The sequence below is a fragment of the Arachis ipaensis genome, chromosome B8 (assembly GCF_059453495.1).
Source record: "Arachis ipaensis isolate K30076 ecotype BB chromosome B8, ASM5945349v1, whole genome shotgun sequence".
Lineage (NCBI taxonomy): Eukaryota > Viridiplantae > Streptophyta > Magnoliopsida > Fabales > Fabaceae > Arachis > Arachis ipaensis.
Window position 1 is genome coordinate 115,789,474 of NC_142443.1, and position 72,089 is coordinate 115,861,562.

The 72,089-nt window shown below is 35.1% G+C and overlaps 3 protein-coding genes across 3 annotated transcripts; 2 read left to right on the top strand and 1 right to left on the bottom strand.

Annotated features, from left to right (window-relative positions):
* Positions 1-15,390: 15,390 nt before the first annotated feature.
* On the bottom strand, positions 15,391-25,852 carry LOC107613109 (ATP-citrate synthase alpha chain protein 1-like). Its single transcript, XM_088497380.1, has 13 exons — positions 25,708-25,852; positions 25,389-25,516; positions 23,883-24,059; positions 23,192-23,353; positions 21,604-21,684; positions 18,029-18,080; positions 17,790-17,904; positions 17,142-17,223; positions 16,842-16,937; positions 16,525-16,626; positions 16,272-16,388; positions 16,060-16,176; positions 15,391-15,688 (listed from the first exon to the last, which is right to left on the bottom strand). The coding sequence occupies exons 2-13, from the start codon at positions 25,485-25,487 to the stop codon at positions 15,617-15,619; spliced, it is 1,272 nt and encodes a 423-aa protein (XP_088353506.1). The 5' UTR covers positions 25,488-25,516; positions 25,708-25,852; the 3' UTR covers positions 15,391-15,616.
* Positions 25,853-36,203: 10,351 nt separating this feature from the next.
* LOC107613110 (glutathione S-transferase T1-like) lies at positions 36,204-36,711 on the top strand. The gene is made up of 4 exons (XM_021109665.2): positions 36,204-36,241; positions 36,322-36,395; positions 36,474-36,534; positions 36,654-36,711. The coding sequence occupies exons 1-4, from the start codon at positions 36,204-36,206 to the stop codon at positions 36,709-36,711; spliced, it is 231 nt and encodes a 76-aa protein (XP_020965324.1).
* Positions 36,712-36,833: 122 nt separating this feature from the next.
* On the top strand, positions 36,834-41,379 carry LOC107611371 (uncharacterized). The gene is made up of 9 exons (XM_088495726.1): positions 36,834-36,922; positions 37,007-37,038; positions 37,118-37,193; positions 37,486-37,539; positions 37,651-37,706; positions 37,889-37,971; positions 38,100-38,216; positions 40,924-40,984; positions 41,246-41,379. Exons 1-9 carry the CDS (start codon positions 36,850-36,852, stop codon positions 41,282-41,284), a joined length of 591 nt encoding a protein of 196 aa, XP_088351852.1. The 5' UTR covers positions 36,834-36,849; the 3' UTR covers positions 41,285-41,379.
* Positions 41,380-72,089: the final 30,710 nt, after the last annotated feature.

Consider the following 72,089-nt stretch of genomic DNA (forward strand, 5'->3'; position numbering starts at 1 on the left):
GAAGAAGAAGAAGACAATGCTCTGCGTTCAGGCGGAGGCTGGCGGATTTTCTCAGGCGTCGAAGAAGAAGAAGCTCTGCTCTCTGCCTCTCTATGTGACTGTGATTCCATCTCTGATCTCTATTCTCAGGCGATGGAGGAGAAGAAAAAGCCTCACTCTGAAGTCTGAACTCTGATTCTATGAAGATTTGGGGTTAAATTTTGGGGAAATGAGTGAAATAAAGGACGCGGGAAGCCAAAAGCGGGAGTGATTTTTTTTATGATAAAAATCGACGACTCTATCCGTCGATTTTAGTTAAAATAAAAATCAACATCCCAGTCGTCTATTTTATGTAATAAATCTATACCGTCCATCTAAGTTAGAAAAGAGATCTCTATCGTTTTAAGTTATCGACAGCAAAAAGTGTCGATATTTTAATTATTAAAATAGACAACTTGTCCGTCGATTTTAAAGAAAAAAAAAATTTTAACCACTCTTTTGTCGATAATGTGTCGATAGAATTCAGAGGTTAGAAAGTTACCAAAATAATAGACGACATCATCGTCGATTTTAATATTTTATTTCTGGTTATCTCTTTTTCATTTTATCGATGGCTTTGCTGTCGAAAAATATCAACGGAAAAGTTAACTGTCGATTTTTGGCGTCGATAATTACACTGTTTCTTGTAGTGATAGAATATATATTAAGGTTTGAATATAACTAATAAATCAATAAATATTAGTTACACAAAATATAAATATAAAAGTATGTTGAATAAAATATATAATTTTACTTGTGTAAATAGAGAACTTTGAAAAAGTAAGCAAAATTAATAAGTGAGTTTGTACTCGGATTGATTGAAAACCGAGTTTGTTCTCGGATTGATTGAAAGTCGAGTTTGTTTTCGGATTGGTTCATTGATCGATTATGAGATGTGAAATATCATGATACGTAAAAATGAAGCAATTTAAATGTATAAAGTACATACTTTATAAAAAGTTACGATAGATTAAAATTTGATAAGAGGTATTAAATAAAATCTTAAACAAGATTGTTGAGATTGGTTCAAAAATTTGAATGTAAATCAAATTTTATGAACCTAAGGAGAGTGGGAATTATTTTACTTGTCCCCACAGACGGCGCCAATTGTTCTTGCTGAGTTTGGCCGGTGCATAGCTCGTCCGTCGATGAATGTCTTCAAGCTTCTCGTCGGGATGAGTTATACGTCGGTAAGGAGAGAACAAGGGGGTGGGTACCGGCAAAAGACACTCTAACGCTCAAGTTAGTAAGTGTTTAAGAGGTATATAATAATTCTATGAATATAGAATGTATATAGAATATATCTAAAATCTATCTAGAATGTATGGTGTATATAGAAATTGGTGCCTTTTATAGGCATAGAGTTGATGAATAGAGTTGATGGTATGACCGTTGATCATTAAGTCAGAATAATGGTTATTAAGTCGGTAATGAAGGTGTCAGTTATAGAATGAATGATAATTAAGGCAGAGTTATAACTCATAATGCACAATAAAGACCGAGTTATAAGGTGACGGATCAGGTATGATTTAAATACTTGTAGAATTAATGATTAGTCAATAAGGAATCCATTAATCTTGGTAAAGAGTTTGAGCTTTATGATTATAATGACTGAGATGAATAAAACCTTTGCCAAGGGGATTGAATGAATTAAGAAATGAGTTTTCTAGGTCATTCACAGTTCATTATAATAATGGTAACAAGTTAGAGTTTGACAATTGAACCATACTCTAAGAGTTAACCAAGAGCTAGAAAGATGAAATGAATTATACTTTGTTCTTCTAAGGTTCTTAGTAAAAATATATTACTTCATACTATCGGGTCGTTGAGGAGTGTTGCTAGACGCCAACCTTGATTAGTAAATTTAGTATGACTAATTTACTACCCGCTTAGTATTGAACCTATGGGGTCACACACTAACGAGTGTTCTAATCTTTGCTGTAGAATTATTTAATTATTATTTTGATTTGATTAAATAAAAAATTATATTAATTTATATGGAATATTATTATATTTTTTCTGCTAGCACCAAGAATATAAAAATAGTATGATAATTGAGAATATTAAATGAGATTTGAGAATAATTAGTTATTCTATTTCTAAATTTGGATGAGATCCTAACTAATTCTGTTTCAAATTGAGTTATCATATGATTCATAAATTTGAAGGATTCAAATTTAGAATTTCAAGATATGATTTAAATTTGAATTGAGATTCAAATCTAAAATCAGTAATAAATCTCATACTATATATATGTATGCCAAAAGTAGAAGATGGTGACACAGATGAGTATAAAATATAAGAGTTTTATTCCTTTACCTCTATGCACATAAAAGTATGTGAGCCTAATTCTTGGAGAAGAATTTTATGGTGTGCAAAGAATTGCAAGAGGTTTCTCAATTTAGATCAGATGTCTATTGGTCAAAGAGTTGACAGCAAAAGTTGGTCTCGGTGTGGATACGCATAAAGTATTCGTACAATTGAAGAATAAAGTTTTTACTAAAGCGTGTAAAGGTATTTAGATCTGATCTATATATTATTGGAATAAAGTTTAAGCACAAAATAGATCTTTAAGGATTACTTTCTTTTCTTCTGCTGCGTGTTATGAACACATGTAATCCTTCAGTGGTATTAGAGCTTTGGCTTTTTTGTGTTTAAATGTTTATTTCTATTTTCTTAAAGTTTGTGAATTAATATGATTAATTCAAATTGTTTTTAAGCATGTGATGTATTAATTTCTATTTAGATGGTTTTTTAATAAATTAATAGTTAATTATTTTAATTATTTAATTGTGATTAAATTATCATTCTTTTAATATTAAAGTTATATTTATAATCAAATATTTTGTTTAATTTTATTTATATATTAAATTTTATTATAATTTTGATCACAACAAAAGGAATAAGATGCAAAATATCTTTTGTTTATTTCTTATATATATAAAAGAATATATATAAAGGTCAAATTTGATTTGATAATTCTTTAATGCTAAACGTTTGTACATGAAAAAATCAAATTTTGATTTGATTGATGTGTTTTGAACACTATAATTTTAGAAATTAGTTTTTTTAACGTTCTTGATTATAAAGAGCGGCCTGATGACAACCAGCAGTTTTATTTTCAAGATAATTATCAGTGTATACATTTGATGTATTAAGGATTTAATTATATACTTTTACCTAGACAACCTGGGAGTATAAAATTTAATCCATGAATACTGGTAGAAATTCTCTAACAATTGAGATAAATCCTAAAAGTTAGGAGTTTGCTAAAAATAAATTTATCTCTTGTTTATAAGGAGCAACCTGACCACCAGGAGACTTGTACCCAAAGATAGAATTTATTTATGCATATGATGATGTATAAAGAGAATTAATTTAATACTTGAACCTAGAGAACTCAGGGGTATAAAATATAATTTAGTTAAATAATTGTCTGACAACCAAATAATTGTTTGGGATTATAATTGTATGTGATACAATTTAATCAAATTTATTTGAAATAGGTATGAGTAACAACTTGACAACCAATGTACTCATTCATGATTCTAAACAATTTTAACAGAAATATAGATTTCTTAATTTACTTTCATATTTTAAATTTTAAATATGCCTATTTTTGTGTGGCATACTTGAAAGTAATATATTCTCTAATATCTGAGAATTGCTCTCATGTATGAAAGGGTTATCATGGAGATGATAATTCTATTAAAATAAAATCCTCCAATAAAATTGGTTTTGGAATGATCAGAACTTTTGAAGTATTTGTAATATTATTTTACATGGATTGTTTTGACAACCATAAGTTCTAATTTCAAAGGCATCTCTCTATTATTTATTACTGAATATCTTGAGAAGATGTGGTGCCCAAAGTAAGATAGTATGACTATAAAAAAAATGTTTAAATTAGTGGGAGTATTGGGTGACATATTTTGAATTAAACAACTTTAGAAGTTGGAATGCCATTAGGCAAATGGCTTTAGAGAGATTTGTTCTTGCAAATATTTTTGGAGATTTATTTTATTATAAACAATTTATAATTGGCCCTAATATGATTAAGGTTTGTGATCTTTTTGAAAAACTCAATATGAGTATTGAGGATGCGAATCAAAAATTGTTCTTAAGAGTTGGTTTGACCAATAATAAAGACATTGAGTATTTTTATTATAAGAGCTTAAAGTAAAATCTCTAATATCTAATTGATATTCTATTGAATAGAGGATGAGATTCTCTCAATGCACAAATATTAGTACTCTATGTACCCTATCATGTTTAAAATACATGAAATTTAATTTACTTGAGTATCATTGTTTATTAAATATTTGGACTACATTTTAAAAATGTTGCTAAATTAACAAATTTTTCACTAAATTAATTTTTTTAGCCATATGAGATATGAAAAAGGCATAAGCTGAAACTCAAGAACATTAGAGTTTGGAGATGTCTTATATGTGTTAAGAGATTGCACAACAATAGATATTATATTAGGTCCAATAAATGAGATTTATTGGTTACCCTAAAAAAATAATGAGATTATTTTTATCACTCTTCTTATGACAAAGTGTTTGTGATAAGTGGTTAAACTTCTTTTTAGAAAAGGAATTCTATTTTAAAAAAAAAAGAGTAGGAGTACAATTACTTTTATTATAATTGTTTACTACTCAATAGAGGATATACTTTCTCTTGAAAGTATAAAAAGTTTGATCGTCAAACAAATTTTTTGAAGAGTAACCTATTTCTATTACGATACAATTCTATAAAGATAGATCTAATGGTTACTTAGTTTTTATTATAATCACGTTCAATAAGGATTGTTCTTAAAATAAATTACGCACTATTGTAGCTGAAGATTTCATGTTTTGAGAAAGTGTGATATTTATTATACATTAGGCATATTTTGCAAAAAAAAGTCAAGCAAACATGCTCAAGAGCAAAGGTGTTTAAGGTCAAAAGAGTTTTGATAAACACAAATGTGCATTGAAAATTATACACATGATTGATTGACTCTAGTGCAAGTGGGAGATTTTTGAGAAAATAGTATGTCCAAGATCCAATCTATCATGATTGGCTTTCGTGCAAGTGGGAGATTTTTTTAGGAATAAGGAGTATGACCACAATCCAATCAATCATGTATCAAATAATTTCTTATTGTTATTATATTAAAATATTAATATAATAAGGTCTTTGATTAAATTTAGAGATTTATCATTGTGAAAGTGATCATTATATTGAGAGATAAATCTTTTATAATTTAATCTAAATTGTTCTTGGTCATAGAATTATTAAAAAGGACATTAATAATCCGGAAAGATCAATATATATATATATATATATATATATTGGTCTTCATTGGATGAAGATTAATAGATCTCATTTATTAAATTATATATATAGATGGTGCATATAGAGATATGACCATTGAACTTACTCACTTTGAGAATTCCTAATGGTTATAATTACCGTATATTTGTCAATAGGATATTTTCAAGATGAACATAGTAATAGAGTTTTTTTTGACCTGCGACTGTCATAGTAATTAACAATGTATTTGTTATACTTTGATTCCGGACACCTAATACTCTAGGGTGCTAGTTGAATGGATATTGGGTATGATTTAAATACTTGTAGAATTAATGATTAGTCAATAAGGAATCCGTCAACTCTCGGTAATGAGTTTGAGCTCTATGATTATAATGACTGAGATGAATAAAACCTTGGCCAAGGGGATTGAATGAATTAAGAAATGAGTTTTCTAGGTCATTCACAGTTCATTATAATAATGGTAACAAGTTAGAGTTTGACAATTGAACCATACTCTAAGGGTTAACTAAGAGCTGAAAAGATGGAATGAATTATACTTTGTTCTTCTAAGGTTCTTAGTAAAAATATATTACTTCATACTATCGGGTCATTGAGGAGTGTTGCTAGACGCCAACCTTAATTAGTAAATTTAGTATGGCTAATTTACTACCCGCTTAGTATTGAACCTATGGGTCACACACTAACGAGTGTTCTAATCTTTACTGTAGAATTATTTAATTATTATTTTGATCTGATCAAATAAAAAATTATATTAATTTATATGGAATATTATTATATTTTTTTGCTAGCACCAAGAATATAAAAATAGTATGATAATTGAGAATATTAAATGAGATTTGAGAATAATTAGTTATTCTATTTCTAAATTTAGATGAGATCCTTACTAATTCTGTTTCAAATTGAGTTATGATATGATTCATAAATTTGAAAGATTCAAATTTAAAATCAGTAACAAATCTCATACTATATATATGTATGCCAAGAGTAGAGGATGGTGACACAGATGAGAATAAAACATAAAAGTTTTATTCCTTTACCTCTATGCACATAAAAGTATGTGAGCCTAATTCTTGGAGAAGAATTTTATGGTGTGCAAAGAGTTGTAAGAGGTTTCTCAATTTAGATCAGATGTCTATTGGTCAAGAAGTTGACAGTAAAGGTTGGTCTCGGTGTGGATACGCATAGAGTCTTCGTACAATCGAAGAATAAAGTTTTTACTAAAGCGTCTAAAGGTATTTAGATCTTATCTATATATTATTAGAATAAAGTTTAAGTACAAAATAGATCTTTAAAGATTACTTTCTTTTCTTCCGCTGCGTGTTATGAACACATGGTAATCCTTCAGTCTTAGCCGTTAACAGTTGGTTAAATAGTTGCTCCATCTAATAGCTATTAATGGTGGATAACTTGAGTCGTGTGGTAGTGTTTTTAGTATCTCTAAAGCTTCTGTCCAGGTAAGTACTGAAAAAGTTACTAGTTACTTGCTATCCATCAAAAAAGGGAGGGAAAAAATGACTTCGAAAGGTCAGTTTCTTATTCTTCTAGCATTTTTTGAATTTTGTTGCAAACATGAAAAAGGTGAAAGAGAAAGTTATGGAAGTAAAGGATGATTTGTATGAATGGGTTCATGCGGACGTCAAATGCCGTGCGTCCCTTTATCAGAATGCCAAATCCTTAGCAGAACTTTGCTTAGTGAGTTGGGTTCGTGAGGGGTGTATTACTTTTGTTGAGCTTCTTCCTTCTAATGGGGAAGACAGGGTTTTTGAGAGAAGAGGTGATTGGGCTTATTTTTATATGTATACATGTGTGCTTTACAAAGCTTAATGTAAGGTTTCCTATCATAGAGTTTGAATGTAAAGTGTTGACATAGTTGAACTGTGCTCATTTGCAACTCCACCAAAATTCTTGGGCTTTTCTTCATGCGCTTGAGTGCTTGATGGATTTTCTCGAAACTCCGCCTTCTCTGGCTATTTTCTTCTCTTTATTTTAGTCTAAAGGAGTTCGTAAGGAGCTTTGGATAAACTTGAGTAGTTATCCTAGTTGTTCGTTGTTTATTTTGTATAATCATTGTTTAAAAATTTCAAGAAAATGTTTGTTAAGGTTCGGTCTTGTGAGTCTAACTATCCATTATTCCTGGATGATGAGCTGGTAGAGAGTTTTCCTTTGTATTCGTGTCCCGAGTCGATGCAGATTTTGGACGCAATGGTTAGGTCTAAGGATGAGAATTTAATGTTGGATTATTTAATTCAACGTTTTTCCGTGGGAAAATTGCTGACAATATCTGATTTGTTAAAATTTGAAATGGATGAAAATGGTTTAAGAAATTATATGGGTAGGCGAAAATTTGTTTTGAATTTTTTACTTATTTTTGGGTGCTCTACCGAGGAGAAATGGTGTTTTATATGTAAATTATGCATGAAAGAGGTCATCCTTTTGTCAGTAAAAAGCCTATAGTTATCGGTGATAATTTCTGTAGGTAACCCATATCTACGGATAATAAATTTCTAAAGAAAAGATTCTACCTTGTCCGATGTTATCTTCGCCAATGGTTGTGTTTCTATCTATTTTGTGAAATAATCGATTGCAACGAGTAACAATTTTAACTGGCCTCTTGGTATAGGAAATGGTCCGAGGATATAAAGCCCCCATTTGTGAAAAGGTCATCTGATCTCTGAGGTGTGCAATTGCTCGGCTGGGTTGTGTATTACCGGCGAGCACTTTTGATAGTTATTGCAACGTTTGACATTTTCAATGCAGTCTGACTTGAGGGAGGGCCAACAATACCCTGCCCGCAAGATTTTTGCAGCTAAGCTCCTTCCTCCTGTATGTGTCCCATAAATTCCTTCATGCATTTATGATATATCTAAGTCGGACTCTTCAGCTCCAATACATTTGAGCAGTAGTCAGGAAAGACCCCTTCTATATAGATCATCGCCGATGAGGGTATAACAGCTTGCCTTTTTCCTGAAGGTTACTAGATTTTTCTCCAAGGATGGGATGATTCCATCCTTTAAGTAACCAATGTATGGTGTTCTCCAATCTTGATCCTGTGACAAACTCAGAACATGCATACAATATATACTTGGCTTTTCTAAAGTTAATTGTGACAGTTTGGATTCTGTATTTGGTATTCTTGAAGTAGCTAATTTAGATAAAATATTGGCCCTATAGTTTTCTTCTCTAGGGACATGTACAATTTGAAAATTTGAAAAATTTGAAATTGACTAATCAAGTTTTTTGCATGATTTAGGTATTATTGTAATAAAGGATCTCGTAACTGAAAAATTCCGTTTACCTCTTGAACGACTAGCAGAGAATCACAATAAACCTTTAGGTGTTGAATACCACTTTCTCTGGCTAGGCATAATCCAGCAAGCAAATTTTCATACTCAGATTGATTATTATCTGCTGGGAATAAATATCTGATTGATTTCTCAGCATGAACTCCAGAGTTGTCTTGGAGAACAATGTCGGCTCCGCTGTCGTCCTCATTTGAGGTGCCATTAATATATAGTTCCCATTCAATGTAGAGCTCATCTGTGGTGGTGAATTTTGCAATAAAGTCGGCGAGCGCTTGGGACTTAAGAGATGTTCAAGCCTGATATGTGATGTGATATTCGGACAACTCGATCGACCATTTGGTAAGCCTTCCTACTAAGTCTGGTCTTGCGAGTCTAGTGCAGACGCTGATTAGTCCGAACTATGATCTCATAGCTTTGGAAGTAATGTTGAAGATGCCTTGCTGTGATTAAAAGAGCATAAGCTAATTTTTCAATTGTCAGGTACCACATTTTCGCGTTCTGTAGCATTTTGCTGACGAAATAGACTGGATTTTACTCCTGACATGTTTCTGTTACAAGGGTAGAGGAAATTGCATAAGTAGATACTGAAAGGTATAAATGTAATGGTTTACGGTGCAATGGTTTGTGTAGTATGGGTGGAGAGGCCAAGATCCTCTTAAACTCGGTAAACGCTTGTTCACATTCATCCAACCATGTGATTTTGTTGGATTTCGTCAAACTGTTAAAGAAGTGGTATGACTTTGTTGCTAATGCTAGTAGGAATCGGGCTAGGCCTGTTAATCTTCCCATTAGTTGTTGTACTTCATTTATTGTCGTTGGTGACCTCATTTGTATTATCACATTGCATTTGTCAGGATTTGCTTCAATTCCTCGGTGAGTTAACATGAACCTAAGGAACTTGCCTTCTTGGACGCCGAAACCACACTTCTTGAGATTTAGACGCATATTGTGTTTTTGTAATTGAGCAAAAACTTCTAAAAGGTTGGATTAGTGAGTTTCTTCATTTTCTGATTTGACTACCATGTCATCGATGTATACTTCTATGTTTCTGCCGATTAGATGGTGAAAAACCTTATCCATCAAGCGTTTGTAAGTTGCATCTGCATTCTTAAGACCAAAGGGCATTACCTTAAAACAAAAATTTCCATGTTCACTTATGAATGTCGTTTTGTCCTCGTTTGAAGGGTGCATTAGTATCTAGTTATAGCCCGAATATGCATTCATGAAGCTTTGGTATAACTAGATACTAATGCACCCCTCAGACAAGGACAAAACGACATTCATAACCGAACATAAAAAATTTTGTTATAAGATAATGCCCTTTGGTCTTAAGAATGCAGGTGCAACTTACCAATGCTTGATGGATAAGGTTTTTCACCACCAAATCGACAGAAACATGGAAATGTATGTCGATGACATGGTAGTCAAATAAGAAAATGAAGAACAAGAAACTTACCAATCAAACCTTCTAGAAGTTTTTGTCAGTTACGAAAACATAATATGCGTCTGAATCCCAAGTGTGCTTTCGGCGTCCAAGGAGGCAAGTTTCTTGGGTTCATGTTAACTCATTGAGGAATTGAAGCAAATCCTGACAAATGCAAAGCGATAATACAAATGAGGTCACCAACGACAATAAAGGAAGTACAATAACTAACGGGGAGGTTAACAGCCCTATCCCGATTCCTACTAGCATTAGCAACAAAGTCATACCACTTCTTTAATAGTTTGAGAAAATCCAAAAAATTCACATGGTCAGATGAATGTGAAAAACCGTTTACCGAGTTCAAGAGGATCTTGGCCTCTCCCCCCATACTACACAAACCATTGCATGGTAAACCACTACATTTATACCTTTCAGTATCTACTTATGCAATTTTCTCTGCCCTTGAAACAGAAACAGGTCGAGAGCAAAAGCCAGTCTATTTCGTAAGTAAAATGCTATAGAACATGGAAAGCGGTACTCGACAATTGAAAAATTAGCTTATGCTTTTTTAATCACAGCAAGACACCTTCGGCATTACTTCCAAAGCTATGAGATCATAGTTGGACTAATAGCCTCTGCGCCAGATACTCGCAAGACCAGACTTAGCAGGAAGGCTTACCAAATGGTCGATCGAGTTATCTGAGTATGACATCACATATTAGGCTCGAACATCTCTTAAGTCCCAAGTGCTGGCCGAATTTATTGCAGAATTTACCACCACAGATGAGCTCTACACCGAATGGGAACTATACATTGATGGCTCCTCAAATGAGGACGGCAGTGGAGCCAGCATTGTTCTCCGAGACAATTCTAGAGTTCATGTTGGGCAATCAATCAAATACTTATACCCAACAAGTAATAATCACTCCGTGTATGAAGCTTTGCTAGCTGGATTACGCCTAGCCAGAGAAAGTGGTATTCAACACCTAAAGGTTTATTGTGATTCCCTACTAGTCGTTCAACAGGTAAACAGAATTTTTTAACTACGAGATTCTTTATTACAACAATACATAAATCATGCAAAAAACCTGATTAGTCAATTTCAAAATTTTCAAATTGTACATGTCCTTAGAAAAGAAAACAATAGAGCCGATATTTTATCTAAATTAGCTACTTCAGGAATACCAAATATAGAATCCAAACTATCACAACTAACTTTAGAAAAGCCAAGTATATATTGTTTGCATGTTCTGAGTTTGTCACAGGATCAAGATTAGAGAACACCATACATCAGTTACTTGAAGGATGGAATCATCCCATCCTTAGAGAAAAATCTGGTAACCTTTAGGAAAAAGGCAAGCCGTTATACCCCCATCGGTGATGATCTATATAGAAGAGGTCTTTCTCGACCACTGTTGAATTGTCTTGGAGCTGAAAGGTTCGACTTAGATATATCATAAATGCATGAAAGAATTTATGGGACACATATAGGAGGAAGGAGCTTAGCTGCAGAAATCTTGCGAGCAGGGTATTATTGGCCCTCCCTCAAGTCAGATTGCATTGAAAAGGTTAAACGTTACGATAACTGTCAAAAGTGCTCGCCGGTAATACACAACCCAGCCGAGCAATTGCACACCTCAGAGATCGGATGGTCTTTTCACAGATGGGGGGCTTGATATCCTCATACCATTTCCTATATCAAGAGGCCAAGTAAAATTTTTACTCGTTCTGATCGATTATTTCACAAAATGGATAGAAGCACAATCATTGGCAAAGATAATATCGGTCAAAGTAGAATCTTTTCTTTGGAAATTTATTATCTATAGATATGGGTTACCTATGAAAATCATCATCGATAATGGTAGGCAATTTACTGACCAAAAATAACCTCTTTCATGCATAATTTACATATAAAACAGTATTTCTCTTCAGTAGAGCACCCACAAAGCAATGGGCTCGCCGAAGCTGCTAACAAAATTATTTTGCAGGAGCTAAGAAAGAAATTGGCAGAGGCCAAAGGACAATGGGCCAACTTAATACTCAAAATCCTCTGGAGCTATAACACTACACCACACTCTGCAACTAGGGAGATACCCTTCAGACTTGTATATAGAGCAACATCAATGATCCCGGTTAAAATCTCGTAGAGGTCGGTTCACACCGACCAATTCAACAATGACCTCAACATACAATCTTGAAATGCCGAGCTCGACACAGTCGAAGAAGACCGAGACTGCTAAGATTTGGCAGTAAGCAATGCAGTTAGCCATCCAATAAAAATACAATAAAAAGGTGAAACCACGGACATTATAACAAGGCGACCTGGTCCAACGCAGACTTGAAGATGTCCAAAAACCTCTAGGACATGGAAAGCTCGCCGCAAAGTGGGAAGGCCCTTACAGAATATCAATGGTACACGGCCGAGGAGCCTATTCTTTACAAACCTTGGAAGGAACCAAGTTACCAAATACTTGGAACATATTGTCACTACGTATATACTATAGTTAGTCTTTTTGCTACAAGTCAGAAAATGGAAGGTACTCTTTTTCCTACCACCAAGGTTTTATCCCAGTATGGATTTTACTTGGGGAGATTTTAACGAGGCTGACCATCCCGACAGATCTAAATACAACAACTGTGGCATGTACTCATTTTGACCTACTCAAATTTCATTCATAAAGCAACAAACATGCATACTATTTACCAAAATCCAAACATGACATACCAATATCAGAGAGTCATCAAAGGCAGAAAATGCCAAACAAAAGTATCAAAATGATCATAAACATAAAAAAGTTAATACTAGCAAATACTTGAAAAAGTCTACAAACAACTACATCAATTCTCCTTGTCACCAACATTTTCATCTTGAACTTCACCAGCAGGTTCATCATCAACTAACTTATCATTCACTACAATCTTGGTTAAGTTAAGCTGCCCAACATCAAACTTAGGCGCAAACAGTGATACTTGACTCACAGCTCGGTCAAACCTAACTACGAACATCTCAAGTCCCTCGTCTTTGAGCTCATGTACTCGAGATGTCAACTTTTCCTTTTCCATATCCAATCCCTGCACCTGAGATTGCAATACACAAATTTGTTCTTGATGTTTCCCCACTTCTTCCTATGCACTTTTCATTTTTCTGGTGACGTCCAGAATCACTTCATCCCTTTCACTTAGCGATTTTTCAAGCTTCACCAGTTTCTCCATTTCACTTTTCTCCGAAGCTCCTAGAAATTCAGTAGTACGACCAATACAAAACATCCTAGTCGCAATCACTTGAACAAAAATATATATAAGTAATAGAAAAAACAATAAGCCAAGAGATACTTCTTACATGCGGATATTGTCCAATAACTTCTTTACCCAGGTCCTTCAACAGTTGTACGTCGCTTGGATACTGTGCGACTTTATCAGATAGAGCAGCAAATGGGAATCGATCACTCTAGATAGATTCCCCACTAGCACCACCCACAAAGCCATGAAGCCGGATCTATTTCTTCAACTCTTCCCTAACACTAGAACTAACAGCCAAGTTGGCAGCAGACAAAATTTTTAAAGAGTTTTCAGACTCAACCATCTTTCTTTTTTTTTTCTCCTTAAGGATGCGCACTAGACTGCGCAAGTTCCACCACAACATTTCTCTCTGTTCTATTGGCTAAAACTCTTTACCATCCTTCTTCTGATAAAAAAAACTCCTTATGCGAGCTAAGGACAAACTCGGAACTTTTCCACCTGCAAACCACACAAAACAGCAATTAGAACTGAGATTATCGAATAAGTAAAAAATTCAAAACAAATTTTTGCCTACTTATATAATTTCTTAAACCTTCTTCATTCACTTCAAATTTCAACAAATCATATATCGATAGTAATTTTCCCACGGAAAAACATTCAATTAAATAATTCAACATCATATTCTCATCTTCAGACCTTTCCATTGCATCCAAAATCTGCATCGACTTAGGACACCAATACAAAGAAAAACGCTCTACTTGGTCATCATCCAGGAAAAATGGATAGTCAGACTCACAAGACTGAAACTTAACAAACATTTTCTTGAAATTTTTAAACGGTAACTTATACAAAATAAACAACAAACAACCACTCAAGTTTATCCAAAGCCCTTTACGAACTCCTTTAGACTGAAATAAAGAGAAGAAAATAGCTAGAAAAGGCGGAGTTTCGAGAAAATCCATCAGGCACTCAAATGCATGAAGAAACTCAAAAATAAGTCCAATCACCTCTTCTCTCACAAACCCTTTCTTCCCCATTACAAGGAAGAAGCTCATCAGAAGTAACACACCCCACGAACCCAACTCACTAAGCAAAGTTTGCTAAGGATTTGGCATTTTGATAAAGGGACGCACGCCATTTGACATTCGTATGAATCCATTCATACAAATCATCCTTTATTTCCACAACTTTCTTTTTCGCCTTTTTCATTTTTGCGACAAAATTCAGAAAATACTGGAAGAATAAGAAACTGATCTTTGGAAGTCATCTTTTTCATCCCTTTTTGATGGATAGCAAGTAACCAGTAACTTTCCCAATACTTACCCAGACAGAAGCTTTAGAGATACCAAAACCACTATCACACGACTTAAGTTATCCACCATTATTAGCCATTAGATGGAGCAACTATTTATTTCCCACAAAAACATTTAATGGCTAAAATTTCTTCAATTTAACCAACCGCTAACATTTAGTATGGCACGAAACCAGGCGCACGTTTTCAAACAACTTTATTAGCAATTAATATTTTTATAGATATAAGCTTGACTATTCATATGCTCGGTAGCAGGCTGACCTTGGGGGCTCAGATACTAGCACGATTTTTTTACATAACAGTATAATGTCTGAAACGTAGGCAAAAGCTCAACTTGCTACCAACAATAGCAAGTCAAGTTTGGGGGTTGTGATCTGTACTCAATAATCTCGGAAGCACGACGTTATACCTTGGAACTGACTAGTCAACACTTAAACCAACTAATTCAAAATACAAAAAATGTTTTACACCTCTATAGCTGCCACGCGAATCTTGGCTTACAAACAAAAGAAAATGGTTAACGTTGGCTGATGATAAATAGGAGCACAGGCGAGCTATAGAAGCCATCGTGAAAAATACAGCAGAAAGAGAGCATTCCGATTTTAAGTTTTAGTACTTTGATATTATACGCTGACTTGAACTTCGGTGTCTTTTTGCAGGTTTTTCACATTGCTTGGACTGATGAGAAATCAGTAGCGCAACACACTAAGCAAGGACTTTGCCAACATTTTTCTCGTTGTGGACGAGCTATAATCCAGTTCTAGACAAGAACAGATATGAAACACAGATGTGCACTTGACTTAACATTATGAATTACATTATTCTATTGTATTTTCAGGATAGTACTCTCAGAATTATACATAATGATACAGTGACTTGTAGATTTGTGACAAACTGAGTTCTATCTTATCAAATGCCTCAATGATGAGAAATAGAAACGGAATCCAGGAATCAAGAAACAAGCAATGAGAATAGACTGGACTAATAATTGTATATAATTTATGCAGCAGCTGTAATGCACTGGATTGCTTGTTTGCATATGCCAGTCATTGTGGCTTCAGGTCCATAAACCTGCAAACATACCATTAATAGATCAGAGAAGATTCGTCCAAACAAGTTTTCTGATCAGCATAAAAAACACAAGGAGGATAAAATAGTTTCTCAAGATTTAAAACTTACAAACTTGTCTCTTATCGAACATATTAGTCCTCTCATTCATATTAGGTGGAGTCTATGCTATTTATGGCTACAGTAATTATGGTAATTAAATAATTTTTAACAACACTTAAAATTATTATTGTTTAACATTTAGATATCATTTGCTTTTCAAATTAAAAAGCTTTGAATAGTTACTGTAACTACCATAACACGCATTAGTGTTTTTGGTTAGGATGAAATTGAGGATTTATTCTAGAATTAGTGAAGATGTTCAGGCATATAACCTCAATGGGGATGCCGAGCTCCTCTCCAAGTGCGCGCATTTTCGCTAAACCTTTTTGGTAATTAGGACCTCCTCTCCTCACATATATGTGCATCTTTGCTTCTCTTAGCTTTTGCTCCTGTTTTTCGCAACAATTCGCTGGAAAATCAGTTAACTTTTGCCACAAGTTATTATATTAGAATCAGAGAAAAGCTCAACAAGCCATAGGGTTACCTTCTCCTTTAGAGCTTGAATTATGCCGCTAAATGTGGCAGCAACATCTGTGAAGTTGGCTATTCCGCCGCCTATTACAAGGGCACGCTTTTCGCCATCAGGATTTGAAGTTGCACACTGTGGTATCAAGTTCAGACTTTAGTATGCATTTTATATATATATATATATATATATAATATCTGTGTGTGTGTGTGTGTGTGAAAATTGTAAAATGATTTAAGTACCAAACAAGAATAGTATTAAGATTAATTACATCAATTACAACTCTGGCATACTGCAAGATCTCATCTTCCTTTGGTGCGCCGCTGTATTCTGCGTAATTTCCGAGCTCAGGTGCATAACCAAGGTCTCCTACCTGTTTTTTTTTTTTTTTTTTAAATTAGATTTTGTACATAAGCAGTTGATTTTCTTGCTTGCTTGATATTCGAAGAATATATATAACAAGTAATTGGAGAGTAAACTATCATTGTGTCAGTTTTGGACAAAATGCAGTTAGAAAGAAAGAAATAAAATTTTGGTCCAGAAAAAATATCTCATTTGGAAGATAAACAAATAAAAAGATGAACAAACCGTGTCGGCATAGATGACACTAGCTCCTCCCCCAGCTACCATTGTCCAGATTCGGCCCTTCGGATTCAAAACTGTGAACTTCAAAGATGCACTTGTCTGGCATCAGAGAAATAAGCAAACAAAATACTTTTTAGAGTAAACATTTATAGGCCCTGCCCCATGATACTATTGGAAGCAAGATTATTATTGATTCTTGATTAGTACCAATCAAGGAATTCAATTAATCCTGGAGATCCATATACAGATCAGATGCGATGGATAAGATTGTAGATAATACAGATTTGAAGTATATGCCTTCACCTTTTCATCTAATCCATGAATAAAAGACTCAGTCGTACTCATAATCCTTCCAAATGGCATTGGAAATTCAACGTTCCCCCATCTGCAAATAACAAGAACAAGCAGATATATTGGTTCAACTTTTAAATATGAATTAGAGATAGGGGAGAAATTATTGCATGGTTCTAAGAACCAGATTGATACGTTTAACCAGGTATTAGTTATCAAACCGATTTAATTTCAGATAAAAATCACTTGGTAATAAATCGGTTAAAATTAAAAAAATCGGTTAATTTGTCAAACTGAAACAGTTTTTTAGTCGTTAACCAGTTTAAAATAATAAATTATAAAAAATATTTTTTAAAAAAATATTATATATTTTATACATAAATATATCATTTTATTATATTCAATTTATTTTTGGTTGAACTTTTAAACTTTTGGTTCAATGGCCGATTGGGTTGTTAGAACCTTAAATTAATGCATAATATTTAGGTGGATTGTGCTCCATCCATTGATATAATGACATTTCTAATAAAACTGTGGTTCTTTTCTTATCCTAAAATAAAACGATCATATGTCACTCTATCAAAGAACAATGTAGGGTGCAATAATTTCTCTATTCGTCAAATAATAGTTAATGTTTTTAGTGGGAAGTAATTAACCAACTTCTTGAAGTTCTTGAAAGCAGCAGTGTCATCTAGCTCTCCTCTCATATCCAGAGGATAAGGATTTCCATTGACCAAAGTGAAAGGATTCATCTCTAAGAAAGTGAAGTCCAGGTCTAACACAAGATGAAAAACAATATGTTAAAGACTAAAATCTTTAATGATTGTTGGACTTGTCTTCAAATTTCAAAAGCTTATTGAATGGTATTTAAGTAAGTAAATATGTATCTTGTAATATACCCTGAAATAGATTGAATATCACCTTGAGAAATTCCTCAATTTCTCCCTTAATCTGCAAACATGAATAAATAACTTTTTTAAGTTATAACCAATTGAATCGAAGTTTCCAACCAACCAACATATATTATTTGTTTTACCCATCTGAAATTTATTAGAATGAATTAGGATTCTTAATCATTACTCAAAAATCGATATAAAAATTTAAAACACATTTTGGTTCCTAAAAAAAAGAAAAATAAAAATGACTTTATATATAAACGTAAGCATTTAATTTATTACCCCAACTCCTCCTATGTTACACTTGCGGTACATAGCCGGTCCCAAACCCGGATAAAGGAGGAGGGTTATGTTCGGTCTTCGACAACCAACATAAAAATATAGTCGAACCCCCATGACATGAATCAAAGACATTATTGTGCTAAAGCTAGGTCGTTGCCCGAAAGTAACGCGCTGTATGACTCGAGTATGGTGTCAAATGAGCAAGAGCCGCTGCATCGGTGCCCGGATGTAGTGTTAAATGAGCAAGGGTTCTCGCGTTTTCGTGAACGGATGAGGGTAAATAAGCTAGTTCACAAAGTAAAAGGTAAAGGTCGGAGCGACAGAAGGTTGAGATTTGGGACATGGAACATAGGCACTCTAACAGGAAAGTCCATGGAGGTGGTGGACACCATGACAAGGAGGAAGATTAACATTATGTGCCTACAAGAAACAAAATGGGTTGGTGCGAAGGCTAGGGAGTTTGATACTTCTGCCTTCAAACTTTGGTATACAGGAAAGGTGAAGAATAGGAATGGGGTTGGAATAATTGTGGATAAGCAGTGGAAGAAGGACGTAGTGGATGTCAAGAGGATGGGAGATCAGATCATCTCTATCAAACTTGTGGTGGAGGGAGGTGCTTTCCATGTGATTAGCGCCTATGCACCGCAAGTGGGTTCGGACGAACAACACAAGATAAGGTTTTGGGAGGATCTAGAGAGTTTGGTTCAAGACATACCTTTGGGAGATAAGATTTTTTTAGGAGGAGATTTAAATGGCCATGTTGGTAGAGAAGTGACTGGATATGGGAGTATTCACGGAGGCCATGGTTTCGGGGTGATCAATACCGAGGGTAAAACTATTTTGGACTTTTTCTCAACCTTTGATCTTCTCATCGCAAATACATGTTTTAAAAAGAGAGACGAACATCTTATAACCTATAAGAGTGGCATGACAAGCTCTCAAATCGACTTCTTCCTGTTGAGGAGAGTCGACCGAAAATTTTGCATTAATTGTAAAATTATCCCGGGAGAGAGTTTGACAACACAACATAAAGTGCTCGTCATGGATTTCCGCGTTGAGCAAAAGTTGAGGAAAAGACATTATACGAAGAACCCAAGGACGAGGTGGTGGCGGATGAAAGGTGAGGAACAAAGAAGCTTCCTAAGACGGGTAGGAGAAAAGGTAAAGTGGGATGGAAATGGAAGTGCGGAAGAGATGTGGAGGGAAATGGCAGAAGTTATTAGAAGAACAGCAAAAGAAAGCTTTGGTGAATTTAAAGGAATAGGACCAAGAGACAAGGAGTCCTGGTAGTGGAATGCTAGTGTACAAAAAAGATAAAGATAAAAAGGGAGTACTTTAAAGAGTGGTCTTTATACCGCAACGCAGATAACTGGGAAAAATATAAGGCGGCTAAGAAAGAGACAAAAGTGGCTGTAAGTGAAGAAAGAACAAGAGAATATGAGGGTCTCTACCAGTCATTGGACACAAAAGAAGGAAAAAAAGGTATATATAGAATCGCAAAGAGCCATGAAAGATGAACGAGAGATTTGGATCAGGTTAAGTGCATAAAGGATAAGGATGGATAGGTGTTGGCTCAAGAGGAGACGATTAAGGAAAGGTGGCAGAGCTACTTCTACGAGTTATTTAATGAGGGACAGAAAACTCTTCCGAGCCTTGGTCGATTATGCACAAGGGAAGAAGATAAAAACTTTGACTACTATCGAAGAATTTGAGACTTTGAGGTAAAAGAGGCTCTAAAGCAGATGAAAAATGGCAGGGCAGTAGGACCTGATAATATCCCGATTGAGGTTTGGAAGGGTCTTGGAGAAAAAGGCATCAACTGGTTAACCAAGCTTTTTAATGAGATTTTAAGGTTAAAGAAGATGCCTGATGAGTGGAGAAAAAGCAGCTTGGTACCTATCTACAAGAATAAGGGGGATATACAAAGTTGCAGAAACTATAGAGGGATCAAGCTTATGAGTCATACCATGAAGTTTTGGGAAAGGGTGATAGAACGGAGGTTGAGAAAAGAGACACAAGTAACAGAGAGCCAATTTGAATTCATGCCAGGCAGATCTACCACTGAAGCGGTATACCTTTTAAGAAGGATGATGGAAAGGTATCGTAGTAATAAAAGGGATCTACATATGGTGTTTATTGACTTGGAAAAAGCGTATGATAGGGTACCAAGGGAGGTCTTATGGAATGTTTTAGAAAAGAGGAGGGTAAGGATCTCATATATTCGTGCAATTAAAGACATGTATGATGGGGTCACAACTAGTGTGAAGACTCAAGGTGGTGTGACAGAGGAATTTCCTATTGGTATAGGATTACACCAAGGATCATCCTTAAGTCCATACCTTTTCACATTAGTCTTGGAAGTACTCACAGAGCACATCCAAGAGCCTGTGCCATGGTGCATGCTTTTTGCCGATGATATCGCCCTTATGGGAGAATCAAGGGAAGACCTAAATAAGAAGTTGGAGTTATAGAGAGAAGCCTTAGAAGTGTATGGTCTGCGTATAAGCCGTAGCAAAACAGAATATATCGAATGTAAGTTCAGTCCGAGAAGGGAAAACCCTAATATAGAGGTGAAGATTGGAGAAAACACCCTACGAAAAGTTAAAAGTTTTAGGTATCTTGGGTGCATCATACAGGATAATGGAGAGATTGAACAGGATGTAAATCATAGGATCCAAGCAGGGCGGTCAAAATGGCGGAGTGCATCTGGTTTTATATGCGACAAAAAAGTGCCTTTAAAACTTAAAGGTAAATTCTATCGCACCGCTATAAGACCGGCTATGCTTTATGGTACGGAGTGTTGGGCAGCTAAAGGGGAGCACGAACATAAGTTGAGTGTGGCAGAGATGAAGATGTTAAGATGGATGAGTGGTCATACGCGATTGGATAAAATAAGGAATAAAGATATAAGGAAGAGAGTTGGAGTAGCACCAATTGTGGAAAAAATGGTTGAATCGCATCTTAGGTGGTTTGGACATGTGAGAAGAAGACCGATAAAACATCCAATCAGGAGGGTGGATGAGATGGAAGATGGACAAGGGGCGAAAGGTAGAGGAAGACCTAAGAAGACCATCCATGAGGTGGTCAAACGAGATCTACATGTAAATGGTCTCTCTATAGACATGACACATGACAGAACACAATGACATCGTTTGATTCATATAGCCGACCCCACTTAGTGAGACAAAACTTTGTTGTTGTTGTTGTTGTTATTGTATTTAATTTATTACCCCGAAAGTACGTAGTAGATATTGTGAACCGAAAATAGTATAAACTATAAAGTGAAGTGAATATACCTCCAAGGGTAGGGTTGCAACAAGAGGGGCAATATTCTCTGATGTAAGAGACACTCCTGTTGGAACAAATATAGTCTTAACCTGAAATACTCACTTTGTTAAATTAAAATTAATATCTTCAGTATGTAAATTATAAATTTTTAAATGCAAGAAACAATAACAAAATACATATATAATTATTTGATCAACAGAAACATGATATACAAAAATAGATCTACTGATGTTAGTTGTGGGAGCGTTTGCATAGGGAAAAAAAAAGTTTTAGTATATATATACTATATATCCATGTAGATAATGCCCTATTATAATAATCAGTTTATTCCGACATTTAAAGAAAATTTACTTATGTGAAACAGTAATTTATGTTATTAAATATCAATAGCACACAATGATAAAATTTAGAGAAAATTTTATCTTTTTCTTTTGAGAGATGCTAAAATGATATTTCTCCTTCTTTTATTTATAAAATATATATTTTTTTTATAATTTTTAAAAAATCTCATCTTTAATTCATTTAAAATTTTTTTTTGTTAACTAATGTTAACTTTATCTATTTTCTAAGAAAAAATAAATTATTTTTTATAAAAATAGTCTTTAACAAAAATTTTATTTTTTAGTCATTAAATTTTGCTTACCAAAATATCCTTTGATAAATTATTTTTTATTAATTAAATTATATTTTTACCAAAATATATTTAAAAGAAATTTAATAATTAAATTATTTTTTTCTAACATACCATTCAATAATTTTTTAATTACTAAATTGTAATTTTACCAAAATTTTTGTTAACAATTATTTTTATATTTTACTATTAATTTTTTGATATCAATATATATTATTTTAACATTAAATAAAAATTTTTTTACCACTGTTAATAAGTATAACAATTAATATATATTGATATCAAAAAATAATCTTACCAAAATTTTTTTTATTTAATGTTAAAATAATATATATTGATATCGAAAAATTAATAATAAAATATAATTATAATTGTTAACAAAAATTTTGATAAAATCACAATTTAATAATTAAAAAATTATTGAACAGTATCTTAGAAAAAATAATTTAATTATTAAATTTTTTAAAAAATATTTTGATAAAAATATAATTTAATAAATAAAAAATTAATTTATTAAAGAGTATTTTGGTAAGTAAAATTTAATAACAAAAAAATAAAAATTTTTGTTAATGGAAATTTTTGTAAATAACAATTTATTTTTCTTAGAAAATAGATAAAGTTAACACAAAATTTAAAATAGATTAAAGAGGGATTTTTTAAAAGTTATAAGAGAAAAAAATATACATTTTATAAATAGAAGAGATCAGAGTGTCATTTTAGCATCTCTCAAAAAAGAAGAGTAGAATTTTTTCTAAAATTTATGTATCATATAATTAAATTAATCGAACATTTATATCGAAGAAAGAAAATCCAATAAATGAAAGGAAAATAAGTAAAAGAGAACATGTCACTTCACTCCAATAAATTGGTTAAAACTCTATTTTTAGTATAGATAGATAGATAGATAGATAGATTAAGCCATAAGTAAAAAATAAATAAATAAATAAAATCCTCATTTTTATCACCTTGTCCCAGTTCTCTTCAATTTCAATTCCTCCACACTCTGAAAAGCTTATGCTGTACCCTAGTCTGTCGGAGACAATGTTGAGGTAAAACTCTTCATTGTGTGGGATGAAAGGTTCAACAATAAAAGTTGTTATAGGTCCTTTGCATCCACCCATCTCAACCTACAATAAAAGGGGAAAATATAATCTGATGGGGAAAAAATTACCACAAAACTTTAGTTCGTACGCAATTTATCGCTAAACTCTTAAAATATATAATTTAATTTCTCTGAAATATTTAATTGTGTTAAAAATATTTTTTTCTGTTTTTTTTCCTAAATTATCCTTCTATTAATAGAGAATCGTGCTAATAAAACACCACGAGAAATATTAAAGTTTTTAAAAATTAACTTGAAATATATAAATTGAGGAGGCCAAATTGCAAATTAAAATTTTTTGAAAGTTCAAAAGATACACTCAAATTGTACTAAATTTCAATTTCTTTATATAAAAACAAAATGAAAAGGGCATTATTAGTACCCTTGTATATATCGACAGCGTCTCATACCCTTGTATTACCCCGTTTTGGCTAATAATACTATGCTTTAGCCATTAAAACATAATATTTAAATTTATAAAGTGAGAATAAATTGGATTTTTCTCTAGTTGGATTAATGACTTGTGGAGGACAGAGGAGATAAGAATTAAGTACTTGTTTTCCAAGACGGTCATTCACAAAAGAAGCAACTTGTGGCAAATCCAAATTTAAGGCCACCAAGCCACTTTTGCCACGCTTTCCAAACAGCATGTCAGGTTTCACAACCAACTTTGAAGATGAAAGCCACGGTTCCTTCTCTGCCAACTCATTAAAATCCGTGTACTTTGTAACCTGATGAAATAAAATTACACACAACAGACGAATTCATTATTATTGTATGGTGCATTGGTGCAGATCATTAATACGGAAAGATGAACTTTTCCACGGCTATCCATATTACAGATTCTTAATACAGCTTTAGAACACGAAAAACAAAATTGCTCTGTACTAAAAATGTCATATGTTGTTGACTAATAAGGAAGATGTAATCTTAGTCCTTGTGTGCTTCAGATCTCACAATGTCAAAGATATAATCATGTTTCTTTAATTCGCTTAAAACTTTTGAAATAAGTGATACTATGACATAATATTAAAGTATTATGATCTAAAAGAAGTTCTTACATAAAAAGACATATTAAAAATATAGTTATTTATATATTTTTTCTATTAATTTAATTTTTTAAGATAAATAATATTATGACACACACCAAGTAACAATATTATTTACAATACTAAAAGTCGACAGTAACAAAGACCTGTTCTATTAAAATTTTACTATAAATTAGTTAATGGTTTATAAGCCAATAAAATAAATCCAGATTACTTGCTACAACGTTCTAGAACAAGAAATGTGTTTCAGATATTAGGTATCTTTGTTTTTATTCTAAAAAACATTATTTTATAAAGTTTTTTCATATAAGTAAAAAAGTTCTAAAATTTATATTTTTGTTTTTTGATAAATTTATACAAAAAGATAGAAAATTTTAGTCATTTCATGAAATTTATGTTAATATTTTAAATCTTTCAAAGTTGATTTTTGTCAATCCGTAAAAACTGAAATAAGTAAGCATAGATATGACAAAATTGACATAACATATTGACCTTAAACAAAAACAGGGTCTTATTGTTTTCCAGGACAACGGAAGCTAACAAAACTTCTAATGTAGCTTCAACTTGTTGATAAAGTATATTGTTATTACAGACATAACAACAACAATAAAACCTTTGTCAAATGAAATCATTGCACATGATCATAAAAAAGATTAGAGAAGTCAAGAAGTATATACGATGAGAAACGGTAAATCTCGTGTTATGGAGAAAAAATCCACTGAACAAATAGCAACGGTTTTGCAACTGCTGCAAAATCAGTTATCTGATTTGCTACAATTGTGCCAGCGGTTTATTAGAATTGCCGCAAAATCAAATTCCCACCCCTAACTCACAACGCTTCTAAAACTGTTGGTATGTCATTTTGCGGCGGTTTAAAATCGCCGCTATTTGACGTGTCTCTTGTAATGGATTAAAATCAACAGATGAAATTAAGTCACTAATAATTTATGAATAATTATAATTAAACTACAATAAAAAATTATATTATAATAAACTTCCAACATTGCTTACTTGTATAGATTTGATGGGCAACTCCTTGCCAGAGAGTCTCTTGAAGTGTTCCTTCAACAACCTTTTAGAGTCATACTCTCTGATCTTCTTTCGTGCCATTTTCGCTTCTCAAAATATGCAATAATTTACTTCAAGAAAAAACACAAAACAATTAAGATAAAAAAAAAAAGTCAGCTTCAGGAACATGAGAATTCTAAGTCAAATCATGTTCCTATGAAATGACTTAGATCACATGTAACATAGTACTTGTTAGTTGTTACACAATAATCAAGCATGAAAAATGGAAGACGTTGAAAAGAGAGGTGATGAGTGTAATTACCGTTAAGAAAAGGGAATGGATCGAATGGGGAATAAAAGGGCAAGGAAGAAGTTAGATCCAATGCTGGGATTGGAGAAGTTGTGTGAAGTTATATACTATACATGAATGTAGCAGCACGAGAAAAATGAGCAAAAAGAAGAGGAGCACGAGGGGTAGAAAAGGTATATTATAATATTGTGGTATTTAATATTTATTACTATAATAATCACTCGTGCTTCTCACGGAATGATGAAACGGGCAATGTACAAATCAAACTCAAATTTTTTTTTTAAATTTTATTTATTTGTATTTTACCAAAAATCCTAAACTATAATATAGTTATCATAAATAAGATATATGATATTATAGATACTAATATATGATATAAATCTAAAATATATAAAAAAAATGAAATTAGATAGAACTTAACACCTTTTAAAAGAAGCCTGATAACATGGAGATACAAAAATAAAATAAAAAATATAATTTAAATAAGATAGTAATATTAAGATCAGTAAAAAAATTGATAAGCATTAATTATATGAATGTTAATTAATTGATCTCCTAAAAGCTAAGCTTTATTTTCGGATAGGTCCTAAAAGAAAAAGAAAAAGAAAAGAAAATATTTTTCTCATATATATAAGATTAAGTTGATATTGGTTTCTATAATTTAGGTCGAAATTTTTTTTATTTTTAATTTTTTTTAATACAAAATCGTCCCTAATATTTAATTTAGTTTTAAAATCGTTCTTTTAGACAGATTAATCTTTTAAATGACAAAAATACCTCTCTCTCTTTTCACCATCATCATCATCGTTTCTCTCTTTTCACCACCACCGTCACCCCACCCACTACCACCCCATCACCATCTGTTCATGAATCTAACAAAAAATTCCAACCTTCAACAACTTTAAATAAATTAAAATAAAAACAACAATTTATCTCCAAAATCATCATCATTAACAACAAATAAAAAAATCATCATCGTAATATAGAACCAAATTTGGTGTAACTTCAACAGTGTTTCTGTCTCTCACATGGATTCAGATGCATCCCAGACCCCAACCGGCAATTCCATAATACAATTAGTGCAAATCTAACAACTTCAACATCTTAACAAATAACACAGCAATCACACCTTAAGAAAAGAGATGTCAAACAATGATGAGCCCTGCCATAATTAGGATCCAACCTCACGCCCTACCATGATTTGAGGCTTGTTCCTAATGCGTTGGGTATCAAAATCAAAATCAAAGTCTTGAAGATCTTACTATAAAGAGCTTTACACTTAAGTTCGTAAATCAAAGGTGATGAAGTATTATGACCTCTAAAAATAAAAATATGTACATAGATATATATGAAAAGAAGCTTAACAAGGAGTCTTGAAGAAAAGTGGAACAAAACAAACCTCGAAAGTCGCATCACACTCGAAACAGTTAAAAATAAAACGCGTAGATAATAGTGAAATCGAAGAAACATGAGACATATGGAATAAGAGTTTCAAAAAAAAAAATACATATTAACAAGTTCCAGATTCGACCTGCGAAACAAAGGCCGGCTAGAGCATATATACAAATATACAATCCAAAACATATTCAAAATATAAATCCTGTTTCTACGAAATTAACCTCTAAAAGAGACAAAATACAAGTTATACAAAGTGGAGAATATGTACATATCTAATTATCTATATACTAAGTACAAACTACAGCTCCCTAAAATAAATCTTTGCTTGCATAAGAGTCTCCAGCAACGCTCAACGAGGTGCCTCACGTCTTGCATCTAAAAAACAACAGAATATGTATGGAATAAAAATCGGGGGTTCTCAGTATGGTAAAGGTGCCCGTATAGATAATATATAAGGTCCCAGGAAGCCAGAGATATTCCAATAGTTTAAATCCAATCCTAGAGTTCTCATTAAGCCAGAAATAAGATGACTATATCTAAGGATTCTAGTCTAACTCAGCTCTCTACATACCTCCTATTCACCAAGTGGAACAACCCTCAACGTCACCTCTGCTAGCATAAGGGATCTCTCAGAAATAAACACAAGCAAGACAAACAAGAAAAACACAGATATAGATAGCAGATACAGCAAATAGGCCAAGTAGCAGTTAATTACAGTTAAGCAAATAGGTAAGCCAAAACAAATGCATATTCAAACAAAATATACAAGTGCATATGATGCATGTCTGCGCTACGAGCGATGAGTCTCATCTGTCAGTTATACAGCCAAACCTGACATATGTAGTAGCAAATCCTGGATAGGAATACCATAACATGGAGCAAGTAGGACAAAACCGCAATCCTTGCATCTTACCCGCGTAACTTGAAACAAGGGGGACAACCTCAACCCTTGCCTCTTACCCAGGCGGTATTACAATTCTCGATCCGAAGCAAATGTGACAAAACTAACCCTTGCATCTTACTCGATGTCTCGAACCTTTAGCCGTAGCAAGTGGACAACGCCACTGCATCTTACCCGGTGGTATATCTCAATCAGATTAAATTTTTATTTTAAATTCTATTTTCCATATCATTTCAATTTATTCAAAAAGAAGTAATTAAAATCAATCCTCAGCATTCATAGATATACTTCCAGACTCTTTCCTCCTCATAATCATTTCTCAATATCATACTTTATAATCATCTTTTTCAATTTACTATCTCAACCCCTCAAATCTCATCCATAACCCTTCTACCCTCTATTTCACCAACTCTAGACTTATAACATGGTTTAAAAGGCTAGAAGAATGATCGAGAGCACACAAATTTCATTTCAGCCAAAACAAAATGTCACGTATGCAAACTAGTGTTGTGTATGCGAGTATGTCAAAAAGGCCAATGTCACGTGCATAGCTATCTTCTGCGTATGTGAGTGTATGGGCAGAGCCCAATACTCGCATTGCGTGACACTGTCGTGTACGCAAGCATATCAATTTTGCCAAAAAGTCGTTAAGTTCAGAAAATTAGTTTTTCACACCAAACTTTCAACGCGCATAACATTTTTGTTAAAAATCATTTTCAGTCTATTCTTCGAACGTTACAAACTCCACGGTTCCAATTTTCAATCAAAACAAGTTTCACAAGTTTTGGAGGTCCGGAAGACAAGTTATCACCTAGCGAAATTAGTCTAAAAATAAGTGTGTATTTGGATTATAGTTTATAAACGGGAGTTTGCATAAAATTGATTTTACAAACTTGATTTTTATCAAAAGTAAGTTTGTGTTAAAGTGATTTATGTTTGGTAATCTTTATATCAAAATGGATTATAGTAAAGTAAATGTTGTTTAGATTATACTACTCAAAATTACTTTTAGATAAAAAATTACTAAAATAGACATCAACTTAAATAAATTTTTTATATTATCCTATCATTTTAATTTAGATATTCAAATAAATCTTATTAATTATTTTTATAATGAAATTAATATTTACATACTAAACTAAAAATAACATATAAAAATTGACAAAATATATTTTTATATCAAAAGCAAAAATAATATATGAAAAATATATAAAAATATATTTTATTAAATTATATTACTTATAATTTTTTAGTGCTCTCAGTACTCTTTATTTAATACTATTTTTAAACTATAAATTTTAATTATTTATGATTTTATTATTATTTATAATTAATTTTTTATTTACTTTGTTATTTTTAATGGGATTAATAATTTATATGATAACAAAATTATAATAATAAATTAATATACAAGAATTACACTTACAAATTTTAACAGAGCAAAACAAAAATAATTTTTTTTAGAAAAAGCTAAAAATAAAAATTTTATAAAAAATATAATTATATATTTAAAATACTTGAGTACTAAAGAGACTACAAGCAAGGAAATAAAGGATAGAATTGATAAGAAAAAAATAAATTCAATCCTAACGTGATTTTCTAAACGCAGAAGTTACAATTTCTAACTTCTTGTAAACGCACGTTAAAAACGTAAAATTACTTTGGCATTTAGAGCAAAAAAGCATCTAAACATAAAAAAGAAGCGTTCAATGCACTCAAATGCGCTTCTCTTCTTTCTAACGCTAAACCAAACACAGCCTAAGTTTTTATCAAAAGTTCAAATCCTCTAGTTTTCTAAAATTCTCAATCCAAAACCAACCAAACCACAATTAAATCAATACCACTTACTTCTATACACTATCACATACTCTTTATTCACTTAACAATCATTCCAGCACTTAAATTCATCAATTCATTCAAATAATTTTCACACATAATTCTACCAATTTCACCAATTATCACCAACATCACATTTATACAATTTTAATCCAATAATTCAGAGTATTCAAGCCTATCTTATGGCAACTAGTCTAAATTTTCATACAACATTATATATTTACTATTAGAAACCAAAACCATACTTTAGCTAATTTCCTTCCAAGCTCAATCACCTCAAAAACCCTCCTCTTCACAAGCTTTCAAGCCAAACCCTATAAGTTTTTAGCCTCCAGAGTTTCAATTCAAGTACTCCACTTTACCAATTTGACTTCAATTCACATGAATTCAATCTAATTCCAAATAATTTCATACATAACAACAATTTCAATACCTAAACTTCATAAAATTAGAGAATTCAAAGGGGATAAAAGTTTCTCACCTTACCCATAGATAATTAAGGCGAAACTCAACAATTTCTCACTACTAGATCAAACCTAAAGCATAAAAAAGCTGAAAATTCTCAATACCCAAGAACCATAATGAAAAAATTGAAAAGAGGTAAGGATTGGGTGAAAAATCTCAAATTTCTTACCATTTTATTCGAATGGATTTGAAGACTCGGCGAGATGATTGCGTGACCACAAACGGTGCGGCGATTAGAGCTCCTGATTGAAAGTTATGAAAGATTGAAATTAGAAGTGGAATTTGGTTTAGGATTCTTCCTCAATCTCTCCCTCTCAGCATGAATTGCAAAATGAGAGGGGAGGAGTGGCTGATTAGGTGTTATATGGGTTGGGCCTTGGGTCCAATATAGGTCCAGTTTAATCAGTTTGGCTCGTTGGCCTAACTTTAGACCAAAATCTTTAAAATTAGAGTTTGAATTCGTATTTTAAATATTTTTACTTCTCCAAATTATAAAATTTTATTTCCTAATTTCTTTTACTCATAATTAATTTATTAGTTAATTATTTTTTAATTTACCAGGTTTTATAGCGAGCGTGATGGCGAGGGCAAGGTGCACGCGAGGGCGACGACAAGGCTTCCTTCTCTCCTCCCCTCTCTCTCTCTCTCTCTCTATATATATATATATATATATATGTTTTTGCTTCTCTCTCTGAGTTGCTTCTCTCTCTCCTGAAGGTGTGATGGAGATGATGATATTGAGGGTAAAATCGTTTTTTCGGACGATTTTAAAATTAAGTTGAACCTTAGGGACGAATTTGAATGCAAAAAAGGTTAAGGACAAATAAAATTTTTAACTTAAATCTTAGGGACCAAAATTGTACTTAACCCCATATATACTATAATGAGAGGTTAAAATAGAAGGAAAACAAATTATTATTCTCGTGATCTTTCACCGAATACCCTAATATAACACAAGCCCTCTATTATATTATGAAATAAATATGATATTATTTTAAAAGTAAATTAATTAATTAACGCATATTAATTAATTCATAAAGCATCGCACCATATGATGATTATCTTATGTTCCGACCTAACCCATTAAGGATCAGAGTCCAATTACAAGTCGCTGATCCACCAGGTCAATTAACCCGAACAAAAAGGCGACCTGCGCGTCACCTCTTGCTTTGCAGAGAAAATCTGGACAGCTAGCAGAAGCTTCCAGACAGGTGGGCCCAATCGCAGAAGGCCCACCCAAGTATAGAGTATAAATGGGGAGGGACCTACCCCTCCCCAGAGGTACGTCACTTTTCTTACCCTAATTGGCCGTCTCTCAGTACGAACATTGACTTAAGCATCGGAATGTCCTTGCAGGTGGCCCCACCTGCCGACGTACCGACGACTTGGACGCACGCTCCACTCCCAAAGATCAAGCTTAGGTCCAAATCCTCTTTCACACCCTGTTGTTCCATCACTTACCACACCCGATTCTTCAAGCACCCGAACAACCGAATATCGTACATGTATCTGAAATATTCACAATCAAAATATTTTTATTCCCATCATATAGGGTGAGAATCTCATATTCCAATATCCATGTAAATAAATTTTAGGGTTAAGTACTTTTTTCATCCCTAAGGTCTTGGCTCAAAATCAAAATCGTTCCCGACCTTTTTTCGTTATTAAAATCATCCTCAACATTACAAAACATTCTAAAATCATATTTTTGTTCATGAACAATATTTTATGGATAATTTTACCCTTAAATAGATTTAACAGATTTCACTTCCCCAAAAGCATTCTCAGTCCAACTAAGGCCCTGTACTGAAATCGCTTTGTCCATGCAATATCTCAAACAAAAATTAAAAACATGTAAGCAAACGCAGACGGCAGATCCCTCTTCTCTTCCTTTCTCATTCACAACAATAACCCTTCATCTTCTTCTTCTTCTCATATATTCTTTCTTCTTTATCTTCTTCTTCTCATTCACAACAATAACCCTTCATCTTCTTCATCATCTTCTTCTTCTTCATCTTCTTCATCTTCTCATTCACAGAGTAATTTTATTTTAATACACATGATTAAACAGAGTAGCAGAGCAATCAGAACTATACAATACAAAATTGCAAATTTGTAAAATTTTTACCATCAGCAACCAGCAAATACAAGAAAGATCCATCAACAACAGGGCAATTACAATTTACAAAACATTCAGAACTAAACTTCAAACCAAAACCGAAGAAGAAGGATTGAAGAAAAATGGAACAAAAATTGAAGAAAAAGACCGAAGAAGAAAACCGAAGAATAACAATTTCAGAACTTCAAACTAAGAAGAAGACCGAACATTCAGTGAAGATGAAGACGAGAAGCCACTAACCTGGGTTCCGTGCCGAGAAGCCAGCAAAGATGAAGACGACGTACCGAGTTATTGGTTCCGAACACGGGAAAGAGGAAGAAGCGGCGGCGCTGAGGACCTGGCGACGGCGGCGGTGCTGAGGACCTCGGAACGGTGGCGGTGATGAAGGGCTAGGGTTCCCTTTGCTTCAGAGTTCTCCAGTCCAGGGAGTGACGAATGAATGAATGATTGTGGGGAACACGAATGGATCTGCTTCTCTTTTGTTTTTTTTTTCTTTTTTACAAATAAAAAAGGCGCCATTTTATCCGAACCGGCCGGTTATCGATCCGGTCCAACCGATCTGTTTTCGGTCGGTTCGGCGATTTTTCTTTTAATTTTTGTTTAAGGGTAAAATTGTTCAAAAAAATTGTTCATGAACAAAAGGATGATTTTATAATGTTTTGTAACGTTGAGGATGATTTTAATAACGAAAAAGGTTCGGGACAATTTTGATTTTGAATCAAAACCTTAGGGATGAAAAAAGGAACTTAATCCTAAATTTTACCATTTAAAAATACGAATATACCGTACCATTTCAATAATATAATCAGTTTAATTTCATATGTTATATGCTAATTAAATGTTAATATAAACCAAATATTATAGATATAACATAGCTTCCTAAGAATATGTATTATAAACCAATATGTTTATGAATTTTAAGAAAACATGAAATCATTTTCCATAAATTAATAATATTAAATAAACAAAGTTATATATATAAATATATATATAGCAAAACCACGCCCTAATGGTCCAAATATTTTCCACTTTTACTCCGTTTCTGCATTTGGTCCACTTTTCAGTTTCCATTTATTGAGGTTTTAAAATTTGTCTTTGTACAACAACATAAGTGACTTTGCAAAAGGTCCTGAAAACTAAATCCGTAATTGAACCAGCAGAACTAAAACTTTAACTGAAATCCAATTAAATTAAATTAAATATAATAAAATAATATATTTATATATAAAATATATAATTTTTTAAAGATAAATAATTTTTTATATTTTATTATTTTAGTTCAATTTACTATTAAAAAATTAAATTGGTTCAACTAATTAACCATTATTTAATTAGTTTTTTCGATTTTTAATTAATTCATTACTAATCAATTTTTATCTTGAATCGAACTAATTTATAATTAGTTCCTAATTAACCTGACCGATTTTCGGTCTCGATCCAATTCTCAAAACAATAATACAACCAAATTTGATAATGCCTCAAATCTATGCCGTAAGGTAGCGTTTGGTGTAGAGATAGAGACGGAAAGACTGAGACTGAGAGACAGAGACTAAGAGACAGGATTGAAATAAATCTCAGTATTCTGTTTGGTGCAAAATGGGAGACAGGAATTGAAACAAGATTGAAACTCTAATTCAATTTGTATAAAGGGTAAAATTGGAATTAATTAATTGAAATGAAAGTATTTTAGGTATAAAATGTTATTAAAGTTTTAGTCTCTATCTCTAAAAATTTCAGTCCCCTGTGTCCCTACTTTTTGGAAGTACTGAAATACTGAAATTTTAAAGACAGAGACAGAAATTTTAGTACCAGTCTCTGAACTAACAAACACGATACTGAGTCTCAGTCTCTCAGTCTCTGTCTCAGTACCTCAAAACAAACACTACCTAAAGAACATATCAGAGCACCAATAGTATAACAATTATTTAATTAGTTTGTGCATGCAATAATAACGAATTAATGCATATTCATGCTATTTATTGTTTGAGAAAATGATAATTTTTTCCTTATGTCTAAATAAAACCTTTTTTTCTTTGACACCAAAAACAAAACACATTCTATAGTTTAACTAAAATATTTTTAATAATTATTATAAGTATATATATATAAATTAATGATAATTATTTGGTTGATAATAATAATAATAATAACAACATAAAATAGATATTTTTAATAAAAAATTATATAATTTTAATATTTTATCATTAATCATCAAATATGAAAAAATATTCAGATTAAATAGTTTGTAACATGTTAAAATATTTTATATTATGTGATAAAATATTAAAAAATAAATTTTATTACAATAATAATATTGAATAAATCAAATAATTATTTTATCACTACAACAACAAACAACAACAAAGCTTTAATCCTTTAGATTGAATAGTAGACTATATGGATCAATTGATGTCAATAAAACCTATCATGAATCATGTCTATAATGAGATTATTTACACAGAAAAATTATATTATCACTAATTTATATATAATTATAATAATTATTAAAAGATATTTTGGTTAAGGAGACTAAAGAGTATTTTTTTTTGTTTTACAAAGGAAATGGAGTGTATGTTTTATAAGTTAAAAGAGGAGAGTGTTACTTAAACATTCTAAAGATGATAAAAGTGTTATCATTATATTATAGAAGTATTAAATGTTAATCGTGAAATTTGTCAATAATTACAAGAGTTTTTGTAAGGATCCAATTTTTGGTAAATTGAATTTTCGGCTATTCAACGATTTATTTCGCAAAATCCATAACCATGGCTCACTACTAGAAAACTAGTTATTACAGACGGATATTTTCGACGGATTTTATCCCACGGAAATACAGACGAAATTTCAGAGGAATTTTTTTTGTCGGAAAACAAAAAAAATGGATTAGCATAAATTACAGACAGAAAATAGAATCTGTCAGTAATTCTGTCGGTAAAATTAATTTTTTTTCGTAGAAAATGGTTACAGACGGAAAATCCGTCTATAATTAAATAAACAAAACACTGCATTTTATTAACTTATTACAGACAGAAAATCCGTCTATAATTTAAAATTTTCCGTCGGAAAATTTTAATTTAGACCTAATTTCATCCCTACCCTATCGACGTCCTTTCACATACACAAAATCACAATCAAACGAGTTGCTCCTCTCTCCTTCATCGAGCTTCTCCGTCGCACGAGCTTCTTCTCCTTTCCTCACTCACAGCGCCACCGCCGCCACCCTAACAACCGCAGCTACCTTCTCCTTCTTCTCCTCTCTTTTAAACACTGAACCAGTAGCACATAGCCCCTGTCTCTCTCGTTCTTTCTCATTCGCAGAACAAATCAAGCTCAAGCTCCTGTTCTCTTCGTCTCAGGTGAGCTCCAGCACGCCGGCGCCACCTGTAGCAGCGTCTGTTCCCACCACCGTGCCTCTCTCTCCTTTTATTTCCACTCCATTCTGGCTCGGATATCTTTTCAGCGCCGCAGCCATCATCTCCTCCAGTCAATGCTTCCAGGTTTTGGTTTTAAAATTCTTTTAATTTCTGTTAAGTTCAATTAATTTTGTTTAGTTAATTGGATTTTAGTAATTAGTTTAGTTAGATTTGTTTTCTGATTAGTGGATTTTTAGGTTTTGATTAGATTAGGTTTAGTTAGATTTGTTTCTTTTCTGATTTTAGTAATTAGTTTGATTTAAAATTTGTTGTTGAAACTTTTTTCCTCATGGTTTTTCAATTTTTGGTGTTGTGGCGTAGATAGAAAGAAAGCAAAAAGGAAAAGATATTGAAGGTGAAGGTGTATGCGGACCGCATGTCCCAACCATCTCGTGCCGTTCTTATCTTCTGCAAGTAATTCAATTCAACGTTGTATTTCTTTGCTGGAATTTGAATTCTGCTACTCCTACTGCTAATGCTTAATTTCTCAATAGAGTTAATGGAATAGAATTCGACGAGATTAGAGTTGAAATCTCCAAAAGACAGCAGTTATCTCCCGAATTTGCAGGTAATCGTTACAATTACTATGCTTCCGAAGACACTTATCTACCTCTTTAATTAAACCTCCATAATCCGTCTCTATCAGCTATCAACCCTTTCAAGAAACTCCCTGCTATTGTTGATGGAAGGTTCAAGCTATTCGAGAGGTACTTCCTTCTTATTTCAATTTCATTTTGATCAATCATTTCCATGAATTTGAACTTCAATTAGACGTGTTCTTTTCTTCTTGGCAGTTACATTATCTAACTCTGACTTTCCAACACAGATTTCGTGGATGGAGAAGTTTTTGCGGAAGAGAACTGAGATCACTGCGCCTGTTCTAATGACACCAGAAGGTATTGCCTATAATTATAGCCTTTGTTTTCCACTTCTATCTTTTGCTATGTGGTTCTTATTTGATGAATTTTTAAGTGTTTGCTTCTTCAATGGCATATTTAGAACCACATTTTAATCCTAATAAGATGAAACATGGTGCTCCGGGAGATCAAATTTGCCATGCGGGTGACCTGGAAAACATAGTTGCTAATGCAGATGGTAATCCATCTTTCTCTTATCTTTCGTCTTTGGTTGCTTTGGACTGCTTTTTGAACCAATCTGTACATCATGTTTGAAATGCAGGAGTTGCAGAAGCAACAATTGTCGACAATCAGGTGCCTTCTTTCGTTCAGTTTCATTTCCGTGTGTTAATTTGAATTCCCAATAATTTTTGTGTTTCTTTTCTCTTTGTAGATACCACTGATTGGCCCCAATCCAGTAGTTGGAAGAGCCTTGGTGGTTCATGAGCTTGAGGATGACCTTGGAAAAGGTTAGCATTTCCTTGTTATACATTTTTATATACGTCTCTGCCTTACAACTCTTGCTGCTGCACAAGAAATTTCTTAAAAGCTTCTTCACTGTTGTCTGATCCAAGTAAACAGTAGATGAATGTTCAGAGGAGGAAAATCATGAAAATGGAATTGGCTTATTCTCTTCATGCTAATGTTTTTTATGTTGGCCATGTAACTGTGGACTTACATCATGAGTTCCTTGCTTACTCATAACTAGAGCATTATTTACTTTAGTCTAATTTGCATTTTACTTTACTTATGCTTTTGCAGGTGGGAAGGAACTCAGCTTGAGCACTGGAAATGCTGGTGGAAGATTGGCATGTGGTATGAAGAATTTTATGAACAATAGTAGTTCTATCCTTTTCAAATACATCAATCAATCCATTCCATCTGATTATATATTGTTTGATGCACTTTGAGCTTTGTTGTTGAAAGATGAAGGATTCTCAATATCTGTGATTAATTGCATTTCTTTGATAAAATCCCCATTGGTCCATATACATAATCAACTAAGAAGAGAAAAGATGATAGGAAATTTAAAACATACCTCACAATAAAAAGGTTTGGGTATATTGTGTTGTCCATCTTGGTTGAAGTAAATTTTCAAAACAAATTGTGTGAAACTTCTTTCATGGCAGTATATGCTTGTAACTTCTCGATTAAAATATGATAGGCTGTAGCAAGTGAAGGCAGAACAGATGATGCCAAACGAAGGGGTGATGTATTTGCTCGAGCATTTTCTGCTCACTTGGCATGGTAATACTGACATTCCTATTCTGTTTTGATGGTTTGGTACCATTATTGAAAATTTGGCATCTATTTGCTTATTCTGTACTTGGCTTTTGTTTTCTTCTCTTCAATAAACTAACACACCAATTCAATAGGTTGATGAAGGAGCCTGCTGCACATGGGAAATTAGGCCGAGCCAATTTATTGGAAATGAGGGAAGAGTGCTTGAGAGAGTTCCAGTTTGTTGATGCCTATAGAAGTATAAAACAGAGGTAACTATGCTTTCTTTCTTCATATAGCCGTAAAACTAAGGTTTTCCTGTCTTGTTTTCTTGTCAACAAACTTAGACTACCTTATACACAGTGGTCAGAGAAGTTGTTGCCATGGCCAAAACCCATGACAATGTATTGTTATTTTGTTTTAATCTATGAACTTTCTTTTTGAAAACAGAGATTCCTTCTTGCAATGCAAACATAAATTTGTGTTATATTCCTCTAACATTATTTTTCTCTGTATTTACAACAGGGAAAACGAGGCATCACTTGCTGTTTTACCTGACTTGTTGATGGAGATTGATAGTATGGAACTATGGATGAGGTATGCTGATGAGCGGATAATTTATACGCTTTTTGGCATTGTTTTTAGTATGTTTTTAGTAGGATCTGGTTACTTTTAGGGATGTTTTCCTTAGTTTTTATGTTAAATTCACATTTCTGGACTTTACTATGAGTTTGTGTGTTTTTCTGTGATTTCAGGTATTTTCTGGCTGAAATTGAGGGACTTGAGCAGAAATCAGATTCAGAGGTTGAAAAAGGACTGCTGATGCTGTTGGATTCTGATCTCCCTGCACTCAAAGTGGATTTTCTGGAGCTACAGAACTCGAAATGGCGCGCTTTTAATTGCGTTGGAAAGTAGACATCCAGGGCTTTCCAGAAATATATAATAGTCCATACTTTGGCCAAGAATTGACGACGTAAACTGGCGTTCAACGCCAGCCTTCTGCCCAAATCTGGCGTCCAGCGCCAGATTAGGATCCAAAACCAGAGTTGAACGCCCAAACTGGCACAGAAACTGGCGTTCAACTCCACAAATGGCCTCTGCACGTGGAACACTTAAGCTCAGCCCAAACACACACCAAGTGGGCCCCGGAAGTGGATTTATGCATCAATTACTTACTCATGTAAACCCTAGTGACTAGTTTATTATAAATAGGACCCTTTACTAGTCTTTTTGACCATCTTTGGTCTCAGTTTTATTCCATTGTTCATCTTAGGAGACTATTGATCTCGTTTAGGGGGCTGGCCATCTCGGCCATGCCTGGACCTTCACTTATGTATTTTCATACGGTAGAGTTTCTACACTCCATAGATTAAGGTGTGGAGCTCTGCTGTTCCTCAAAGATTAATGCAAGTACTACTGTTTTCTATTCAATTCTTCTTATTTCTCTTCTAAGATATCCATTCGCACCCAAGAACGTGATGAAGGTGATGATTATGTGTGACGCTCATCATCCTTCTCCCTTATGAACGCGTGCCTGACAAACACTTCTGTTCTACATGAATTAAGCTAGAATGAGTATCTCTTAGATCTCCTAACCGGAATCTTTGTGGCGTAAGCTAGAATGATGGCGGCATTCAAGAGAATCCGGAAAGTCTAAACCTTGTCTGTGGTATTCCGAGTAGGATTCAATGATTGAATGACTGTGACGAGCTTCAAACTCGCGAGTGCTGGGCGTTAGTGACAGATGCAAAAGGAGGGTGAATCCTATTCCAACATGATTGGGAACCGACAGATGAATAGCCGTGCCGTGACAGGGTACGTGAGCATATTATTCACTGAGAGGAGGGGATGTAGCCACTGACAACGGTGATGCCCTTGCATACAGCCAGCCATGGAAAGGAGTAAGACCGATTGGATGAAGATAGCAGGAAAGCAGAGGTTCAGAGGAACGAAAAGCATCTCCATTCGCTTATCTGAAATTCTCACCAATGAATTACATAAGTATCTTTATCCCTATTTTATTATATTATATATTCGAAAACTCCATGATTATTTTATATCCGCCTGACTGAGATTTACAAGGTGACCATAGCTTGCTTCATACAAACAATCTCCGTGGGATTCGACCCTTACTCACGTAAGGTATTACTTGGACGACCCAGTGCACTTGCTGGTTAGTTGTATCGAAGTTGTGACAATTATGAATTAAGATCAGAGCACCAAGCTTTGGAGCCATTACCAGGATTTGTTAGAACCTGGACATCACAATTTCGTGCACCATATGCTGAACTAAAATGTTTTCTTGCCACGTCCCACAACTACTCATTCATCACGGAGCACACCTGGTATATTCATCTAACTAACTCTCAGATTTTTTAGCACTACGCCACTACTATACCCTTTTTTTAGCATCTATCACATTTTAGTTTTTATTTTTTAACAAAAATATCACGGGCTTGTGTGATCTCGTAACTTACCCTAAACCCAAATGTCAACATTTAACAACATGAATAAATTAGAGCTATTTGAGTATTTGTATTTCCCATGTGATAGGATAATCAAACTTAGACAAATAATCAAATTTCTCTATTATAATATAATAAAACTCTTTTATAAAATATCAAACATAAATTTCTATAGGCAAGTGTCTAATTGATGACTAATTATGTTATATGATTGATTCTATAATAGCATTTCTTTAGGCTAAAGTAAAACAACAACATCAATTGAAAAAGGAGGGAAAAAGAAAAATAATTAATGTATGAGCAAATTTTGAGATTATAGTACTATATACAGCATGACTTAATAATAACAGGATTGTGATATTATTTTTGGTTAATATTTAATATTATAATATTTAATATTTAATATTTAATATTTAATATTTAAATTATAGTTTAAATTAAGATCATATTTTTTTGATCTGCTTGAGGCAGCTCTATTGAAAAATTATAAAGATTAACTCTCGTATTATGGCAGGTATACTTTATTTTGGATAATGCTACTACTTAGCAAGCTTCCATTCAGCTACTATGTGGAGGTATTATGTCTTCAAATTTTACTACAATTTCTCCTTTATCCTTCTTTAAGAAGCTCATGGTTCTTACTTTCTAAGAGAAGCTCATGGTTCTTGCTTTCTAAGAAGAGATGTGATTCTCTATTTATTGATTCTTTTATAAAAAATTGTTCATGCAAAAAGAGACTACTTATGGAGTGCAAAATGCTTTAAATAATATGCTTTATTTTTATTCAAGCATTCCAATTCACTCCAATTCCAATTTGGCTTTTGATTCTATTTCAGTCAGGAGATATCAAGATTAACTTTCAATGTGAAGCTTGATGCTGCCGATGCAATTTAGTTATCTATTAATATTTTAGATTATTCTATCTTTAAGTGCTAAGTGTAATTTGTGACATTCATGTAACATTAGGATGATCATCTTATTTTTTTTGGGTATCTTTTTATTAAGACAGTGAGATAGTGGCCAATGATGTTGAAAAATAACATCCAATTTTATAGGTATCATGTAATGAATATTATGTTTATTTATGTGATTTTTGGCCTTCTTTTTTCGATTTACGGTGTTTGATGGAGTAAATTAGAAAACAAACCTAAAGTATTCATTTTGCAATGGAAAAATTAAAAAAAAAATTCTATTTTACCTTACTGACAGATTTTCTGTCTGTAATCAGAGTGAGATGATTTTCCAAAGTTCAAATTACAGACGGAAAATTTGTCGGAAAATCCGTCTGTCATTACAGACGGAAAATCCGTCTGAAAATCCGTCTGTAATTACAGACGAAAAATCCGTCAGAAAATCCATCTGTAATTACAGACAGAAAATCCGTCGGAAAATCCGTCTGTAATTACAGACGAAAAATCCGTCAGAAAGTTCGTCGCTTGCGGGAAATGGATGGAGAATTTACAGAGAGAAAATCCGTCGGTAACTGGTAAAAATCCGTCGGTAATTTTCCGACGGAAAAAAATCCATCGGTAAATAATTTCCGACGGGGCTTTTACAGAGGGACAAAATCCATCGGTAATTTCGTCGGTAACCAAAAATCCGTCTGTAATAAAGACTAAATCTGTCTGTAAATCTGTCTGTATTAATCAATTTTCTAGTTGTGGCTCATCATGAATTAGTGAGGCGGCCCAAATTAAAAAAAAATTAAAGAAAAATATTAATAAATAAGTAAAAAATTTCACCTTTATAAAGGTAAATATTCTCTTGACCATGTAGAGACCTGTTTACACTTAGTTTTGGCCCGCGTTTTCTAACTAGAAATTTTTAGCTGAGATTTGCTTTTTATGATGGTTTTGCTCAAGTTGAAAATATATAAGCATATAAAAAAACTGTAAAATCAATAATAATATAATTATCACTTTGGTAATTACCCTTTTAGGACTAATCTCAACCACTCATTCTTGAGTTATTATTTTAAGAATAAACCTCAGCCATTCATTGTTTTACCACATGGTAAAATTTAATTTGAGAAAGACATCAACCTAATATTCAGCTACATCTCCTAGAAACCCTGAATTCTCTTTTTTCTCTCTCAAATAACATGGACCCTCTATCCATAAAGTGGCCAAATTCTCTCTCTCTTTTATCTTTTTCGTAGAGTTTTTAACTCGAGTAACTAATTGCAAATAAACTTGATATGAAAGCATTGACCAAGCTTCCTAATTTTCACGCCCCTTCCTTCTTCATTCTTTATCCCCTTGACCACTGGATTTTAGCACTTTTTACCACCATTAATACATGTTTTACTTCAGCCTTTATTTAAGTAAAAACACTAAGTTAAAGTTAGAAAACGTCAGTGAAAATAAAGAGAAAAAAAACCGAGCTTTAGAGAGAGAGAAAGAGTGCATCTTCAGCTAAGTTGAACATTTTTCCAGCACATATTCATAGTGTTCATCTATTTTTCTTGGATGGTTCTTCAAGAATTCAAGCATTCTAAGTCCAAATTCTTGTTCTTCCTTGCTTTTCTTCTTTCATCATACAAATTCTAGCAAAGGTAACCATCATTATCCACCCTTTCTTTTTTGGTTTTGAACCTAAAACTAAGGATCATGTTTCTCTCTTCTATGTCTAGAAAATTACTCTAAAAGGCCTTAAAAGAGCACGCCAAAAGCACTAAAAAATTCAAGCTCAAAGTAGATGAAATTCATTTCTTTTTCTAGCACTATGATTCGACCAAGAGGACTCAATTTTCATTAATTGTCTTCTTACTTTTGTTTAGGTAATTTTTGGTATTTAAAGTGTTTAAAGACTGATTTGAACAAGAGGTAAGGGTTAGGATTAGTTAGATTATCCTCATACTTGATTGATGTTCATATAAGAACTATTTTATGATAATTTGGTGCATAAAACCTGATTCTAAAAATTATATGATGCACGGCTATTTTGACTTGATATATATGTGAAATATAAATTTTATATGCTTATGTCTTTTGTATTTAAGAGCCAAAAAATTGCAGCACTTGAGGTTTAAGTTTTAAGCTTTGAAAGTCACTAAAAAATAGTAGAAATCATAAAAAAAATTCTAAGAAAATCATCCACAAAAGAGTGTAAAAAAATTAAAGAAAAAGGTTAAAAGAGGTTAAAAATCTACTTTGAAGCCCTATGAAAAATGTATGGTGCATCACTAGGGATATTTAGGTCATTTGTGTAAAAAAAAGGGTGAAACATGTAACTAACACAAGTTAGGATAAAAACTATGGTCTTAGGAATAAAGTTATAATTATATGAAAAAATTAGGTTAAAATTATAATTAAGATAAAATTAACAAGTCTAAATAAAAGCTTTAGGTAAGTTTAGAGTCAAAAGTGAAAATGTGATAACTACTAAGAAAAGAATAAAAAATTAGGGATAAAATAGTCCTTTGTGTCAAAAAGACAAAATTGCATTTATAGAGGAGTCTAGAAATAAAATGGTACATGAAACATTGTAAAGACAATTTGGTAAAATAGGCATTAAATAAATTTAAAATACTTAGGGGCATAATATTAATTTTACAAAGAAGAAAAGCTTACAATGATTAATTAACTTACTAAAGGGTAAAATGGTTTTTTAGAAAAATATGCAGGTAGAGTGGTGAAGTAGTAATCTTAGGAGTAAAAGCGTCATTATAAGACTTTAGGAAGATAATTAAAGAAAAGTTGGTGTATAAGGGACAAAATAAAAATTTTAGAGACTTGCTACATATACAAGTTTTTTTGGCATACAAGTCTATACAAGTTAGCCCAAGCCCAACCAAAACAACTCTCAATTTAGAGAGCGTATAAATACGCGCTTCCTCAACTTTGAATAGCGTGAAATGAGAAACGTTTCTTCTTCAACGTTTGTATTCAACGTTCTTCCTCCTCCTCCTTCTCCTTCTTTTTTTTCTCCTTCTTCTTTGCATTCCTCCTCCTTTTTCTTCGCATTCCTTCTTCTTCTTCTTCGCTTGTTTCATCTTCATCGTGGTTCTTTTTATTATTGTTATTGTTACTATATTTTTTTCTCCTCCTCTTTCTATTGATTTTGCAACATTATGTATTTTTTTTCTTCTTTGTTTGATTTTTTCTCTCAAGAAGAATTATAAGAAACAAAATAAAAAGACGAGGAAGAAGAAGCATTAGAAGATGAGGAGGAGGAAGAGGAAGAGTTTTGAATTATTCAGAACTTATCAGAATAAAAATACACCCAAAAATTCTTAAAATACACCCAAATATCTTTGTGTTACATCCAAACTTGCTGCAAATACAAAAAAATATTTCCTCAAATACTGCATTTTTTTTCTTCTTTTTTTTCTTTATTTCTTTCTTTCTTTTAGTTAAATGAGTATAAATTCATCCCCTTCCAAGTAATTTTGCAGAATTATATGTTTCTTCTTCTTCTTTATTTGGTTTTTTTTATTTTTATTCTTGTTAAGAGAGTAAAACAAGATGAAACTTAAGAAGGTAAAACAAAAAGAAAAAGATGAATAAGAAAAAAAGAAGAAGAAGATGGTGATTGATGGTAATCAGTGGCTAAGTGAAGGGGGTTGAATCTTAGCCCCTTTTTTGCTAAATATTAATTTCTGACTTTTAAAGGAACTTCAGGAGATATTTCTGCTTTTGTCTCGTGCCGAGTTGAGAGACACTTTTATTTTGTCTCGTGCCAAGTTGAGAAACACTTTTGTTTTTGTCTCCTGATAAACAGAAACAGTGAAAGGAGTCGGGAAAAAGAAATAACACCAAGATGTATCCTGGTTCAGCTACTAGGTGCAATGTAGCCTACATCCAGTCTCCATCACAACAGTGATGGAATTTTACTATTTGTAACTGATTACAAACACCAATTCTTTTTTCTTAGATCTACCCAATCCTATCTGGGACAAATCCAGATTTTAACCCAATCTGAATTTGACTAGGATTCACCCTAGCTTTCAACTGCAAAGTGCTCACCCAACTTGCGAGGGAACAAATCCAGATTCCAACCCAACTTGAACTTGACTAGGACTCAAACCTAGTTTTCAATCCGCAAAGTGCTAACTCAACTTACAAGGGAATCCCCTCAGGATTATGACAACAAAATAGAAATACATACAATGAATTTCTGAGATAACTATGATTTTTTCTTTAACTCTCTGTCTTTTTCTACTCATTGGCTTTTTCTTACAAGACCTCACATTTTGTCTTTTACCAATGAAACACAGACAGACTAACTGAGAAAAAGAAATATTCAATGAAAGTCATGAAGAAGAAGAATAAACAGCTCAAAGAGCTATGGGAACCCAAACATGTGCTCTGACTCCTTGCCTCAATCCTTGGCCGTTCACCCCTATTATAGAGGAGTGAAGCTTCCAAGGCTTGAAACATTTTTCAACACATGTTGGTTCTCTTCTCCCAATACACAAAATGCAGCAGCGACGTGACAGAGGAGAGAGAGGGTAGAAGCAGTGCCGAATCAAACATGCAACCATACCTTCAATATTTTCTCTCAACCTTTTTCTTCATGCATTAATCTGAGCCGTTGAACTTGACTTTGGCTCCAAGTTTTAATTCTGAGCATTGATGTGGTTTTGACCCAGGCTGGCTTCAAGCTTTCCATTTTTGCTTCTTCCTCTCTAGAAACTCAGAGGCTATCTTCTTCTTGGTGGAACAAAAACGGAAATAAACTTTTTACCAAGGTAGATCTGCTTTCTGATCGAGGCCGATCCTTCCCTTTTCTTGGCAACAAAATCTTGAAGCCTTACTCCAAATCTTTCCTTCTGTAGCAAAGATCTTCCTTAGCCTTTCTTCTTCATAGGCTTTACTGTGACTAATTTCTTCTATCTTCTTCTCTGTGTGAATTGATATGACCGAAGATAAGAGAGAGGAGAGAGAAGAGAGAGAAAATTTTTGAAGGAAGTATTAAATAGAATTAAACCAAATTGAATTTCTACTTCCATTATCCAAGGCATCAAGTAACGTGTAAAGCTTTCAATGTAATTAAATCAAATTGAATTTTCACTTTCAGTTACCAAGACATGGAGTCACGTGTTAGGATTTTGGTTACTTGAGGAATGAAGTCAATTGAGTTGAGATTTAGATTCCATGTAACCAAAGCATGCTATGAAGTCCTTGGGTTTTCTTTCTTTAATTTATCACATTTGGTTCTTGGGCTACTTTGCTGATTGGGCTTGATTCTATTTATTTGGCCCTTTTTGTTTTTCTTTCATCAGCCACTAGTTTTGTGTCAATTTGGTGTAATAGCTGAATTTGATTATGGACCAAGATGGACTTGCTTAATTAGGCCAACTTTTATTTTCTACACATAACATGTGGCTTGTTTCTTTTTCTTGGTTCAGCCGTTTTCCATTTTTGATCAAGACTTGGAGTAATAGAGTGGGCTTGCTCAATGAATGATCAATGTGTGTGATACATATGGTGTTCATGCATGGGCCATATGGGGTTTGGATTGCATTTCAAGCTTCTTGGTCCATTTTTGTTTAACTTATCTTTCTGCACACTAAACCAAACAAATCACACAAATAATTTGACAATAACCCAATAATGTTTAGTCATCATCTTAATCAGGGTTTAGTTCTCTAAACTCAACAATCTCTCCCTTGATGATAAACATTATTAAATGGATTGAAATTGAATGAAAGGAGTTTTTAGAAATTTCCCTTTGATGTTTCCTTTGGTTTGAAGCTTGATGCACCGCTATTTGGTGGTGTATTCTATGCTAAATTTAGGGAATCTTATCACCCTTTTCCCACATTTATGCACTAAAATAGCATGATTTTGTATATTATCCTTCATTTGAGCTTAAGAGTGAAAACATGCTTTTTAGGCCTTAAATTGGTTAGTTTTAATTCACCTTTGATTCCACTAGATGCCTTGATGTGTTTGTTGAGTGATTTCAGGTTGAAAAGGCTAGGAATGGATCAAAGGAATGAAGAGAAAAGCATGCAAAGTGGAAAAATCATGGAAAATCAAGGATTTGGGATGCACCTATCAACGCGCACGCGTAGCAGACGCGTACGCATGGAAATGATGAAGTCGCATGGCGACTCGTACGCGTGGATATCAATTTATCAAGCAACGCGTACACGTCAATGCTCGCACGTGACTTCATTAAAGTGAAAAAGCTGGGGCGAATTCTAGGCTTCCCAGGCCCAAATCCAACTCAATTCTGAGCCTATTATATGCAGAAATCAAGAGGAGATCAAGAAGCTTTTAGTTGAGGGAAGTCATAGTTTAGTTTTAACATGTTTAGAGTTGGTTTCTAGAGAGAGAATCTTTCTCTTCTCTCTAGAATTAGGATTAGGTTAGATTAGGATTTCTTAGATCTATGTTTAATTCATGCTTTGATTTACTTTTCCTTTACAAATTCTTGTTCCTCTACCTTTCCTCTCTCTAGTTTTGTACTTTAATTCTTGTAATTGTTACTTTTATGTTGATGCATTTTTGTTTCTTCTATTTTCTCTTTAATGCAATTCATGTTTGGTTTTCTTTATTGTTGATTTGAATTGTTGATTGTTAATTCCTTGCAATTAGTAGTTGTGGATTTACTTTTCTTGCAATTCTATCATGCTTTCCTTTTATGCCTTCCAAGTGTTTGATTAAATGCTTGGAAGGATGTTAGAGTAGATTTTTCTCCTCTTGGCTTTAGTTGAGTAATTGGAGACTCTTGAGTTATCAAACTCGTTTGTTGATTGATAATTTAAAGTTGCTAGTTGATTTGAATTCCACTAACTCTAGTCTTTCCTTTGGAGTTGACTAGGACTTGAGGAATCAAATTGATTTATCCATTTGACTTTCCTTCATAGTTAGAGGTTGACTAAGTGGGAGTAATGGACAATTGATGTCACAATTGAGGAACATAATGAGGATAGGACTTCTAATTCTCATACCTTGCCAAGAGCTTTATTAGCTATTCGTTTACTTCTTTGCAATTTACTTTTCATGTTTCTTATCCAAAACCCTAAAGATATACAACTCATAACCAATAGCAAGAACACTTCCCTATAATTCCTTTGAGAGACGACCCAAGGTTTGAATACTTCGGTTATTATTTTTAGGGGTTTGTTACTTGTGACAACCAAATTTTTGCATGAGAGGATTATTTGTTGGTTTAGAAACTATACTTGCAACGAGGATTCATTTGTAAAATTCTAAATCGTCAAAAATCCACTCATCAAAATGGCGCTGTTGCTGGGGAATTGCAAATGTGTGCTTGTTATTGGTTATTGTATATATGTGAATATTGTGAATATATTTGTCTTTTGTTTCTTTGTTAGTTCTTGCTAGTTTTAGGATTTGGTTTTCTTTGTTTGTTACTAGTTTTTGTTTTTTTTTTTACTTTCTCTTGCTATCATGAATTCTCACTTTGGCTATGAGTTTGGTTCAAATTATGTTGTAGAGAATGGAAGCTTCAATGAGGATATGCATCAAGGATGGAACAGTCAAAGGTGGGAGGAGCCTCAAGTTTATAGACAACATTCTTGGCAACAACCTCCTCCGGTCTCTTATAGGTATAATTCCACTCCTAATGCATATCAATCCAATAGCTATGATGGACCCCCTTATAGTTACCAATAAGCCCCACCATATGCTTATGAACCTTATCCTCAACATAACCCTTAACCATACTCACAAGCCCCTTTTTACCAAGCACCTTCATATGACCCCAATCTTTACCCACCATACCAACAACCATATGAGTTATATGAACCACACATAGAACCACCACCATTCCAACCTCAACAATTCCAAGAACCACCTCCACCATACTATTACCAAGATGAACCACCTCCAATGTATACAAACTTTCACCCACACGATGAATTCAGCTTTCGACCACAACCCTCCATGGAAGAATATTCATGTCCGTCAATCCAAGAGCAATATGATCTTGCTTATCTTAGCAAGTTGCAACAAGAACCAAGAGATTGTCTTAAGGAAGCATTGGATCAACTTCAAGCAACTATGGAGCGTGTTGTGCAACAAGTGAAAAAAGTGGAGAGTGTTGAACCGCCATACCCTTACCAAGAGGAACCACCTTCCTATTATGACACCTTTCTCCAAAATAATGAACCCTTCTATCCACCCCAAGCCCCATTGGATGATTCTCTCACTTTGCTACTTCAAGAACAAAGAGAAATGCAAAGGGAGGCACTAGAATCCATAGCCGCCTTGAATGAGGTGGTAAACCAATTAGCCTTCCAATGCTTGAGCACTCAAGGAACTCCCATGGTCACATGTGGATAATCAATTGAAGAGCATAGCATGAAAGAGAGATTGGAAACTCCGGTGGAAAATGAGAAATATTGCTTCATGTTGGAACAATTGGAGGAAGCTATGATTGTTGAAGAAGAAGAAGTGGTTCAAGACCTAGGTGAAGTTGAAAAAGAGGTGGATTTCAAGCTTGAGAACACTTCCACACCAAGCAATGTTGTTGATGATTTTGTGGAAGTTGTTGAACATTCTTCCATTGAGCTTGAAATTGAAATTGAGGAGGATAATATGCAACCTCCCACACAACATATTATGGAAGACGAAAAATTGGAGGAAATTGAGCAAGTAATAAGTCCTATTGTTGAAGTTAATTCCACACCAACTAATGTGCTATGTGAGATTGTTGAACTATCCTCATTGTGTTGTGATGGTGAGGAGACTAGTTCTCCAACACATGACTTGGGCATTAAGGAATGTATAGAAGAAGTTGGTGAACAAGGAATTGACATTGAAGAAGCTTGCCAAGAGGTGGAGGTAGTCAAAGAAGAGCACAAGGGAGTGGCACTTGCAAGATCATTGGGACCACCCCTTCCTAAGTCACCATCCTACACAACATTTAAGTGGGTAAAATTCTTATCCTTAAGCTTTACTTTCTCACTTGAATATGGTTTGATTGAAAATGATGGTCAACTTAGAGATCTTTGTGGAGTTAAGAGTAGGAGAGAGTTGTGCAGTGGTTGGAAACATCACTCTAAGTTCATGATGGTTGCATGCTCAAAGTTGAATAGCAATGGTTGGTGTAGAACCAAATTGCATGGGTCTAGGAAGTTTTTTGGAGGTTTCTTTGAGAATTCTAAGGTCATGCCACCCGGATGGAATAATGATGATCAACTTGAAGACGGGTGTCAAAACAAAGTGTGGGATCCCGGATCGCACAAGGAAAATCAATTTTGGGAGCTCATGGTTTGTGAGGAACTCCATCAAGGCTTGAGAGCATTAATTTTGAAGAATGGAGCTTATTGGAGACTCAAGCATTGGTGGATGTTCAAGGTAGCTTCAAGCACAAGCCACCTTGATGAGGAGCTCCCCATAAGTCCAACTTAAGGACAATAAATAAAAGTGCTAGGTGGGAGACACCCCACCATGGTAAAATCTTTCCTTTTCCTCTTTTGTACATATTGGTAGAATTCGTTTAATTTCATGTTTTGATTGATTTGTTGAGTTTATTTGGTAGTCTAGTATGTTAAATAAGGTTTTATGGTGTTTTGATAGCTGTTTGGAGGTTTGTAATGTTTGGTTTGGTGCAAGAACTTGGAAAAATTTTAAAAACAGAGCACCAACCCATGCGCACGCGTGCCTCACGCGTACGCGTAAACCAAGCATTTTCGACCATCCACGCGCACGCGTCACTCACGCGTACGCGTGGGTTCAGAAATTTCACCTCCAAGCCAAATTCCAGAAAATTACGCCTACACTGCACGAACTTTGTGCCTGAGGCACAAAACTCAACCCACGCGTACGCGTAGCTCTCTGAATAAGCCATCCATGCGTACGCGTGACACACTCGTCGCGTCGCGTCCATTTAATCTCACCCACGCACACGCGTCGATGCACGCGTATGCGTGGATTGCCTTCTTTCATCCATCTTCTTTCCATTTCTTCTCTTCTCCTTTCTTCTTCCATTCCCCCTATACCTCATCCAACACCATCATACACCATCACCTATTAGTTAGTTTAGTTAGTTAGCTATTGTGATGGTTTAAATTTTGTTTAATTTTCTATTTTTCATGATAAGTGTTGGATTATTGATTTTGTTTACTATATATTGCTGCTTATTACTAACCGAATGCTATTTTAGCATGATTGTTTCCCTTAGTCATTGTTGGATTCTTTGTTGAGGTTATATTTTGCTACTTGGTTTGAGTTTTTAATATTTAATTTTATGAATGCCAAATGAATGAGAATTGCCTTCAAGCTTCTTAATTCTTTTGAATTGCATGATTTGGTCACCATGTGATTTGAATTCTTTTCTTTGATTAGGCAATTTCTTGATGGATGTTGTGCATTTTTCTTAATGCATTGTATTTCATGATCATATGCATCCATATGTGTTTGGCTTGAATGCTTTCGTGCTTCTCTATTGCTTGTTTGGTTGTCTTGACCCACAAGTTTAGAGCATCTCAAGCACACTAGAATGAGTGAAGTGCATGTTCCTTTTTGTGTAACTGTGACATAGTTCTTTTCATACTAGAGTGTGTTCTAGACCGCATGCACCTTAAAATGCACACTTACTTTCATCAATGTCACACATTGGGTCACTCACTTCATTCTAGTGATTTACCTCATTCCAACAATGTATGCTTCCTTGCTTTTGCATTTACTTTTCTTACTATCCTGTCTTCTATTTTCAGGATGAGTCATTGTAAGCTAAAATGGAAGTGGGACAAAGAACACGCAGCAACCGTTGATCCACCAGCTGAAGGTAGCAACCCGAAGAGTCGCCGTACCCCCTTGCTCGTCTTTGGATGCATCGAGGACGGTGCAAACTTTTAAGTGTGGGGAGGTCGTCCGACCGAATCGGCGATTTTGGGTGACAAATTTCTAATCCCAACACTTTTGCATTTCATTTTAGGTCTTTTAGGATTTTTGTTACATTTTCTTATTTTTGCATATATATATATATATATAATAAGCTTAGTCAAAATAACGAAATTTTTCAAGAAATCTATCTATAGGGCATCCCAATTGATTTGAGTAAATACTTTTCATTGAACTTGCTTGAATTATATCTTGTGGAACATGTTTTGAGCTAAGAACACAAGCTTGTGAGTTTTGAGCCTTATGGTGTGGTTACATCTTATAACCACTTATTTTCCTTCTTGTTTGCATTGTTCTCTTTCTATAATTGTAATATTTGATTTGTTTGATTCTTTATGTCCATTATTTTGTGTAGACATGCATTTATATGATTGAGGCCATCATTTCATTTAGCTCACTTACCCAAATAGCCTTACCTTTTATCTTCCATTGTCAGTCAACTTTGAGCCTACGATTAACCCACTTATTCTTAATTTTAGCACATTACAAGCCTTAAAGCGAAAAACAATAAATGTCCTCTATTTGGATCTTTGATTAGCTTAGACTAGTGAGTGTGTGTATCATTCAAGTGTGGGGAAATTTGAGACATTGGTTGGGAAAAGGTGTGTTTTGTATTTCTATTGTAAATTTTGGGAATTGGGTACATACTCATGTGTTAATCAAATGTAAAACCATATGCATTAATGCTTTTGTATATACCTTATTGCAAAGCAAAAAGAAAAAAATGAAAAAAAAGAAAGAAAGAAAAAAGAAAAAAAAAGTAATAAAAAGGGGACAAAATGCCCCAAAGTGAAGCCCAATAATAATCAATGCATATGAGTTGTGATAAAAAAGAGAATGCATGAGTATATAAAAAAGTGAAGAATGGGTAGTTAGGTTAGCTTTGAATTTGTATAGGTTGCTATATAGGTTAGGTGGGAAGTTTAAGCTTATCAAAGATTCAAATTTCAAGCTCACTTAGCCATATGCATCCTACCTTGACCCTAGCCCCATTACAACCTATGGAAAGATCTCATGATAATTGTATGCATGCATGAAATAATTGTTGATTGTTAGATGAAAAACAAATCTTGGAAAGCATGATTAGAGGAGAATTGAGTGGATCGACCCTATACACTTGAGCGAATAGAGCGTATACACATCCGGTGAGGGTTCGATTGCTCAATTACATGTTTTCACCTAGAGTCATCACTTTTCTTGCAAGTTTGTAAAATCTTTAATAACTCAATTTAATTGTGGTTTGGCGTGGTTGGTAATACCTTTGGCCCTCATGTGCATATATGTTTTCTTGGGAATTGATTTATTTTGACCAAAGCATTGCATTCATTTAGATAGTTGAATTTAGATAGATTGCATTTAGTTAGTTTACATTTGAATAAATGATGATACCTTTGTTTCTCTCTTGATTTAAGCATGAGCACATGCTTGGTTTAAGTGTGGGGAGATTTGATGCACCACTATTTGGTGGTGCATTCTATGCTGAATTTAGGGGATCTTATCACTCTTTTCCCATATTTATGCACTAAAATAGCATGATTTTTGATGAGCGGATATTTTATACGCTTTTTGGGGATAATTTCATATAGTTTTGAGTATGTTTTAGTTAGTTTTTAGTCTATTTCTAGTAGTTTTTAGGAAAAATTCATATTTCTGGACTTTACTATGAGTTGTGTGTTTTTCTGTAATTTCAGGTATTTTTCTGGCTGAAATTGAAGGAGCTGAGCAAAAATCTGATTCAGGCTGAAAAAGGACTGCTGATGCTGTTGGATTCTGACCTCCCTGCACTCAAAGTGGATTTTCTGGAGCTACAGAACTCGAAATGGCATGCTTCCAATTGCGTTGGAAAGTAGACATCCAGGGCTTTCCAGCAATATATAATAGTCCGTACATTGCACAAGGATAGACGACGTAAACTGGCGATCAACGCCAGTTCTCTGCCCAATTCTGGCGTCCAGCGCCAGAAAAGGATCAAAAACTGGAGTTAAACGCCCAAACTGGCATAAAAACTGGCGTTCAACTCCACAAATGGCCTCTGCACGTGAATTGCTTAAGTCTCAGCCCCAGCACACACCAAGTGGGCCCCAGCACACACCAAGTGGGCCCCAGCACACACCAAGTGGGCCCCAGAAGTGGATCTCTGCATCATCCATCATAGTTTATCCAATTTTTGTAAACCTAGGCTACTAGTTTAGTATTTAAACAACTTTTAGAGACTTATTTTGTATCTCATGACATTTCAGATCTAAACTTTGTATTCTCTGACGGCATGAGTCTCTAAACCCCATTGTTGGGGGTGAGGAGCTCTGCTGTGTCTCGATGAATTAATGCAAGTATTTCTGTTTTCTATTCAAACACGCTTGTTCCTATCTAAGATGTTCATTCACGCTTAACTGTGATGAAGGTGATGATCAGTGACATTCATCATCTTCCTCAAACCATGAACGTGTGCCTGACAACCACCTCCGTTCTATATCCGATTGAATGAGTATCTCTGAGATCTCTTAATCAGAATCTCCGTGGTATAAGCTAGAACTGATGGCGGCATTCATGAGAATCCGGAAAGTCTAAACCTTGTCTGTGGTATTCCGAGTAGGATTTAAGGATTGAATGACTGTGACGAGCTTCAAACTCCTGAAGGCTGGGCGTTAGTGACAGATGCAAAAGGATAATAAATCCTATTCCAACCGGATCGAGAACCAACCGGTGATTAGCCGTGCTGTGACAGAGCGCGTGAGCGTAGTTTTCACTGGAAGGATGGAAGGTAGCCATTGACAACGGTGATCCACCAACACACAGCTTGCCATAGGGGGACGTGCGTGTGTGAATCAGAAGACAGAGGAAAGCAGAGATTCAGAAGACAAAGCATCTCCAAAACTCCAACATATTCTCCATTACTGCACAACAAGTAATCTTTAATTTATGCTCTCTTGGTTATTCACAATTCAACTGATAAACATAATTGACTTCCTGACTAAGATTTACAAGATAACCATAGATTGCTTCAAACCAACAATCTCCGTGGGATTCGACCCTTACTCACGTGAGGTATTACTTGGACGACCCAGTGCACTTGCTGGTTAGTTGTATCGAAGTTGTGAAAAGTGTGATTCACAATTTCGTGCACCAAGTTTTTGGCGCCGTTGCCGGGGATTGTTCGTGTTTGAACAACTGACGGATTATTTTGTTGCTTAGATTAGGAAAAATCTTTCTTTTTTTGGTTTAGAGTCTTTTATTATTTATCCCTTGTTAAAATACTTTAAACGTATAGCTCAGTTATTTAGAACGTGGTGTTTATGTTCATGATAATTGGCTATCATATTTTTTAAAAACCTTTTTCAAAAATAATTTTTCTATTAAATCCTGTGCCAAACTTTAAGTTTGGTGTTTTCAAAAATAATCTTTCTTAAAATTTTTGAAGGTCCCATAACTCATTTGGCTAGAGCGTTAATCTGTGTTCTTGGTAATTGGGTTAGAATCTTTTATACTCTTTTCAAAACCTTCTTTTTCAAAAATATTTTTTTTCTATTAAATCTTGTGCCAAACTTTAAGTTTGGTGTTTTCTTGTTGATTTCCCTTTGATTTTCGAAAATTTTGGTTTGGTTTTCTAAAAATTTTAAGTTTGGTGTTCTTCCTTCATGTTCTTGTATTCTTGTGAGTCTTCAAAGTGTTCTTGAGTTTCCTTGTGTCTTGATCTTAAAATTTTTAAGTTTGGTGTTCCTTGGTGTTTTCCCTCCAAAATTTTCAAAAACAAGGAGCATTAGATCTAAAAATTTTAAATCTTGTACTATCTTATTGTTTTTCTCTCTCCTCACTAAATTCAAAAATATCTTTTCAAAATATCTCTTCTAACTTCCTAACTTCTTATCTTTTCAAAATTTGTTTCAACTAACTAACTAACTTTTTGTTTGTTTCTTAACTTTTTCAAAACTACCTAACTAACTCTCTCTCTCTCTAATTTTCGAAAATATCTTCCCTCTTTTTCAAAAATTTCCTTTTTTTTAACTAATTATTTTTAATTTTTTTTACGAAAAAAAAAATTTATTATTTCAAAATTCAAATTCTTTTTAGTTATTTTATTTTATTTAAGTATTTACTTCTTATAAAATAAAATAAATAAAAAGATAAATCAGTCCAAGTTATATCCATATATCCATCATGGACATAAGTGGAGATGGACAGTCCAGGAGGACTTTGGGGTCATATTCTAACCCCTCTACTGCTTCGTATAGGAGTAGCATATGCATACCCTCCATTGGAGTTAGTAGCTTTGAGTTGAATCCTCAGCTCATTATCATGGTGCAGCAAAGTTGTCAGTATTCCGGTCTTCCACAGGAAGAACCTACAGAGTTTCTGGCACAATTTTTACAAATTGCTGACACAGTACATGATAAGGAAATAGATCAGGATGTCTACAGACTATTACTGTTTCCATTTGCTGTAAAAGATCAAGCTAAGAGGTGGTTAAACAACCAACCTAAGGCCAGCATAAGAACATGGAAACAGCTGACAGAAAAATTCCTGAATCAATATTTCCCTCCAAAAAGGATGACACAGCTAAGGTTGGACATCCAAGGCTTTAAACAAGGAGATAATGAATCTCTTTATGATGCCTGGGAGAGATACAGAGAGATGCTACGAAAATGCCCCTCTGAAATGTTTTCAGAGTGGGTTCAGTTAGACATCTTCTACTATGGGCTTGCAGAAGGAGCTCAGATGTCTTTAGATTACTCAGCTGGTGGATCTATCCATATGAGAAAGACAATTGAAGAAGCTCAAGAGCTCATTGATACAGTTGCCAGGAATCAGCATCTGTATCTAAGCAGCAACCCTTCCATGAATGAAGAGGTTAAAACAGTAACTGCTGAATTCAGTACTGTAAAACAAGCTGCTGAATTCAATCAGCAATTAGATTTTCTAACAAAGCAGCTAGCTGAATTCAAAGACAGGTTACAGGAGAAAAGGATAGCTAATATACATATGGAAGAACAGTTTAAGCAAACAAAGCAGCAGCTATCAAAGCAAATAGCAGAAGAATGCCAAGCAGTTCAATTAAGAAGTGGGAAAACATTAAATACCCCACCTCAAGGCATCAAAAATTCAAGAAATGAGCGACCCACCAAAGATTCCCCTGAGGACAGTAAGAGCCCAGGGAAAAATAATTCTGGCACTAAAACGCCAGAAAATGGGTGGAAGGCTGGCGCTGAACGCCCAGACCATGCCCAAAACTGGCGTTCAGTGCCAGAAATAAGGCAGGATTGGCGTTCAACGCCAGAAATGGGCAAGAATCTGGCGTTGAACGCCCAAAGGGGGCATAATCCAGCGTTGAACGCCCAACAGGGGCACATTTCTGGCGTTCAGGCGCCAGGAACAGATAGTGAGTTGGCGTCTAACGTCACTCCAGCTTCTGACTCTGGTACTCAATTGCCAGTGAGGGATCAGACACACACAAGTGCTGATAACAACCCCTCTAAAAAGGCTTCTTTAACCACTAAGGTTGAGGAATATAAAGCCAAGATACCTTATCCTCAAAAACTCCGGAAAGAGGAGCAGGATAAGCAATTTGCTCGCTTTGCAGATTATCTAAGGACTCTTGAAATAAAGATTCCTTTTGCAGAGGCACTTGAGCAAATACCTTCTTATGCCAAGTTCATGAAAGAGATCTTGAGTCATAAAAAGGAGTGGAGAGAAACAGAAAGAGTTCTCCTCACTGAAGAATGCAGTGCAGTCATTCTGAAAAACTTTCCTGAAAAGCTTAAAGACCCTGGGAGTTTTCTGATACCATGCATATTGGAAGGTGATTGCACCAAGACAGCCTTATGCGATCTTGGGGCAAGCATCAACCTAATACCTGCATCCACTATCAGGAAGCTTGGCTTAACTGAAGAAGTTAAACCAACCCGGATATGTCTCCAACTTGCTGATGGTTCCACTAAATACCCATCAGGCGTGATTGAGGACATGATTGTCAGAGTTGGGCCATTCGCCTTTCCCACTGACTTTGTTGTGCTGGAAATGGAGGAGCACAAGAGTGCCACTCTCATTCTAGGAAGACCCTTCCTAGCAACTGGACGATCCCTCATTGATGTCCAACAGGGGGAAATAACCCTGAGAGTCAACAATGACGAGTTCAAGTTGAACGCTGTCAAAGCCATGCAGCATCCAGACACATCAACAGACTGCATGAAAGTTGACCTTATTGACTCTTTGGTAGAAGAGATCAACATGGCTGAGAGTCTCGAATCAGAGTTGGAAGACATCTTTAAAGATGTTCAGCCTGATTTGGAGGATTCAGGGGACATGAAAGAGCCTCTGAACTTTCTTCTGAAAGAGGAAAAACCTCCTAAACCAGAGCTCAAGCCACTGCCACCATCCTTGAAATATGCATTTCTAGGAGAAGGTGACACCTTTCCAGTGATCATAAGCTCTGCTTTAAATTCACAGGAAGAGGAAGCACTTATTCAAGTGCTAAGGACACACAAGACAGCTCTTGGGTGGTCCATAGGTGACCTTAAGGGCATAAGCCCAGCTAGATGCATGCACAAAATCCTACTGGAGGATAATGCCAAACCAGTGGTTCAACCACAGAGGCGGCTAAATCCAGCCATGAAGGAAGTGGTGCAGAAAGAGGTCACCAAATTACTAGAGGCTGGGATTATTTATCCCATTTCTGATAGCCCCTGGGTGAGCCCTGTTCAAGTCGTCCCAAAAAAGGGAGGCATGACAGTGATTCATAATGAAAAAAATGAGCTGGTTCCTACATGAACAGTTACAGGGTGGCGCATGTGTATTGACTACAAAAGGCTCAATACAGCCACCAGAAAGGATCATTTTCCTTTACCATTCATAGACCAGATGCTAGAGAGACTAGCAGGTCATGATTATTACTGCTTTTTGGATGGCTACTCAGGCTATAACCAGATTGCAGTAGATCCCCAGGATCAAGAGAAAACAGCATTCACATGTCCATCCGGAGTGTTTGCTTATAGAAGGATGCCCTTTGGGCTATGCAATGCACCTGCAACCTTCCAGAGATGCATGCTCTCTATTTTCTCTGATATGGTGGAAAAATTTCTGGAAGTCTTCATGGATGACTTCTCAGTATATGGAGACTCATTCAGCTCCTGTCTTGATCACCTGAAACTTGTTCTGAAAAGATGCCAAGAAACCAACCTAGTTTTAAACTGGGAAAAGTGTCACTTCATGGTAACTGAAGGAATTGTTCTTGGGCATAAAATCTCAAACAAGGGAATAGAGGTGGATCAAGCAAAAATAGAGGTAATTGAAAAATTACCACCACCTGCCAATGTTAAGGCAATCAGAAGCTTTCTGGGGCATGCAGGATTCTATAGGAGGTTTATAAAGGATTTTTCAAAAATTGCAAAACCTCTAAGCAATCTGCTAGCTGCTGACACGCCATTTGTGTTTGACACAGCATGCCTGCAGGCGTTTGAAACGCTGAAAGCTAAGCTGGTCACAGCACCAGTCATTTCTGCACCAGACTGGACATTGCCATTTGAGTTAATGTGTGATGCCAGTGATCATGCCATTGGTGCAGTATTGGGACAGAGGCATGACAAGCTTCTGCATGTCATTTATTATGCCAGTCGCGTTCTAAATGATGCCCAGAAAAATTACACAACCACAGAAAAAGAACTACTTGCAGTGGTTTACGCCATTGACAAGTTCAGATCATACTTAGTAGGATCAAAAGTGATTGTGTATACTGACCATGCTACTCTTAAATATCTACTCACAAAGCAGGATTCAAAACCCAGGCTCATCAGATGGGTATTACTTCTGCAAGAGTTTGATATAGAAATAAGAGACAGAAAAGGGACAGAGAACCAAGTGGCTGATCATCTGTCCCGGATAGAGCCAGTGAAAGGGACGTCCCTCCCCTTTCTTGAGATCTCTGAGACGTTCCCTGATGAGCATCTATTTGCCATTCAGGAAGCACCATGGTTTGCCGATATTGCAAACTATAAAGCTGCAAGGTTCATACCCAAGGAGTACAATAGAATACAAAAGAAGAAATTAGTTACTGATGCAAAGTACTACTTGTGGGATGAACCCTATCTCTTTAAGAGATGTGCAGACGGAATTATCCGTAGGTGTGTCCCCAGAGAGGAAGCACAGAGAATCCTATGGCATTGCCACGGATCTCAGTATGGAGGCCATTTCGGAGGTGAGCGAACAGCCACCAAGGTCCTCCAATGTGGCTTCTATTGGCCCACACTCTATAAAGATTCCCGAGAGTTTATACGTAATTGTGACAGTTGCCAAAGAGCTGGTAATCTGCCTCATGGTTACGCCATGCCTCAACAAGGAATCTTGGAAATTGAGTTGTTTGAAGTATGGGGAATTGACTTCATGGGACCTTTCCCATCATCATACTCAAACACTTATATTCTGGTGGCAGTTGACTATGTATCAAAATGGGTTGAGGCTATTGCCACACCCACCAATGATACTAAAACAGTGCTGAAGTTCCTCCAGAAACATATTTTTAGCAGGTTTGGTGTCCCTAGAGTACTAATCAGTGATGGGGGCACTCACTTCTGCAATAAACAGCTTTACTCTGCCATGGTTCGGTATGGAATTCGCCACAAGGTGGCCACTCCATATCATCCACAAACCAATGGGCAGGCTGAAGTCTCTAACAGAGAATTAAAGAGAATCCTGGAACGGACAGTAAATACCCGTAGAAAGGATTGGGCAAGGAGCTTGGATGATGCTCTGTGGGCTTACAGAACAGCATTCAAGACCCCTATAGGGACCTCTCCATACCAACTGGTGTATGGTAAGGCATGTCACCTGCCCGTGGAACTGGAACATAAGGCCTACTGGGCAACCAGATTCCTAAACTTTGATGCCAAATTAGCAGGAGAAAAAAGATTGCTCCAGCTAAATGAGCTAGAGGAGTTCAGATTCACAGCTTTCGAAAATGCCAAGCTATATAAAGAAAAATAAAAAAAGTGGCATGACAGAAAGCTATCATCTAGAATCTTTGAACCAGGACAGAAGGTTCTGTTGTTTAACTCTAGACTCAGGCTATTCCCCGGGAAACTGAAATCCCGGTGGAGGGGACCATACGTGATTACAAGTGTATCACCATATGGTTACGTGGAGCTTCAAGATATTGATTCTGATAAGAAGTTCATTGTCAATGGACAGAGAATCAAGCATTATCTAGAAGGCAACATTGAGCAAGAATGCTCAAGACTGAAGCTAGATTAAAAGCTCAGCAAGGTCCAGCTAAGGACATTAAAGAAGCGCTTGTTGGGAGGCAACTCAATGTTTATCTAATTCTTATTTTTATTGTTTTTCATGTTTTCTTAGGTTCATGATCATGTGGAGTCACAAAATAAACAAAAAAAAATCAAAAACGGAATCAAAAACAGCAGAAGAAAAATCACACCCTGGAGGAGCATCTGTCTGGCGTTCAAACGCCAGAACAAGCATGGTTCTGGCGTTCAACGCCAGAAATGGCAGCAAAGGGGCGTTGAACGCCCAAAATGGGCACCAACCTGGCGCTGAACGCCCAGAGTTGTGTGCAAGGGCATTTTGCATGCCCAAATTGGTGCAGGGATGTAAATGCCTTGACACTTCAAGATCTGTGGACCTCATAGGATCATTTCAAGATCTGTGGACCCCACAGGATCCCCACCTTCCCTCCTCATAATCCTAGTTTTTTATTTCCACATCTTCTTCGTCATCTATTCCCTCTTCTTTTGCTCGAGGGCGAGCAACATTCTAAGTTTGGTGTGGACATCACAATTATGTGAAGGATCTATAGCTCAGTGGTAGAACATGTGGCTGCAAATCAAGAGATACCTCAGGGGATGCACTTCCCTCCACATAATTATTGGAAGCAACTGAGGATAGAAATACCAAAAATCACTAGGAATCAAGCCACAAAGGCAAGGAAGAGACATAAAAGAGCTCAAGAACATCATTGGTGCCTCAAGAAGGAAATGCCATCATCACTAAGGTGGACTCATTCCTTGTTCTTACTTTCTCTGTTTTTTGTTTTCTCTATGCTAAGTGCTTATCTATGTTTGTGTCTTCATTACATGATCATTAGTAGTAATTAGTGTCTAGTTTGATTTTATCCCCAATTAAGTTATAGTCTATTTTTCTTATCATCAACAAACATCAATAAAATAGTAGATCTTTTGAATAAGAGGTAATAAAATTTCAAGTATTTAATAAGAAAAATTCTAATTAGTAACATGTGGTGGCAATGCTTTCTGTCTTCTGAATGAATGCTTGAACAGTTCATATGTCTTTTGAATTTGCTGTTTAAGACTGTTAAATATGTTGGCTCTTGAAAGAATGATGAACATGAGACATGTTATTGATAATCTGAAAAATAAAAAAAAATGATTCTTGAAGCAAGAAAAAGCAGCAAAGAACAAAGCTTGCAGAAAAAAAAATAATAATAGAAAGAAAAAGAAAAAGCAAGCAGAAAAAGCCAAAAGCTCTTAAAACCAAGAGGCAAGAGCAAACAGCCAATAACCCTTAAAACCAAAAGGCAAGGGCAAATAAAAAGGATCCCAAGGCTTTGAGCATCAGTGGATAGGAGGGCCTAAAGGAATAAAATCCTGGTCTAAGCGGCTAAACCAAGCTGTCCCTAACCATGTGCTTGTGGCGTGCAGGTGTCAAGTGAAAACTTGAGACTGAGCGGTTAAAGTCAAGGTCCAAAGCAAAAAGAAGAGTGTGCTTAAGAACTCTGGACACCTCTAATTGGGGACTTTAGCAAAGCTGAGTCACAATCTGAAAAGGTTCACCCAGTTATGTGTCTGTGGCATTTATGTATCCGGTAGTAATACTGGAAAACAAAGTGCTTAGGGCCACGGCCAAGACTCATAAAGAAGCTGTGTTCAAGAATCATCACACTGAACTAAGAGAATCAATAACACTATCTGAATTCTGAGTTCCTATAGATGCCAATCACTTTGAGCTTCAATGGATAAAGTGAGATGCCAAAACTGTTCAGAAGCAAAAAGCTACTAGTCCCGCTCATCTAATTAGGATCTGAGCTTCAATCAAAAACTCTGAGATATTATTGCTTCTCAACCTATTAGTCTTCTATTTTATTTGTCTAGCTGCTTGAGGACAAGCAACAGTTTAAGTTTGGTGTTGTGATGAGCGGATATTTTATAGGCTTTTTGGGGATAATTTCATATAGTTTTGAGTATGTTTTAGTTAGTTTTTAGTCTATTTCTAGTAGTTTTTAGGAAAAATTCATATTTCTAGACTTTACTATGAGTTGTGTGTTTTTCTGTAATTTCAGGTATTTTTCTGGCTGAAATTGAAGGAGCTGAGCAAAAATCTGATTCAGGCTGAAAAAGGACTGCTGATGCTGTTGGATTCTGACCTCCCTGCACTCAAAGTGGATTTTCTGGAGTTACAGAACTCGAAATGGCATTCTTCCAATTGCGTTGGAAAGTAGACATCCAGGACTTTCCAGCAATATATAATAGTCCATACTTTGCACAAGGATAGATGACGTAAACTGGCGTTCAACGCCAGTTCTCTGCCCAATTCTGGCGTCCAGCGCCAGAAAAGGATAAAAAACTGGAGTTAAACGCCCAAACTGGCATAAAAACTGGCGTTCAACTCCACAAATGGCCTCTGCATGTGAATTGCTTAAGTCTCAGCCCCAGCACACACCAAGTGGGCCCCAGCACACACCAAGTGGGCCCCAGCACACACCAAGTGGGCCCCAGAAGTGGATCTCTGCATCATCCATCATAGTTTATCCAATTTTTGTAAACCTAGGCTACTAGTTTAGTATTTAAACAACTTTTAGAGACTTATTTTGTATCTCATGACATTTCAGATCTAAACTTTGTATTCTCTGACGGCATGAGTCTTAAACCCCATTGTTGGGGGTGAGGAGCTCTGCTGTGTCTCGATGAATTAATGCAAGTATTTCTGTTTTCTATTCAAACACGCTTGTTCCTATCTAAGATGTTCATTCGCGCTTAACTGTGGTGACATTCATCATCTTCCTCAAACCATGAACGTGTGCCTGACAACCACCTCCGTTCTATATCCGATTAAATGAGTATCTCTAAGATCTCTTAATCAGAATCTCCGTGGTATAAGCTAGAACTGATGGCGGCATTCATGAGAATCCGGAAAGTCTAAACCTTGTCTGTGGTATTCCGAGTAGGATTCAAGGATTGAATGACTGTGACGAGCTTCAAACTCTTGAAGGCTGGGCGTTAGTGACAGATGCAAAAGGATAATAAATCCTATTCCAACCGGATCGAGAACCAACCGGTGATTAGCCGTGCTGTGATAGAGCGCGTGAGCGTAGTTTTCACTGGAAGGATGGAAGGTAGCCATTGACAACGGTGATCCACCAACACACAGCTTGCCATAGGGGGACGTGCGTGTGTGAATCAGAAGACAGAGGAAAGCAGAGATTCAGAAGACAAAGCATCTCCAAAACTCCAACATATTCTCCATTACTGCACAACAAGTAATCTTTAATTTATGCTCTCTTGGTTATTCACAATTCAACTAATAAACATAATTGACTTCCTGACTAAGATTTACAAGATAACCATAGATTGCTTCAAACCAACAATCTCCGTGGGATTCGACCCTTACTCACGTGAGGTATTACTTGGACGACCCAGTGCACTTGCTGGTTAGTTGTATCGAAGTTGTGAAAAGTGTGATTCACAATTTCGTGCACCAATTTTGTATATTTTCCTTAATTTGAGCTTAAGAGTGAAAACATGCTTTTTATGCCTTAAATTGGTTAGTTTTAATTCCCCTGTGATTCCACTAGATTCCTTGATGTGTTTGTTGAGTGATTTCAGGTTAAAAAGGCTAGGAATGGATCAAAGGAATGAAGAGAAAAGCATGCAAAGTGGAGAAATCATGGAAAATCAAGGATTTGGGATGCACCTATCGACGCGCACGCGTAGCAGATGCGCACGCATGGAAATGATGAAGTCGCATGGTGACGCGTACGCGTACATGACGCGTACGCGTGGATAGCAATTTGTCAAGCGACGCATACGCGTGACCCACGCGTACGCGTCGATTCTCGCACGTAACTTCATTAAAGTGAAAACGCTGAGGGCAAATTCTGGGCTTCCCAGGCCCAAATCTAACTCAATTCTGAGCCTATTATATGCAGAAATCAAGAGGAGATCAAGAAACTTTTAGTTGAGAGAAGTCATAGTTTAGTTTTAACATGTTTAGAGTTAGTTTCTAGAGAGAGAAGCTCTCTCTTCTCTCTAGAATTAAGATTAGGTTAGATTAGGATTTTCTAGATCTAGGTTTAATTCATGCTTTGATTTGCTTTTCCTTTTACAAATTCTTGTTCCTCTACCTTTCCTCTTTCTAGTTTTGTACTTTAATTCTTGTAATTGTTACTTTTATGTTGATGCATTTTTGTTTCTTCTATTTTCTCTTTAATGCAATTCATGTTTGGTTTCCTTTATTGTTGATTTGAATTGTTGATTGTTAATTCCTTGCAATTAGTAGTTGTAGATTTAATTTTCTTGCAATTCTATCTTGCATTCCTTTTATGCCTTCCAAGTGTTTGATTAAATGCTTGGAAGGATGTTAGAGTAGATTTTTCTCCTCTTGGCTTTGATTGAGTAATTGGAGACTCTTGAGTTATCAAACTCTTTTGTTGATTGATAATTGAAAGTTGCTAGTTGATTTGAATTCCACTAACTCTAGTCTTTCCTTAGGAGTCGACTAGGACTTGAGGAATCAAATTGATTTATCCACTTGACTTTCCTTCATAGTCAGAGGTTGACTAAGTGGGAGCAATGGACAATTGATGTCACAATTGAGGAAGATAATGAGGATAGGACTTCTAATTCTCATACCTTGCTAAGAGCTTTATTAGCTATTACTTTACTTTCTTGCAATTTACATTTCATGTTTCTTATCCAAAACCCCAAAGATATACAACTCATAACCAATAGCAAGAACACTTCCCTGCAATTCCTTTGAGAGACGACCCGAGGTTTGAATACTTCGGTTATTATTTTTAGGGGTTTGTTACTTGTGACAACCAAATTTTTGTATGAGAGGATTATTTGTTGGTTTAGAAACTATACTTGCAACGAGGATTCATTTATGAAATTCTAAATCGTCAAAAATCTACTCATCAAAGCTCCCCATTTCTTTTGATCTCCAAGCTCCCCTTGAATATTCACTTTTCATAACCTGTTCGATCATATGTCAAAATTTGCAAGGCTATTATCAATTCACAAAAATCATCAGCGAACCTTGAAACAAGTATGAATCAGAGCTCATCCAAATATTAATTAAATGTTGTTTCTTCACAAGCTCATCCAAATATTAATTAAATACTATTTATTCACAAGCTTAGATGCTAAGTGATGAGCGGATATTTTATACGTTTTTTGGGGTTAATTTCATATAGTTTTTAGTATGTTTTAGTTAGTTTTTTGTTTATTTTTATTAGTTTCTAGGAAAAATTCATATTTCTAGACTTTACTATGAGTTTTTTTGTTCTTCTGTAATTTCAGGTATTTTCTGGCTGAAATTGAGGGAGCTGAGCAAAAATCTGATTCAGGCTGAAAAAGGACTGCTGATGCTGTTGGATCCTGACCTCTCTGCACTCGGAATAGAATTTCTAGCGCTACATGAGTCCAATTGACGCGCTTCCAATTGCGTTGGAAAGTAGACATCCAGGGCTTTTCAGCAATATATAATAGTCCATACTTTGCTCAAGGATAGACGACGTAAACTGGCAATCAACGCCAGTTTCATGTTGTAGTCTGGCGTCCAGCGCCAGAAACAAGTTACAAGTTGGAGTTCAACGCCAGAAACAGGTTACAACCTGGCGTTGAACGCCCAAAACAGCCCAGGTACGTGAGAAGCTTAAGTCTCATCCCCAGCACACACCAAGTGGGCCCCAGAAGTGGATTTCTGCACTATCTATCATAGTTTACTCATTTTCTGTAAACCTAGGTTACTAGTTTAGTATTTAAACAACTTTTAGAGATTTATTTTGCATCTCATGACATTTTTAGATCTGAATTTTGTACTCTTTGACGGCATGAGTCTCTAAAGCCCATTGTTGGGGGTGAGGAGCTCTGCTGTGTCCTGATGAATTAATGCAAGTATTTCTGTTTTCTATTCAAACATGTGTGTTCCTATCTAAGATATCCATTCGCACTTCAACATGAATGTGATGAACGTGACAATCATCATCATTTCCCCACGAACGCATGTCTGACAACCACTTCCGTTCCATCGTAGAATGAATAAATATCTCTTGGATCTCTTAATCAGAATCTTCGTGGTATAAGCTAGATTGATGGCAGTATTCAAGAGAATCCGAAAAGTCTAAACCTTGTCTGTGGTATTCCGAGTAGGATTCAGGGATTGAATGACTGTGACAAGCTTCAAACTCGCGAGTGCTGGGCGTAGTGACAGACGCAAAAGGTTAGTAAATCCTATTCCGGTATGATTGAGAACCTGCAGATGATTAGCCGTGCGGTGACAGCGCATCTGGACCCTTTTCACTGGAAGGATGGATGGTAGCCATTGACAACGGTGATCCACCAACACACAGCTTGCCATAGGAGGACGCGCGTACGTGAATCAGAAACAGAGGAAAGCAGAATTTCAGAAGACAAAGCATCTCCAAAACTCCAACATGTTTTCCATCATTGCACAATAAGTATTTATATTTATGCCCTCTCACTTTTTACAATTGAACTTAAAAAAAAAAACACTGTTGTTGGCATCCTGACTAAGAATAATAAGATAACCATAGCTTGCTTCAAACCAACAATCTCCGTGGGATTCGACCCTTACTCACGTAAGGTATTACTTGGACGACCTAGTGCACTTGCTGGTTAGTTGTGCGAAGTTGTAAGAGAGTAATGTGAACATTGACATTACAATTTCGTGCACCAAGTCTTTGGCGCTGTTGCCGGGGATTGTTTGAGTTTGAACAACTGACGGTGAATCCTGTTGCTTAGATTAGGAAAATTTTGTCTTTTGGGTCAGAGTCTTTTATATTCTTTTCAAAAAAAAATAAAAATAAAAATAATATTTTTCTTAGTTATTAAAAATATTTTTCAAAACAAGTGTTACATTTACTGCCCATTTGGCTAGAACGTTGGTCTGTGTTCTTGGTAATTAGGTACCTTCTTTTTTAAAATTCTTTTTCAAAAATAATTTTTACATTAAATCTTGTGCCAAACTTTAAGTTTGGTGTTTTCTTGTTGAGTTTTCTTTGGTTTTCGAAAAATCTTATTTTGGTTTTCTAAAAATTTTAAGTTTGGTGTTCTTTCTTCATGTTCTTGTGTTCTTGTGAATCTTCAAAGTGTTCTTGAGTTTTCCTTGTGTCTTGATCTTAAAATTTTTAAGTTTTGTGTTCCTTGGTGTTTTCCCTCCAAAATTTTCGAAAACAAGGAGCATTAGATCTAAAAATTTTAAATCTTGTGCTACCTTATTGTTTTTCTCTCTCCTCTTTAAATTCAAAAATATCTTTTCTCTCTATTTTAAAGCAAATTTTCGAAATTTACCTTTAAAATTCAGATTTTTATTTCAAAATTTAAAACCTTTTTCAAAAATCATCATATCCTTTTCAAAACTTCCTAACCACTTTCTCTCTCCTTATTTTTTCAAAAATCTTTACCCATTTTTATTTATTTTATTTTAATATTTATTTTATTTTCAAAATAAATAAATAAATAAATAAATAAAAATATTTTTTTTTACATCATCTCCCTTTCTCCATCATGGATCTAAGTGGAAATGAACAGTCCAGAAGGACTCTGGGGTCATATGCTAACCCCTCTACTGCTTCATATGGGAGTAGTATCTGCATACCCTCCATTGGAGTCAGTAGCTTTGAGTTGAATCCTCAGCTCATTATCATGGTGCAGCAAAGCTGCCAGTATTCTGGTCTTCCACAGGAAGAACCTACAGAGTTTCTGGCACAGTTTTTACAAATTGCTGACACAGTACATGATAAGGAAGTAGATCAGGATGTCTATAGATTATTACTGTTTCCATTTACTGTAAAAGACCAAGCCAAGAGGTGGTTAAATAACCAACCTAAGGCTAGCATAAGGACATGGAAACAGCTGACAGAAAAATTCCTGAATCAATACTTTCCTCCAAAACAGATGACACAGCTAAGGCTGGACATCCAAGGCTTTAAACAAGGAGATAATGAATCTCTTTATGATGCCTGGGAGAGATACAGAGAGATGCTACGAAAATGCCCCTCTAAAATATTTTCAGAGTGGGTTCAGTTAGACATCTTCTATTATGGGCTTACAGAAAGAGCTCAGATCTCTCTAGATTACTCAGCTGGTGGATTTATCCACATGAGAAAGACAATTGAAGAAGCTCAAGAGCTCATTGATACAGTTGCCAGAAATCAGCATCTGTACCTAAGCAGTGACCCTTCCATGAAAGAAGAGGCTAAAACAGTAACTGCTGAACTCAGTTCTGTAGAACAAGCTGCTGAATTCAATCAGCAATTGGACTTTCTAACACAACAGTTAGCCGAATTCAAAGATAGACTACAAGAGACAAGGATGGCTAATATAAATATGGAAGAACAACTGAAGCAAATAAAACAGCAGCTGTCAAAGCAAATAATAGAAGAATGCCAAGTAGTTCAATTAAGAAGTGGGAAAACATTAAATACCCCACCTCAAGGCAGCAGGAAGCCAAGAATTGAGCAAACCACCCAAAATCCATCTGAGGACAGTAAGAGCCCAGAAAAAAATAATTCTGGCATTAAAATGCCAGAAATTGGGTGGAAGGCTGGCGCTGAACGCCCAGACCATGCTCAGGACTGGCGTTCAACGCCAGAAAAAAGCAAGGAACTGGCGTTGAACGCCCAAAGGAAGCACAGTTCTGGCGTTCAAACGCCAGGAACAGCTGAGGAGTTGGCATCTAACGTCACTCCAGCTTCCAACCCTGGCATTCAAATGCCAGTGAGGGATCAGACACACACAATTACTGATGACAACCCCTCTAAAAAGGCTTCTTCAACCACTTCTGTAGGAAATAAACCTACAGCAACCAAGGTTGAGGAATATAAAGCCAAGATACCTTATCCTCAAAAACTCCGCCAAGAGGAGCAGGATAAGCAATTTGCTCGCTTTGCAGATTATCTCAGGACTCTTGAAATTAAGATTCCGTTTGCAGAGGCACTTGAGCAAATGCCTTCTTATGCCAAGTTCATGAAAGAGATTTTGAGTCATAAGAAGGATTAGAGAGAAACTGAAAGAGTTTTCCTCATTGAAGAATGCAGTGCAGTCATTCTGAAAAGCTTTCCTGAAAAGCTTAAAGATCCCGGAAGCTTTCTAATACCATGCACATTAGAGGGAAATTGCACCAGGACAGCTTTATGCGATCTTGGGGCAAGCATCAACCTAATACCTGCATCCACTATCAGAAAGCTTGGTTTAACTGAAGAAGTTAAACCAACTCGGATATATCTCCAACTTGCTGATGGCTCCATTAAATACCCATCAGGCGTGATTAAGGACATGATTGTCAGGGTTGGGCCATTCGCCTTTCCCACTGACTTTGTAGTGCTGGAGATGGAGGAGCACAAGAGTGCTACTCTCATTCTAGGAAGACCTTTCCTAGCAACTGGACGAACTCTCATTGATGTCCAAAAGGGGGAAGTCACCCTGAGAGTCAATGAAGATGAGTTTAAGTTGAATGCTGTCAATGCCATGCAGCACCCAGACACACCAAAAGACTGCATGAAAGTTGATCTTATTGACTCTTTCGTAGAAGAGATCAACATGGCTGAGAGTCTCGAATCAGAGCTGGAAAACATCTTTAAAGATGTTCCACCTGATCTAAAGGATTCAGAGGAATTGAAAGAGTCTTTGAAATTTCCTCAGGAAGAGGAAAAACCTCCTAAACCCGAGCTCAAACCATTACCACCATCCCTGAAATATGCATTTCTAGGAGAAGGTGATACTTTTCCAGTGATCATAAGCTCTGCTTTAAATCCACAGGAAGAGGAAGCACTAATTCAAGTGCTAAGGACACACAAGACAGCTCTTGGGTGGTCCATAAGTGACCTTAAGGGCATAAGCCCAGCTAGATGCATGCACAAGATCTTATTGGAGGACAATGCTAAGCCAGTGGTTCAATCACAGAGGCGGCTAAATCTAACCATGAAGGAAGTGGTGCAGAAAGAGGTCACTAAATTACTGGAGGCTGGGATTATTTATCCTATTTCAGATAGCCCCTGGGTGAGTCCTGTTCAGGTTGTCCCTAAAAAGGGAGGCATGACAGTGGTTCATAATGAAAAAAATGAACTGGTTCCTACAAGAACAGTTACAGGGTGGCGCATGTGTATTGATTACAGAAGGCTCAATACAGCCACCAGAAAGGATCATTTTCCTTTACCATTCATAGACCAGATGTTAGAAAGATTAGCAAGTCATAATTATTACTGCTTTTTGGATGGCTATTCAGGCTACAATCAAATTGCAGTAGATCCCCAAGATCAAGAGAAAACAGCATTCACATGTCCATCTGGAGTATTTGCTTACAGAAGGATGCCTTTTGGGCTGTGTAATGCGCCTGCAACCTTTCAGAGATGCATGCTCTCTATTTTCTCTGATATGGTGGAAAAATTTCTGGAAGTCTTCATGGATGACTTCTCAGTATATGGAGACTCATTCAGCTCCTGTCTTGATCACCTGACATTGGTTTTGAAAAGATGCCAAGAGACCAACCTGGTTTTAAACTGGGAAAAATGTCACTTTATGGTGACTGAAGGGATTGTCCTTGGGCATAAAATTTCAAATAAGGGAATAGAGGTGGATCAAGCTAAAATAGAGGTAAT

Excerpts from the sequence above, each read along its gene's own strand:
- LOC107613109 (XM_088497380.1), bottom strand. The coding sequence starts at position 25,487 with ATGGCACGAAAGAAGATCAGAGAGTATGACTCTAAAAGGTTGTTGAAG. Across the intron at positions 17,224-17,789 it reads GCTTTCAAGAACTTCAAGAA|ATGGGGGAACGTTGAATTTC; the intron begins GTTGGTTAATTA and ends TGTTATTTGCAG. Across the intron at positions 16,938-17,141 it reads TTCATGGATTAGATGAAAAG|ACAAGTGCATCTTTGAAGTT; the intron begins GTGAAGGCATAT and ends CTCTGATGCCAG.
- LOC107611371 (XM_088495726.1), top strand. The coding sequence starts at position 36,850 with ATGAAACATGGTGCTCCGGGAGATCAAATTTGCCATGCGGGTGACCTG. Across the intron at positions 37,039-37,117 it reads CAACAATTGTCGACAATCAG|ATACCACTGATTGGCCCCAA; the intron begins GTGCCTTCTTTC and ends TTCTCTTTGTAG. Across the intron at positions 37,972-38,099 it reads TTTTCTGCTCACTTGGCATG|GTTGATGAAGGAGCCTGCTG; the intron begins GTAATACTGACA and ends CCAATTCAATAG.
- LOC107613110 (XM_021109665.2), top strand. The coding sequence starts at position 36,204 with ATGTCCCAACCATCTCGTGCCGTTCTTATCTTCTGCAA. Across the intron at positions 36,242-36,321 it reads GCCGTTCTTATCTTCTGCAA|AGTTAATGGAATAGAATTCG; the intron begins GTAATTCAATTC and ends ATTTCTCAATAG. Across the intron at positions 36,396-36,473 it reads GTTATCTCCCGAATTTGCAG|CTATCAACCCTTTCAAGAAA; the intron begins GTAATCGTTACA and ends CGTCTCTATCAG.